This window comes from Prosopis cineraria, unplaced genomic scaffold (genome assembly GCF_029017545.1).
Source record: "Prosopis cineraria cultivar Desert tree isolate PC_DT_omini unplaced genomic scaffold, ASM2901754v1 PC11, whole genome shotgun sequence".
NCBI lineage: Eukaryota > Viridiplantae > Streptophyta > Magnoliopsida > Fabales > Fabaceae > Prosopis > Prosopis cineraria.
In genome coordinates, this window is record NW_026555342.1 from 38,219,573 (window position 1) to 38,291,661 (window position 72,089).

At 32.0% G+C, this 72,089-nt stretch overlaps 3 protein-coding genes across 6 annotated transcripts; 1 reads left to right on the forward strand and 2 right to left on the reverse strand.

Moving 5' to 3' along the window:
- The first annotated feature begins 27,175 nt into the window (after positions 1–27,175).
- On the forward strand, positions 27,176–27,694 carry LOC129286497 (uncharacterized). Its single transcript, XM_054922453.1, has one exon. The coding sequence runs from the start codon at positions 27,176–27,178 to the stop codon at positions 27,692–27,694; it is 519 nt and encodes a 172-aa protein (XP_054778428.1).
- A 1,096-nt stretch (positions 27,695–28,790) lies between these two features.
- On the reverse strand, positions 28,791–49,398 carry LOC129285709 (transcription factor GTE1-like). 4 transcript variants are annotated; one of them, XM_054921523.1, is made up of 9 exons: positions 49,223–49,398; positions 49,032–49,120; positions 40,689–40,907; positions 37,916–37,984; positions 37,418–37,642; positions 37,185–37,283; positions 37,036–37,094; positions 30,599–30,749; positions 28,791–29,081 (listed from the first exon to the last, which is right to left on the reverse strand). In XM_054921523.1, the coding sequence occupies exons 2-9, from the start codon at positions 49,080–49,082 to the stop codon at positions 28,806–28,808; spliced, it is 1,149 nt and encodes a 382-aa protein (XP_054777498.1). In that variant the 5' UTR covers positions 49,083–49,120; positions 49,223–49,398; the 3' UTR covers positions 28,791–28,805. The 4 variants fall into 4 exon arrangements, with proteins under 4 accessions (XP_054777498.1, XP_054777497.1, XP_054777500.1 ...); XM_054921522.1 differs by having other exon boundaries at positions 37,916–37,993; XM_054921524.1 differs by lacking the exon at positions 28,791–29,081 and adding an exon at positions 29,642–30,252 and having other exon boundaries at positions 37,916–37,993.
- A 7,414-nt stretch (positions 49,399–56,812) lies between these two features.
- LOC129286659 (DNA replication licensing factor MCM6) lies at positions 56,813–62,995 on the reverse strand. The gene is made up of 18 exons (XM_054922636.1): positions 62,810–62,995; positions 62,545–62,694; positions 62,325–62,450; positions 61,748–61,910; positions 61,400–61,593; positions 61,104–61,299; positions 60,938–61,012; positions 60,240–60,469; positions 60,042–60,156; positions 59,284–59,358; positions 59,059–59,199; positions 58,753–58,956; positions 58,499–58,660; positions 58,361–58,416; positions 58,017–58,162; positions 57,809–57,934; positions 57,407–57,537; positions 56,813–57,319 (listed from the first exon to the last, which is right to left on the reverse strand). The coding sequence occupies exons 1-18, from the start codon at positions 62,884–62,886 to the stop codon at positions 57,176–57,178; spliced, it is 2,511 nt and encodes an 836-aa protein (XP_054778611.1). The 5' UTR covers positions 62,887–62,995; the 3' UTR covers positions 56,813–57,175.
- Between the last annotated feature and the right edge of the window lie 9,094 nt (positions 62,996–72,089).

The window sequence follows — 72,089 nt, forward strand, 5'->3', positions numbered from 1 at the left end:
AAACTTATTTGGACTAGACTCAATTTAAGTTGAATTTATTTGAATCAGATTTAAAATATCCAAACATATAAAAAAACTTATATAGCTAAATTTAACCTTAATATTCTAGGATTTTAACTTTATTCAAACTGGTTTGAATAGTCAAATTATTAAATATTATTTTATTTTATTTTTTAATTTTTATTTTTTTAGCCAATTTCGGCTTTTATCTTAAAAATTAAGATTTTCAATTTTTATCTTCATTTAATTTAATTTTATAATAATAAAAAATAATTCAAACATTCAAATTAATCTCATTCAATTTCAGGTTTGATTTGTATTTTTTTTAAAATTTATTCAAGAGATTCAAATAAGTTTATGGTAAAAAAAAAATTATTTCTTAACCGATCCCAAAATTTTTTAAGTTTATTTTGGTTTGGCTTGTCAGGTTCGGTTTGGATTACCCATTCTAGTAATTATAAAGGGAAAAGAACCTCAATGATGAAAAAAAGAGAGGAATATTCCATTTGGCCAATTGTAAGAAGTCAAAGGCTCAAGCAACAATGAAAGATTACGACCTAAGAATTAAAATTTTCGATGGTGACGAGCCAACTGTCCCCAGGTGATGCGATCATATAATACAGATTTGTAGTCAAATCACGCTAACGTAGTGCCCTTGCTTTGAAAACCGATCATCAAAATTTTAAATGTATTTATCTTTTTTAACAAATAAAAAAATATCATAATTAATACTTCATCCTAATTTATAAAATACTTTAAAGATAATTCAGTATTTCAAAATATATAATATTTTAATAAAAATAAAATTTTATTAATCATACTTATTTTAATATTATCTTTCTCTTTTTACTATGTTGATTAATTATAAATGCAAGGCACTATGGCTTTTTTGGTATGTTGGAGAATTTTTGAAGAAATAGGCATTTATGGATTGGACTCAAAATTGAAATAAGAATTAGAATATTAAAATTTAAAATATGTTTGGTATTACAGTAAAATCCTTATATAATCTTGGGTTATATGATAAATTAATTTTTAAATTATAGGTCCAAAAGTATTTAGAAATCTAAATTCATTTTCAATATAATGTTTTTGTTTTAAAAAATGATAATTTTGACTGTTAATTACTAAAAAAAGTCATAGAAAATGATATCAAAAAGTACAAAAAAAGACTAATAAAACATTCTTGATTTTTTTATGTAATTTTTTGGACCCTTATTTGTATCTTTTTTTATCCTTGTTTATAATTTGAGTTATTTCTTGTAATTTTTTGTCATTTTATATAATTTGTAAAGTCATTTTTATTATTTTTTAGTCAATTAATAGTTAAAGTTAACTCTTATTAATAATAAAGGTAATATTGTACTGCTTTCAAAAATTAAATAAGACTATTGTACAAATGAATTTAAAATCTCAAATACTCGTGGATCTTTAATTTAGAGACCTATAATTAACTCCATAATATTCGTTCAGAATATTTATTTATATTATAAAATTAAACAAATACCCTTGTTGTTAAAAAGATAACAAAAAACCCCTATCTGCAGCCCACCATTTCATCTTATCTGGATCATATGCAGTGGCTATGGTAAAGTGAATGGGAAGTGAAATGATCTTATCCATTCATTCTATATAACGTTGGGGAAGAGAAGAATGCACAAAAAGCTTTATCATCTACAAAACACACAAACTTTTCTCTAAAATAAAAAAAAATTGTAGAATAATTTAAAATAAATTGTCAATATTTTTCATAGTTTTTTTAGGATTAAAATTATGTAGTAATTTTTTATTTCTTAAAAGAAGTTTGCATGCTTTGCAGATAATAAGGTTTTTTTCTTCTCTTCTCCACCATTAAATAGAATAAATGTACAAGATCATCCCACTTCCTATTATATTTACCTTGTGAGGCGACATTTGTTTCATCACCTTCAACATGATCCGCGTCTAACTGTCTAGACTGAGCAACGACGACGAGATTGCCATAAACAACCAAAATGCCAACAGACAAATAAACCATCATCTTATCAATGATCAACAAAGTACACTAACAAAACAAAAAATCGGTGAAAAAATGAAACAAACGAATAAAAAAAATGGAATAATCTTGTGAAGTCTATGCTAGTGAGGAAATAATGCTCGGAGAAGAATGAGAGCAAAGAAGCGGTCATTGGGATTGATGGAAGGGACAAAGCAAGAACAAGATTGCTAAGAAGTTGACCTTGAGGTCTAAAAACAGCAATAAATGCTGGAGGAAAGGAAATGTCACCCCTCACTACTAGAAGGAGGAGATCTGCAATTGCTCAATGGTGGTGGGGGAATCCAAGTTCATCTTGCCATCACGCCACTATTATTGGGTGGTTGGATATGGTGAGTTGATACCCGATCATGAGTGGGTTGTAATATTTTTGGTTTAAACAATAGTTTTGATTGCAACAATTTTATAACCTTGTTTATTATGATGAAAGAATTTTTAATAGAAATGAAATTAAAATCAGATGAGAATTAGATTTTAAAAGTATATTTAGTATGAAAATAAAATCTTGATATGATTTTAATTAGTATATGTTTTTTAAATAGAACAAGACCAAAGTGCCGTTTTCACAAAAAATTAAATTGGAGGTAAGATGATGGGAAAAATGATACAACATAAATAATTCCAAAGAATTGTACCAATTCCATCATCACTTGGATGGAAATCAATTCAAGGAAATTTCCTTAACTTTGAATTCTTGAGAATTAAAACTCACATGCACCAAACACATTTTATCAAAAAAAAAAATCTATTTTCAATTATAATTTTTTTATCACAATTCTTGCATACCAAACAAGATTTGAAAAAGTGTTGCCTAATATAATAGCCTCGTGGCTATAGATATGACAACATCAGTCTCTTGTACGAGTTTCCGTAGCCTTGTATTAAAAAAAAAAAAGTATTGCCTAATGTGGATACAAGTAACAATTTTTTACATTACTATTAATCCCTACTTTAAAACACGTATATTTAGTAATATTTGAAGATGGTTCCCTAAATTATAATATGCAACATTTTTTAGGTGTTTGAAATAAAATTTTCATATAAACAACATATATAAAAGCACTTTTACTTCAATATTTCAAAATTGTTTCCTATTCTAATATGCATCCAATAAATAAATAAATAAATATTGCTTTTAAATCCTTTTTTTGGTAACATTTAAAAATTGTTTCTTATTATTTTAATAAAAAATATATTTTCACTTTTTATAACTTATCTATATACTTTTGTTTATTTTTATTTATTTATCAGAAAAATTTAAAATTAATTTAACAATCATCTATATATGCGTGTGTGTATAAAGTATTTTACATTACGATAACCAAAAGTTGTGGATGGATTCTATGCTGCTTTGAATAAATTGCCTTTACATTAAAAAAAAAAAACCCAAAAGTCATGTTAGAATTGGATTGAGGCTTTGATTCCATCATAGAGTAGGGAGAAAGGAATTGGATTTAGGCCTTTTTACTGGAACGTGATTCTGTACAAAATTTTGGCTTACGTCTACCTAACATGTTTCCACAAAAGAATATCCTTTTCTAATTCCATTTTCATGATAATCAAGATTCTCACATATTGCCAAAACATATTCTATGGTGAAGATTTGGAGGCTCACATACCCTCATGCCAAAAAAAATCTAATAGCTTTCCGTATTCCTATCAACCTAAACAAAATTCAAAATAAGATAACTGCATATTCAGATATATACTGAAAAGAAAGTAGCATGCTTATGTACTATGTATATACCTACAAGCAAGAAATTTCTCTCAACAAACTTGGGAACCTTGTGTAACACCCATTGACATATTCCCAGAAACAAAAAATTGATGATAAATTATATATGTTTCTAATTTGAACGCGAATTGATATATATATATATATATATATATATAAAGAATATATATTGTAAACAATTGTCTAGAATAGAACAAATAGTAGATGATGTAATCCTGCGTGCCAAAGATAAAATGTGAAATTTTATTTTTAGGCATAATGAAATTTTCAATCACTCAAATTTAATCCAATTATTAATTTAATCTCTTAAATTTAATTTTTATCAATTTGATTCCTTATTTTTTTAAAGAGTTAAGGATCATTTTCCTCTGATTTTTTTTTTTGAGGAGTCTAGGATACCACTAATAAGTGAGACTGTTAATATTATTTATAAAACACCTATAAATTTTTTAAAAACTAGTTGAGTTGTTAATATTTAAAATTTATAAATTTTGGACAAATATTTATGAATAATAATATTTAAATTATTAAATATTAAAATATTTAATATTTTAAGAAGAATTTGTTAAAATAAATATTTAATAAATTTTATTTTAACAAAATTTCACAGTGCCCAACATTCTTGAAAAAAGTTCAAGAGTAAATTAGTACTAATAAGCCATGTTACATAATAATGGAACCCACACGTAATATGCATAGGTAGATAATAGTGAAATATATGGCTTCTTGATGGAAGAGGTTTTTTGTTCATTGAAAAAATAATTTAAAAAAAAATTATCACATTTACCAAGGCACCCAATGCTTTAAAAAAAAGTTCCAGAAAAAAATAATCTTTAACTCTTTATTTAAATTATTATGTTAGTCTTTTAAATTTTAAAACATTAATTAACTTTCAAATTATCAAATGTATAAAGCATATTGATAACTTAACATGTATATATATAATTAAATGAGAATAAATTAAGTTTCAAATTAGTTTAATTTTTATTAATATAGTTCCTTACATGCATTATTTTATTTTATTTTTTAAAATTTGGAGTTTGTTTTTCCTTACCTAAATAGTTACTCTTTTTTTTTTTTAGTGATTTACATGACTATCATCAATATTGCATTATCTATGTTAACATGTTTTAATAGTGTTATCTTTTATTTAAATAATAAAAATTAAATTTATAATATCAAATTAATAATTAAGAATAAATTTGAAAAACTAAAATTTTTATTATCACATCAAAGTACCAAACAAGAGACACTAGCGTGAAGGGGAATAGTGACGGAATATGAGTTTCGGCAATAATTGGTCCAACATGATTGCAATGCACCCACTGAAGTATGATAGCGACCACGAGCCAAACTGAAAAAAGAGCAAAAACAATGATGTATGATGTGGGCCTTCTTTTGGTGTTTTGGTAGAGTCTCACAATGTTGGGCTACAATTGTTTTTTATCCAAGAATCTCCACTCAAAACCTAAATATTTAGAAAGAAAGCCCAATAAAATCTAAAACTATATTGCAAGCTCAGGGCATTGATTGCAATTAAAATTTTAGAGAAATGACTTAAATGTCCCCCAACCTTTTTTTTTTTAAAAAAAAAGGTACTTTCACTGGTCACTAGAGTCATTAAGCCAGCTCCTGGAGCCACCGTGTTGGCAAGGAGGCCACCACCATTGGTGACTGGACTGCCACCACCGATCGTTGGAGCTAGTGACTAAAAGTCAAACTAGTCAAATGCACTAAGGCGGCCAAAGGAGTATTTGAGTCCTTGACCTCTTAGTTGTTTAAATATAACTTATTTTCAAGCGTTTATGTGAGTTATTATTAATTATGAATTTGTTATTGTTCATATTCGAATAATTATTTATAAATATTCAAACATGACTTGTTCCTTCAATATTGACAAGTCATTAATATTATGCTAAATAAAAAAATATATACCACATTTACTTGTTAAGCATTTTCATGGGCTTTGATTAATTATGGACGTATTGTTATTCATATCTAAATAATCAATTATAAATATTTAAATATGACTTGTTCATGTATAAAAAAGCTGTCAATTTTTAAAACAAAACTTGTTTGATTTACAACTTGTCATAACTTCTTTTGTGTATGAACAAGTCATGTTCAAAAATTTATAAATGATTGTTTAGATATAGACAATAATGCATCCATGATTAATAGCAAAAGTCATGAAAATGCTTAAAAAATATATTTATAACATATATTTTTTTATTTAACATAATATTGATAACTCGTCAATATTAAAGGAACAAGTTATTATAAAAATTAAAGTCTATTTGGTTACTAGAAATAAATGGAATGGAATGAATTGAAAAAAATCAAGATAAAAATAAATTAAATCACCCTTTTCTTTATGGTAGCATGATAAAACTCATTAATATATACTACAATTGTGAAAATCATCACACCCTTTTCTTTATGGTAGCATGATTCTCAATTTTATAAACTAAATTACCCCTCTCTCTTATGAATACACTAGTACAGAAAGAGTTTTAATGACATACTTTTAACCATAGTTATAGAGTAACTATGGTTATAACATACTCAATGGCAATTTTAGTAATTAAAGTTAACCACAATTATAGAAGTAACTGTGGTTATAACATACTCAATGGTAGTTTTAGTAATTAAAGCTAGCAACTATGCAATTATAACTATAGTTAAATAAAGAACTAATTTAAAAAAATAATTAATGTCACAACAGGCCAATAATAACATGTTGTGATATATACAACTGATCAAATTAAAAAATTTAAGAAAAATAAATTATTAAGATATCACGACATGCCATTTTTGGCCTATCGTGATATCCTGACCTGATTATGAAAAAAAAATTAATTAGATTGGATATCATGACAGGCCATAAATGGCCTGTCGTGATATCAATAGCTAATAAGTAAAAAAAATTAAAAATAAATTTAAAACATCATTGGATATCACAACAGGCCATTTAAAAAGATATCATTGGATATCTTTAGCTAATTATTATAAAAAAATTAAAAAAAATTATTGGGTATCATGATAGGTTATTAATTGCTTGTTGTGATATCCTATGGTCAGCGTGTCGTGAATCCAAGATTTAAAATTCATTGGATATCATGACAGGGATTATTAGTTAATTATTAAAAAAAGAAATTTAAAAAAATTATTGGGTATCATGACAAGCTATTTATTGCCTATCGTGATATCATCAGCTAATTATATATAAAAAAAGAAATCTGTTAAAAAAATTATTGGGTGTCATGATAGGCTATTTTTTGCCTATCGTGATACCTTATAGTCAGCGTGCTTTAAAATTCATTGCATATCATGACAAGCATTAATGTGCCTATCATGATATGCTTAATTAATAACAGGTCTAAGTGGACCTGTCATTAATAATGTTACATAATTCATGACAGGCCATTTATGACCTATCGTGAAACTAATAGGAACTGTCATTATATGACCCTTCCCCTCAGCTTATCAAGCGTTTTGGTTTTTTTTGAATCATTTCCCCACAGCTTGCCCTTAAGCTCTTCTCCTTTACTCCCTAAGCTCGTGCCTCAAACACCCTCAAGCTCGCACCTCCATCGCCCTTAAGCTCGCATCCCTCAGCTCGATCCTCTTAGCTTGCTATTCCTTAGCCTTGAAGCTTGTGCCTCCTTTGCCACTCAGCTCGCCTTTAGCTCCTCCATGCATGGTGTCTCTCTCTGCTCAATCACCAACTTCCATTGCTCTAGCTTGGCCTCTAGCTTATTGAAGCACCTCCTCTAACCTTGAAGCTTGCCCCTCTAGGTAAATATTTATTTATATCTTTTAAATCATTTTTAGCCTTTTTCTTTCTTTACATGTCTAGCCTACTATAATGTTTTTGAGCTTCTGTAAATTTTTGAAGGATATTATCAATATTCAACATAGTTTTTCTTAATTTATTTTATATAAATTATGGAGAAATTGTTTGTTTGATATTTTAATTATCAAATACTTTCCTAAAAATTAAACCTTGAATTAACTATTTCATTCTTTGAGATTTTCATATTTTAATTAGGTAATTATTTTTTTAGCTTGAATGGGTGAAAAACCTTGAATTGGTTGTTAATTAGAATTTATAATTGATGATTGTCTATTCACATTTGTTGAAATTGGTCAAATAGGTAATTTTCAAATAATTACCTAAAAAATAAACCTTGAATTAAATATTTCATTATTTGAGATTTGCATATTTTAATTAGGTAATTATTTTTTTAGCTTGAATGGGTGAAAAAACTTGAATTGGTTGTTCATTAGAATTTATAATTGTTGATTATCTATTCACATTTGTTGAAATTGATCAAATAGGTAATTGTCAAATGATTACCTAAAAATTAAACCTTGAATTAACTATTTTATTCTTTGAGATTTGTATATTTTAATTAGTTGATTTTGTTTAGCTTGAATGGGTGAAAATTTTTGAATTGGTGGTTCATTAGAATTTATAATTGTTGATTATCTATTCACATATGTTGAAATTGGTCAAATAGAAATATTAATTTATAAGTTGTTATGCTATCAAATTTTTTAAAATTTTAAAAAATAAACTTGTTATTTATATTTTAATTAGGTGATTATGAATTGTAATTGGATATATGCTTTGCGGACAAGTGATGAATATGAAAGGGGGTAGACCAATTTTTGGAATTAAGTGATTATGAATCATAGTTGGATAGCTCATGACCTGTTCTACTAGTGATTTATAATCTCCCTCCTTGGTTGTGCATGAAATACAAATATATTATGCTGTCTTTGATGATTTTAGGCCTGAAACAACTAGAAAATGACATAGATGTTTACTTGGCTCCATTGATTGAAGATTTGAAGATGATGTGAGAGGTAGATGTGGATGTGGATGTGTTAGATTCATACAAGAATGAGTCTTTTAAATTATGAGCTATGATTTTTTGTACGATAAATGATTTCCTTGCATATGAAAATCTATTTGGATACAGTGTTAAGGGGCATAAAGCATGCCCTATTTGTAAAGAGAATACATCCATCAACAACTAAAACATGGGAAAAAGACATTCTATCTTGGTCATTAAAGATTCTTGAGATGAGACCGCCCTTATCATAGATAAAAGAAGAAATTCAATGGCTTTCAAGAGTATAATGAACCTCTAAAGCCATTAACTGCAAGCTTGATATATGAACGAGTGAAAGATATCAATATGGCATTTGATAAGAGCCATAAGAAACAATCTCAAAATAATTCCTGGGAGAAGAAGTCTATCTTATTTGATCTCCCCTATTGAAGTAGCCTTGAGGTGAGGCACAATCTTGATGTGATGCATGTGAAAAAAATATTTGTGATAGTCTAATTGAAACACTATTAGACATAAAGGGAAAGACCATGAATGGAGTCAAAGCAAGAATGGACTTGCTTGACCTAGGAATACAAACAAACTTAGGTCCAAGAATAGAAGGAAAGAGGACTTACATAAGTCCAGCCCCACACACTTTGTCAAAAACAGAGAAACAAAGTTTTTGTGAGTGTCTACGTGGTATTAAGATGCCACAAGGATATTCTTTCAATGTCAAGAACCTTGTCCCCATGAAAAATTTAAAATTAGTTAGTTTGAAGTCTTATGATTGCCATGTACTAATGCAACAATTGTTACTAGAAGCAATTCGAGATATACTAGAAGAAAAGGTGAGAAAGTCAATTATTAAATTATGTGTCTTCTTCAATGCAATTTATAGCAAAGTCATTAATTCTAAAAAATTAGATGACTTACAAAATGATATTGTTATTACCTTACGTTAACTTGAAATGTATTTTATTCCATCATTTCTTGACATAATGGTACATTTAATTGTACATTTGATGAGAGAAATAAAGTTATACAGCCTTGTCTATCTATGTTGGATGTATCTGTATAAGCGGTACATGAAAATTTTTAAAGGATATGTGAAGAACCCCCATCACACAGAAGCCTTTATTGTTGAAAGATATGTTGCTGAGGAGGTTGTTGAGTTTTGTACCGATTATTTATCAGACATAAAATCTATTAGAGTTCCTGAGTCTTGCCACCAGGGTATGAAAATTGAAGGGCAAGGGACACAAGGGATGAAAGTAAAACCCATGACACATGAGGAAGTGCAACAAGCAAATTTGTACATCTTGAATAACACCAATGAAGTTCAGGATTACTTAATCATGCATCAAGAGGAATTAAAGCTTTAGAATCCTAAAAAGACTAAGAAAGGGTTGCTAAGTGAGCACAACAAATGTTTCCCATTCTAGTTTAGAGCAAAGGTAAAGGAGGATCATGGAAAGTTTAATGTTTTTTATACATTAAGATGGTTAGCTAGTGGTCTAAATTTTAATGTCAAAACTTAAAGTGGATGTAACATTAATGGGTATTCATTCTATATAAAAGATCAAGATGATAATAGCACTATGCAAAATAGTGGGGTGATGGTAATAGCCAAAGCAATATATTTTTCTAGTTCAAAAGATAAAAATCTAACATTAGCATCCAAGTCATACTTTGGAGTCATTGAAGAAATATGAAAAGTTGACTACTTTAAATTTAAGGTGTCCATTTTCAAATGTAGGTGGGTTGATAGGAAATATGTTCAAACAAATAAGGTGGGTTTTACTTTGGTTGACCTTAATAAGGCAAGTCATAATGAGAAACCTTTTATTATGACTACTCATGCCAGGCAAGTTTTTTATGTCACTGATCTAGTAGATAAAAGGTTGTCTGTGGTTCTATTGGGAAAAAGTCTTCTTACTCACAGTGAGAATGATGAATCAAGTTTTGATATTGATGAGATTCTACCTTTTATGCCAACCCAGCCTCTGTTAGATGTTGAAAATGAAGAAGATAATGTATATGATATGAGAACTAATCATGATGAATGTTTATGGGAGAATTAAAATATAGTTATAATGGTAATTAATATTATAGTATTAGAATAATATTTTCTTTCTTTATGCTTTTATTTTTACAATAGTTTAATTAAATTTATTATATTCTACTAAACTTATTATCTTATTTGTTTTAAGAGTCATATGGAGAATGTATCCAGCACCTGCACTAACAAAGACAAGCCTAAAAAAAGTAGAAGAGGAACCACACAACTTACTAAGTTGGCCTAAATTGATGGGAAGATTCACCTTAATTTTGATGAGATAGGCAAGCCAATTGATAGGAAAAAAGAAAATCTTTTTAAAAGTTATGTCAAACTTATAGCGCATCAAAAGATTAGCATCCTGGAAGATGAATGAGATAATGTAAAAGAAAGTGAAAGAGATGAAATTTGGGACACTATATAGGTACATTTTTAATTGTTAGTAAATTCATATATACTTTTCAAAGTTATTATTTTCATAAAATATCTATTTTTGTTGTATTAAATTATCAATTGTTACTAAATTCATTATTGGCATTTGTTATTTTACAGATTACTTATGACATACTTGACACTTTCAAACACAAGTGGCTTTCATATACTGCAAGCTGATGGAGGGATTTTAAATCCAAACTTACTAGAGATTATGTATTTTTCAAGGTTCACAGTGAAAATGAAGATGATAGTGACAATGATACTAACAAACAACAACCATAAGATAAGTATCCTTTTATTGACTATGAGACATGGATAAAATTTTCTGAAAGTAGATATGATCCCAAATTTTTGATAAGTGAAAGAAAAATAGATATTCAATTGTTATTATTAAATTTTTATTTTTAATAAACACTTCTTATTGTGTTTTTTAATAGGAAAAAAGTAAAAAGAGTCAAGAGCATCGCAAGAAAAACCCATACAATCATACCATGTCTTGAGGAGGATATAAACATGTTTATGATATAATGCTTTAGGAGAAGTAGGAAGCTAAAAAAACAAGTAGCAGGGGTTAATGATATTAGAAATATTTCCCCTTCATCTCCTATTAGTCGTGCTGAAGTGTGGAAGAGAGGGCAAATGAATAAAAAGGAAGAGTTTATTACTATTAAACCTAAAGAAAGTGGCTGCAAAGATTGTAAGTATTTTAATAGTTAACATTTAGGTTATAAGATTTAAATATAGTAATTGCATTGGTTTTTTGCATGTTCTAGAATTCTCTTACAAAAGCAGCTTCTCAAGGGACCTTTACATCTACTAGCAGGAAGGATATATTGACCACAACCTTGGGTAGTAAAGAGCATCCAAGCCATGTTAGGGGAGTTCTAAAAGGTGTAGGTATAAGGTAATATTTTAGAACACCACCCTCTAATAGTATACGGATACACCAAGTGGAAAAGATGATAGCAGAATGCAAATCAAGCTTGATAATGGAAAAGCAATCAATGATCAGTTTCATGCATATGCAATCTCAACAAGCACAAAAATATGGTAGTGTTTCATAGGCAAAGTATGATCCTAACCTTTCAAATCAAGGATTGCCATGCATAATTTATTTGAAAAATCCTGTAAAACATATAGTTGCATATGAACAAGTGTATAACTATTCAACTATAGTCCACCACTAGCAGTTATAAGATAATCAAGTAAAGATCATTGTTGAAGTGGTCGTGGATGCTAATGCTCCTCTGCTATTTCCTAATGAAAAGGTGCAAATAGTACGACAAGCTCAATAGCCTTTTATTATTTGGTTGAGAAGGCTTGTTCAACAAGTTACTGAAAATGTATGAAAACTTTATAATTTTGAATATTTCTTAATTAATATGGTAGATATTTCTAACTTTGATTATATATTAATTCTTTAACAATCAAAAGAATCACTGGGTTCTAATCCCCAACCGATTCGAGATGACTTGAAATAGTTAGCTTCCATGATTGTTGACATGAATGAATTTCCTAATAAAATACAAGTAAGTGAGGTCATTGTTAGGAAGGATATTACTTTTCAAGTCATCAAAAATGATATTAATGCTCTCATTATTATGGAATAGTTGAATGTATCAATAATACAAGTTTTTATCACGTAAGTGTTTATTTTTATTTATAATTTAATATTTTTATTTATCATTAATATTTTTGTTATTATCAAAGGTTTCTCCATAAAATATGCAACCAATTTGATGTCAGTTGTTATTATGGATTCTTATCCCTACTCTTAACATCAATTGGAAAACCGAATTAAAAAGCATCTCATATTGAAAGTGCAATGAATAAGCTAAAGAAGAGGTGTTTTTTTGCACCAATTGTTGAAATGTATTAAACATGTCATTCATTTCTCTATTTATAAAATATTTATATAATTATGTGATATTAATATAAACTAATATTTTGTAATAATCATTAGATGTTTCCTATCATTTGTCCCCATGAAAATACTATATATTAGTTTTATTCATTATAATGGGATGTAAGAGACAAAATAAAGTCATTGTTTGAATCGTAAGTTTTTTGAATGATTTTTTTTTTGATATTATTAGCATCTTTTTAATATATTTTAAATGTATATATTTGATAAATAGATCTTTATTTTGTTATTGGAGGACGGGGGGATATAATTGACAAGAAAAAAAAAAGAAATCAAGTGAATGCGTGTGCAAGTAAGTATTTTTAAACAATTTCCCAAATTAAAATAAATATTATAATATTGATTTGATGAATTGAATTGATTTTAATTTTTTTTCAACAATGTGCTCGACAATCAGAAAGTGTAGAGTGTGGTTATTATATGATAATTTTCATATATAAAATCATCATTCAAGACATTACCCACTCATTTCATAAGGTAATAATTTGTTAAAAAATAATTTATATTTTACTCTTTACCCTATATTTGAATTAATATTCATACATATATTTTTATTGATATGTAGCATTTTAACAGTTTAAAGCCATTTTCCAAACAAGAATTGAGACATATACGAAATATGTGGTCTACTTACTTTTTAAAATTGATAAGTTAGAGTGGATAGTTAGATAGATATTTGTTTTGGATATGTAGAAATTTTAATGAATATATTTGTAATTGTCTCTAGAGCTTCTATTTAAAAAAGGACACATACCACGATAGTTGTATATCAAACTGTGGTAAAATATATCTTTTCGTGATAGTTATCATTACAACTATCGTGAAAAATAGCACTTTTCACCACAATTGTAGACAAAACTATCGTGAAAAGTGGTTGATTTGCAAGCTATTTTTTATGACAGATGTTGTTATAATTGTTGCAAAAAGTTAATATTACAATGACAGTTGTTGATATAACTATCGTTGTAAGTTTAATACTTTTCTCTATAGTCCTTTAGAGACTATCGCGAAAGGTGTCAACTAACAACTACACCCATTTTCAAAAAAGAGCTGAGACATATACGAAATATGTGGTTTACTTGCTTTCTAAAATTAATAAGTTAGAGTAGATAGTTAGATAGATATGTGGTCTACTTACAACTACACCTGTTTCTCCATAGTCCTTTATTGATATGTAGCATTTTAACAGTTTAGTATCATTTTCCAAACAAGAGCTGAGACATATATGAAATATGCAGTCTACTTACTTTCTAGAATTGATAAGTTAGAGTAAATAGTTAGATAGATTTTTTTTGGATATGTAAAAATTTCAATGGATATATTTGTAATTGTCTTTAAAGCTGCTATTTATGTATAAATGCAGGCTTTTGTGAGTAAGGGATTGAAAGAATACCAAATATGTATTCTTTTAAAAAAAAAGTACACATACCACAATAGTTGTGTATCAAACTGTGGTAAAATATATCTTTTCATGATAGTTATCACCACAACTATCACAAAAAGTAGCACTTTTTGTGACAATTGTGGACAAAACTGTCACAAAAAGTGGTTGATTTGTAGGCTATTTTTCGTGATAGATGTAATTATAATTGTTGCAAAAAGTTAATATTACAACGACAGTTATATCATGTAGTTATAATTGTTGCAAAAAGTTAATATTACAACGACAGTTATTGATATAACTGTCCTTGTAAGTTTAATACTTTTCTTCACAGTCCTTTAGAGACTGCTACGACAGGTATCAACTTACAACTACACCCATTTCCCTTGTGTCACGAAAGGTGGTTTTCAACTGTCATGAAATATGGTTTTTGCACTCCTGATATGCTCACCGATATCCTTTAATCATATTATTTTTACTTTTATTTTTCAATACATTCTATTCTAGTAAGCAAACATGACCTAAAGAAGTTGGCTTTTGAAAGTTGATAACTTTTTTAATATACAAACAAGTCATGTTCGAATATTTACAAGTGATTGTTTAAATATGAACAACAAGTCCATAATTAATAACAACTCACAAAATTGCTTAAAAACAAGTTATAATATGTGTGTGTTATCATATTTTGCAGTATATAATTAATACTATTTGGCTATTTAGTAGTGATATTCCTTTTGAAAAATCAAGGGACAAGGGTTCAAATCCTCACTTGACTTATTGATGAATTTAACTAGGTTTGACCTCTAGTTGCTGCTGACAAAGAGCATTTAAAAAAAAAGATTGAGGGACGTTTACGTCATTTCACTAGAATTTTAATTGCAATCAAAGCCTTAGGCCTACAAAATAGTTTTAGATTCTATTAGGTTATCTTTGTGAATATTTTTATTTTGAGGGCCTTTATTGAAATTCTTCCTTTTTTTAAAAAAAAAAAAGGAATCATCATACGCACACATATATAAAAAGAATCATCACTTATATAATTTATATTATATATATATATATATATAAAGTTGAATTAGTTTTGGTGTTCTTCCTGTGATTATAATTTAGGATATCTTTTATGTAATTATGTGCTTGTCCTTTCAAGTTTGGTTGTTAGTTTGAAGATTGGTTCGGTCTGTTATTTTAAATATTTAAAGATATAAATTAAAAGAGAAATTAAAATATATATATCTTTTGATTTTAATATTCGAATCTTGAAATACAAGTGAATTACGTAAGTAATATTTTATAATTATGGTAAAAAAAGTAATACTTTATAATTAAATAAAATAAATTGGTTTTTGGATTTGAGTTCAAGACAATATTTTAAGTTGAGTTTGGGGATTTGAACTTCAAGGATTTAAATTTATATGAAGATATATAAAATTTAATATTTGATTAAAGGTTAAGATAATTCTTGTTTTTAGATATTTGCTAATTAAAGAATATTATTTATTGAGCTAGTAATTTGGTCAAGATGATCTCTTTTGCACTGAGCTCAATTTGAGTTGAGCTTAAAATGTCCAAACATATTTAAAAAAAAAAAAAACTCAATCAATTCCAATCCTAACACTTTGGAAGCCAGTTCAAATATCCAAATTTTAATTTTGAAAATTATTTTATTTTATTTTTTAGTCAATTTCAATTTTTAGCTTAAAATTAAAATTAACATTTTTCAAGCAATATAATATTATAATACACTTTTTTCCTACCATTAATAAGCATTAAAAGAGTAAAAAGAAAAGTATATGATGTAATATATTGTGTTTATTTTTTTCTTAATATTTAAAAGAAAACTTGAAACAAACAATCATTTGAACATTGAAATTTCATTTATGAGTGTGCAATGTCCGAATTAAGAGTGCGGGAGAGAGTTCTTGAGTGTTAAGTAAATGGTGAAATAAAGTTTAATTTCATTTTATTAATAATAAAAAAGTATTTGGGTATTTCAGTTAAACCCTTTCACGCAATCCAAATAAGCTTGAAGTAAAGAAAAATTTTTAAACTCCCAAACTCAATTCTAAAATTTTTTTGAGTTTATTTTGGATTGGTCTATTGGGCTTAATCTGAAATGCTAACTCTAATCATTTTTAATGAAAAAAACTTGTATACTTAGCTCACTAGTGAAAAAAATACCTTTTTAAACCAACCTTTTTAAATTGATTTTTGCACAGACAGTCTAGAAAATAGAGGTAGCAGCAACATTGTAATATTATGGAAGAAAAGTTTCTTTGAAAATACTACCATAGTAAAAAAGGAATTATTATGGAAGAAAAAATATTTCTAAATCACTACTGTGGTATAAAAGAGTCAAAACAACTTTATAAAGTTTTATTTTGATAGAAAATGATTTTTTCTCAATTAATGAACAATTTCATAATAGGTTAAATTATATTTTTGCCCCTTGAAGGAAAGCATAAGGGCAACAATGTATGTTAACCTAAAAATAAATACTAGTGATTACTTTAATTTAAGCAATGATTACTTTTCTTCTATCAATGATTAGAATGGAACAAACAATTATAACTTTTTCCTTACAAATAATTTGTAGAGGGAAGTCGTAAGTGCTTATTTGCATAGGGAAAGTTGTAATTGCATGTTTCAATTTTGTCATTGCCAAAAGAAAATAGTCATTGTTTAAATTAAAGTATTTATTAATATTTACAACACTTGGACTCTAATAAATAAAAGATTTGACAAGAAAAGTTGTAATTAGTTGTTCTATTCTAGTCATTGTCAAAAGAAAAGTAGTCATTGCTTAAATTAAAGTACTCACTAATATTTTTTTATTTTAAACTAAGGGTATTTTAGTCATTTAATAAAAAATCATTAATGTCTGAAAGGTCTCTAGGGACTTAAGGAGAATCATGATATTTTTACAAGATCACATTGTCATTTGTATATTTCATAGGGTTAAAATGCATTTTTATCCTATATTTTCATTTAAGGAGTGCTAGGTAACCTATATTAGTAAGTAGGGTATTTTTTCCTCAAACTATTTTCTAGAGGAGCAAAAATCCCCCTCTAAAATATAGTTTAGGAGGGACTATGCCCCACTTTTTAGTATAAGGTGCACAATGATTTTCAAAAGAAAGTATAAGGGTAAAAATACACTTGAACCTTTTTATAATTGATTGTCACATTAAAAATGAGTTTACTATAGTAAAAAAAATTTAACTTAGTAATACACTAAAATCCATGTATCTTAATTTGATTGGATAAAAATATATTAAGTATATAAGACTAAATATATAAGTCCTGCTTTTTTTTTAATTTGATGGATATAAGATTTATTGAGATAAATTAAAAGAGGACATGCAAGATGTACATCTTCTTGTTTTAATTTTCTAATTTTGAAACATCCATGTGAATGTAAATAATATTTTCCGTTTAAACAAACTAATTTGGTAACGTAAAATAAAGGAATGACAATTGCAGACTCATAAATACATTAATGACAATTTTAAACCTTGAATAATTGAAATTTCATTAAGGGACCATGGCCCATGCAGATAATTAAATTATACATGGATTAACAAAATTGCTCTTATAAAACAAATGCAAATATCCTCTCTCCCCAAAACCTTCTTCAGCCAATATCTTTGTTAGTATTCCCCTCATTTCTTTCCGTCTTGTCCATGTCAAAAACAAAAACAAAAAAAAAAATAAAAAGAAAAAGAAAAGAAAAAGAAAAAATCTCCTATCGGCTGAGATCGGCATAGAATAGGCATACTTTACACATTCATGTTCTTTCATTACTGCAATGTTTAAAAATATTAGTCCTTATTGATTCTCTACCAACAAAACTTCAAAAATTGTTTATAACAAAGTTTTTGATAATTTAATTTAAAAATTACAAATTTTTCTTAATTCATTTCACATTGCATCTATTTACAATATATATTTTTACCATTTATTATACTCTACTGGTGTATAATCAAATATTATTGACTATAGGTAAACATCTTCATTACGTATAGGGCAATACAGAGAAGGTATTTATTATAAGTTATTGTTCTATAGAATATTTTCTTATAAAAATTTATCATAAATAATGTATGATCCCCATTTAAAGAAACTGTTATATATATATATATATATATATAACCCATGATTGGCAGTATCATACTAATTAAAGTTATTATTATAAATTAAGCAGTTGTGCCTCTTGTTATTACGCGTGGCAACCACAATAGAGTGGGTGCAACTGCTGAAGCGTCACCATGTTGAGTTTCTAATATTTTAATTTCGCATGAGTGTAATTTTTCAAAAAAGAAAGTTCTTTCTTTTCTTGTCATAATTATTTATGATTAGATTAGTTAAATCAATCTAAATCGTCAGATCAACAAGATGGTAAATCAGACAAACTTAAAGCAAAATCGACCATATTGATTTTTGGAATGGAGAAAATAATTGTAAATTAAAGTTCATATCCTATAACATTAACCCATTCCATCATATTTAGGATGAAAACCAAAACATCAATTAATGAAGAGCAAATGGACAACCAAACCACGAATTTTATGTGTGTTTTTCTTATAATTCAAATTCTTCCAAACCAAACAAGGGCATCAACTTTTCAATTAAGATACGATGATATTTTAATCTAGGATTAAAATATAATATATTTTTTAATTAAATCTATCTTTATACAACAATGAAGATTTTATACATAAGAATAAATAATTTTATTAGGTTTCGATGATATAATCATTGAAAAATAATTAATTTATATTAAAAATATCTATTTTTTAAAATCATAAAACAACTAAAATTGATTTAAAATAACTTTTATTGTCTTTGTTTGATGGCCAATTACTATTTAAAAAAGAAGAAGGGAGATCTCATCAAAGGCCTACAAAAAAAGGATATTGACGAAAAAAAGGCCCAATACAATTTAAAATCAACTTTTTAGGCTCAAAGACTTGATTGCAATTAAAATTAATGACATTCCTATATCTTTTCTTTCTTTTGTTTTTTTTTTTTAAAGGGTCATCATCGCCTATCACCATAGCTTTGGCGGTTAAATCTGCTCAAATATGCCAAGGGGCCAATGGGAATTTTAATTCTTGATCCCTTGATTGTTCAAGGGGAATGTTAGCATTGAACCACCAAAGCACTTTAGACATATATTACAATATATATATATATATATATATATATTTATATTATAACTTTTGCTTTTAGACATTTATATAAATTTATGTTAATTGTGGATACAATGTTATTAATATCTGTACATTTATTTGTAAATATTTAAATATGGCTTATTTATATATAAAAATAGTTGTCAATTTAAAACCCAACTTGTTCAATTTTTTTGCAACTTACTCCATTATTAGTGACAAGTGATCAAAATTATGCTAAATAATATATATATATATATATATATTGTATTTATTTTTCAAGCTTTTGCATGAGCTTTTATTAATTTTGTACTCCTTGTTATTAATATTAGAACATTCACTCATAAATATTGGGCCCTCTTTGTGAACACATATTCCATGGGCCTTTAATGAGATTCTCCCAACAAGAAATTACTAATAAGGATTGGGTGTAATTGAAGAGACAAGACCCTCACTAAATGATAAACAAACATTTGAATTCCTATTGAAAGAAGTGCCCAAATTTAATATCCTAGCATATCTTAAAAAAAAAAAATCTATAATAAGAGGATACTTATAACTAAAAAGGAAAACATTACTTTGAATCCCTGTGCTTTGTTCGTATTTTGTTATAGATCGTTGCACTTTTTTTCAATATTTTAAGTCCTTACATTTTTTTTTGTTGTGTTCTAGCACTTTTTTTTTGTGTTCTAGGCCCCTATGCTTTTATTTTTTTGGTGTTTTAGGGATCTAGAATGTAAAAAATGTAAAAATTTATAATAAAATGTGAGTAAAGTGTAAGAATCTAAAATTATATTTTTTTGTGTTAAAAAAAAAAAAAAAAAAAAAGAAAAGAAATGGCATCCACAGAATGCTGTAGAGCCTCAAGGGCACCTACAATAGGCCGAGGCTTATGAAAGAGATGACTTCTCTGTTATGGGCCCAATGGGCTATATATAGTGGATCAGACGAGATGATGATACAAATGATCGATTGCCTTGAAAAACAAAAAAACAAAAAAACCAGATCAATTGCAAGGCGTTGAGGTGATTTGGAGGAAATTATTTTCATTCATTCAAATCTGGCGTGACCTAGGACTATTTTTAATTATGGGATTAAGGATTGAATTCCATTAAAAAAATATAATTAAAATTTCATTGGAAATTAGAATTTTGAATCTTTTAGTTTTCTAGGGTTTTTGAAACGTTGATTTAGATATAAAAATATCATGATGTCAATTATATTGTCTTATTTCTTCTTGTTTCACTAGTTTTTTTTTTTTCCAGTTACTTGTATTGGAGTCAATTTATAGCAGAATTTATTCATCCTTGAGAGATAAAATGTATGGTTAAGGAGCATTTTTTCTTCTAATTTTTCTTTTAATAGCGTTATGTACTTTGTAGTGAAAGGTGAGCAATATCTCCCTTAAACAATTTTTTTCATGAGTAAAATTGCTCTTTCACTAGAGACTTGTCATTTTCTCCATTATTTGTTTGCATGAAACAAGTGTGAAGCTCACGTATAGTGACAGTAAGACATTATAATCCATTTAACTTTCATTTCATTGTTAAAATTGGGCTTAATTCTTGCCATTAGTAGCTTAGCTCATGTCAAATGGTCAAAATAGATCAAAATGACTTGTTATCATTGTGTGTGAATTTCACAATTATTTTACATCAATCAATAATGGAGAAGATGATGGGTCTTTAATAAAAGAGCGATTTTGCTTCTAAAAAATATTTAGGAGGATACTGCCCCACCCTTTAATACAAGGTGCTCAGTACTTTTGAAAAAAATTTAGAGAAAAAATAATTTTTTAACCCTAGAATGTAATATCTTCTAAAATACACTAAACACTTAATCATCTATTATAATAAAAGATTAATCATATAAAAGAATTACCATAACAAAAAAATTAAATCCTTTCATAAAACATACCATAGAAAAAATAATAATTTAAAAACAAATATTTTTAAAATTTACTATGGTTGAAAAGAATCAAAATACCATTTACTTGTTAATTTGTTAATAACTTAAATCAACTTGTCATCTCATTAATCTTTACTTGTTAATTTATCAAAGAAAACTTGTCAACAAGGTTTAATATGTTGGTAGGCATTATTATAACTTAAAGAATACTTGTTAAAAGTTTAAGTGAATTTTTCATTTTAGCAAAATTTATTTGTGAATTTATCAAGGGAAACCTCTCAATAAGATTTGAATATGTAAAAAATGTCTTACTTATCAAAAGCTTAAGTGAAGTTGTCAATCATTTACACTTACTAGTAAATTTACTAATATTTACTTGCATTTTAGTTTCCAAATCATTAATTTGTCAGTTGTTTAAGTCAAGTAGCCATTTTATTAACTTTTACATGTCACTTTTTTTAAACCCAAAAATTTACATATCAATTATTAAAGAGAACTTTTCAACAAGGTTAATATGTATAAGATATCTATATAATAAGAAGCGTAATTGCCAAATGGTTTACTTTTTTAAACTTTTTTATAAAATATTAATTAATCCTTTAAGTCTTAGTTCATTTTATGCTAAGAGACCATATGTTTGAGTACATTATTATAAATATTTCTTTAAATATTAAAAATATTTACATTGTTACATTTTGAATAAATTGACCCACTAGTTAAAAAAAAATCTTGTGTCAAAAAAATATATATCAAATTTTTAAAAATTTAAAAATATGATCAGTTCACATTGACAAACAAAGGGTTTATCATTGATATATAATGATAAATAATTAAAAAATATAATAAACTAGCTATAATATAAAATGTAATAAATGATGAATTGTTTGCTTAATTTGGTCCTAATATGGGCTATATCTACTAAAGATCCTTATATTTTTATTATTTTAAATTATTAAATATCTTAAAATAATATTTAGGGTTAAGGGAAAAAAATTCTCAATAACTTTTTTCTTCAGAAACACTCACTATCTTTAAGTGAATAATGATGCAGGAGCACCTATGAATTTATTTTAGTAAATGAAACTTTCCATGGATCATGAAAATGCCGAACTTCTATTAGTCTTGAAATGGACCACAAATGCGTACTTCTACATTATTGTTCATTTAAGTATATCTGGTGCTATTGAAAAAAAAGTTATTGAATATTTTTACCCCATAATCCCAATATTTAAAATGTATTTTAATCTTGATTTTTGAACTTTAAGGCTGATGATTTTTTTTTTAAAAAATTGAGTTTTCTATATTTTTAAGTATCACAAAGATATATTTTTATATTTTTTATAATAACTAAAATAATTAATTTTAAAGTAAAAATTGAAATTTGTTTAGCATTGAAAAATAAATTTATTTATAATTTGGGTATTTGGTCCTAAATAAACTCAAAAGGTTATAAGGTATTTGAGTTGAGCTTAGTTATATAATTATTTTTATAAATTCAACTTTATTCAAACCTAATTGAACTTATCTCGATTAAGCCTGACTAGCTCAAATTATCAATTTTATTAGAGATATTTTTTTGATTATTCTTTCCAAAATTCTTCAAGACATATAAACTTTACCCCATTGATTCAAAGGAAATGGGATCCCTGCCTTAGTGAGAGAATTTCTCCTCCCTTCAAACCTCACTTGGCTAAATTTGTCCACAAATGTTACAAATGGCTTAAATTTTTCACTTAAAATATAACCTGCTATCTGCCACCTGATCAATGCCAAATGGGGTTTTTTTTTTAATATCATTTATGCCAATTTAACAGTTTCAAAAATAAGGACTAAATGGATTGATAGCAAAAATTTAATAGACTCAATAAAAAGGAAAAAAAATAGGGACCTAATTCAAAATCAAGAAAAACTATAAGGATTGAGAGATTAATTTTTTCTAATATAATTTAGTTATAAAGAAAATTTCTTAACAATGTTAAGTATACAACAACAACAAGAAGAAGCCTTTATCCTATTAGGTGGGGTCGGCTATATGGATTGTAAGACGTCATTATACTCTATTATTTATTAAGCTTTTAGGAATATTACTAATTAAGAGATCGCATTCAACAACTTTCGAGAGTGTTCTCTTAGGCCTTCCTCTACCCCTCTTAATAGAGCTCAAATTATATGTTCCACTCTTCTCACTGATGCCTCCCGCGGTCTTCTTTGTACATGCCTAAACAATCTTAAACGATTTTCTATCATTTTTTCTTAATAGGTGCTACCCTCACTTTTTCGTGTACGTGCTCATTTCGAATTTTATCTTTACTTGTATGTCCGCACATACATCGTAACATTTTCATCTCTACTACTTCAACTTTATACTCTTGTTATCCTGTTAGAGCCCAACATTCACTACTATATAACATAGCCGGTTTGATAACAGTATAATAAAATTTTCCTTTAAGTTTATTAGGCACCTTACGATTGCAAATAACTCCTATAGCTTTTCTCCAATTAAACCACCCAACTTGACTCCTATGTAAAATATCCCCATTAATTTCGCCATCATTTTGAATAATGGCTCCCAAATATCTAAACTTTTTCACTTGAGGTATAATTTGATTTTCTAATTTTACTTCCAAATTACTGTCGACTAGTCTCTTATCAAATTTACAATATAAATATTCTGTTTTACTCCTACTTAGACAAAAACCTTTCGACTCTAATGTCCTTCTCCATAACTCAAGTTTACAATTAACCTTTTTTTTTGTCTTTGCTATAAGAATTATATCATCTATGAAAAGTATACATTTGAGAATTTCCTCTTGAATATATTCCATCAAAACATTTAGGATCAAGTTAAACAGATAAGAACTCAAAGATGATCCTTAATATAGTCCAAAGAAAGTTCTTTGTTTGACCACTAGATGTTCTTATACTACTTTTTACCCCCATCATACATATCGTGTTTGACTTTAATATAAGCAATCCGTACTCCCTTCTTTTTTAAGGCTTTCCAAAGTACTTCTCTTGATATACGGTCATAAACTTTTTTCAAATCAATAAAAACCATATATAAATATTTATCTTTACAATGATATTTTTTCATTAATCCCCTTAGTAGATAAATCGCCTCTGTAGTTGATCTACCTGACAAAAAACCAAACTGATTCTCAGAAATACTTGTCTCCAACCTCAACCTGTGCTCAATTACTTTCTCTCACAATTTCATTGTGTGGTTCATGAGTTTAATCCCTCTATAGTTAGTACAATTTTAAATATCTCTTTTATTTTTATAAATAGAAATTAATGTATTTCTCCTCCACTCATTAGGCATTTTCTTGGACCGTAAAATTACATTAAATAACTTAGTTAACCATTTTACCCTTTCTTCACCTAAATATTTTCACACTTCAATAGATATGTAATCAGATCCGTTGGCCCTACAATATTCAGTATGTAAGTAAAAATTAATAAACTGTTAAATGACAAGTTTGTTTATGTCTTTAATAAATATACCCTTCATATTATAAAAACATTGTTGACATGTTTCTCTTAATAAATTGACACTTTGAGAATTTATTTAGCCGTCACTGCTAGAGTTTCGGAAACCTCCAAAAAGGTCTGCTATGACAAGCACCTCACTACCAGCAACGAGGCTTCAATGGCCGCCAATGCTGGTGGTGGAGAATAACCCTTTTTTCGTTTATACATCAAAAAACAAAACAGAAAAAGCAAACATTAAATTAAGGGCATGTTTGGTTTATGTTTTCTTTTTTTTTTTCAAGTTTTTTATAATACAGTTTTTAAAATTGTTTTCTAGTGAGAGGTGACTCATACAAAGAATGCTGAGTTTACTATGGAAGCTTTTAAGGCATCAAGTCTAGATGGTATCCAGGCTCATTTCTTTTAGCAATAGTGGCACCAAGTGGGGGACAAGGCTAGCGCTATGATTAATAGTTTCTTTGAAAATCCGGCGAAGGTTTAAGGAAGTAAACCAGACTAATTTGGTTCTCATTCCTAAAATTGACAATCCTTCCTCTCTTAAAGATCTGCATCCCATATTCCCGTGCAATGTTAGCTTCAAGCCGATGCAATGTTAGCCACAGAGATGAGAGGAGTTATGAGTCATTTAGTTAAACCTTATCAATGCAGTTTTATTGAAGGGAGACAAAGCTGTGATAATCTTATCATAGCCTAGGAGATCATTCATTCCATGATAAATAAGAAAAGGAAGAAGGCTTTGTGGCTGTTAAAGTTGAGATGGAAAAAGCCTATGACAGGCTTGATTGGTCTTTCTTGAAAGATACTCTTCTGCAATCAAGGCTGGATAACTCCATTATTAATCTTATCATGGTTTGTGTCTCTACAAGTGTCATCAGAGCGTTATTGAATGGAGAAGATACTCCATAGTTCTCTCCATCCAAGGGACTTTGGCAAGGCAACCCTTTAAGTCCTTATCTACTTGTGCTTTGCATGGAGAGACTTGATCATATCGTCGAGAGGGAATGTAGTGCTAAATACTGGAAACCTTTTAAATTTTCAAGTAATGGTCCTTCTATCTCTCATTTTTTTTGCCGATAACTTTCTCCTTTCTTGCGGAAGCTTCCCTGGATCAAATGGAAACAATCAATAGAGTCATGACCAATTTTTATGGAGTGTATGGTTACAGGGTCAACATGAATAAATCTAAACCTTGTTGTTCTCCAACGTAAATCTCAACAAGGCGATGAAGCTTAGCCAACGGGTTGGTGTGAGCTTGACTAGCAATCTTGGTTTAAGTGGAGGTCTTGGTTTTAAAGATCTTTATACCCAAAATAAGGCCTTCATGTGTAAACTATGTTGGGGAATCCTGTTAAGCCTGATACTCTTTGGGTTAAGTGTCTTAAAGTGAAGTATAAATGTGAGAGGGGAGGGCATCTTACTATTTAAAAAAAAAAAAAAATCCTGTTACACTTGGAAGGGAATTGTGACTGTTTGGGACAACTTTCTTAAGGGAGTTAAAAGGAAGATTGTGGGAGGAAATGAGACTAAATTTTGTTGGGCTATCTGGACTCCTAATAACCAACCTCTCATCACCTATGCTCTGAATCATGAAAGAATTGGTAATCCTAGAGCAATGGTTAGGGAGTTTATTACCAATCAAGGTACTTGGAATATTAGCAAAAGAAGATATTTTCTTCCTCTTGATGTGGTTAATCTCTTAAGCAGCATCCCTACTCCGAGAATTGAAGGGGTAGACAGCTATTGTTGGATTGGATCTCCAGATAGTACTTTCATTGTGAAATTGGAGAACAATTGGCTTGCTCCTAGGTGGGTTAAAATTTTCTTTAAGTGTCTCATGAGAGAATTCCAACTAACTCCCTTAGAACCAAGAGAGACTTCTCAGATAATTACTTGTGTTCCTATGAGTGCAACAATGAGGGAACTATAATACATATACTTTCGTGACTGTCCTTGTGTGTGTGAGGTTTGGAGAGCTTTTATTAAACCTAACATGTTTCAGAGTTTCCTTTGCGGTAATTTGCGGGTATGGATTAAATGAAACTCTCAACATAACCCCTGTACTAGCGTACTTAATCAATGGCCATGGACAAAAATATTTGGAAGAGTGTGCTAGATTCTCTGGACTACTAGATGTCAGAAAATTTTTAGTAATGGATCTTCCTAAACTAATGAAGTCATTCACAAGTGCCTAGCCCAACTCATGGAGGATGTTGTCAATCGAACACTCAGAGACAAGCTTTTTCACACAGTGGGTGAGCCTCAAGTTCAATGGACTCCTCCACCTACTGATTTTGTACGAGTCGACGTAGATGCATCAGTTCAGCAAAACCAGTATGCCACCTGTGGAGGAGTGATTCAGAACTCTCAGGGTGAGTGGATTAAAGGTTTCCATAAGGAACTCGGTCATATGTCTGCTGTTACTGCTGGGATTCATGCCATTAGATTGGGGTTAGAAGTCTTCAAATGTTTAGGCTTTACCAGAGTCAAGTTATATTCTGATTCCCTTGAATCCATTAACATGCTGACGAGAGATGGAGGTGTTGATAATAGATTTAGGGATGTTCTCGAAGAAACCAGGAACATAATGTCCTCTTATATTCACCAAGCGTACAGACAAGGCATTAGGGTAGCAAACCTTCTTGCCAGAAATGCCCATGGAATGGGCGAGAACTTGATGGTGGTGCATATATTATGGTCCCTAATGCTTGCAGGGCCTTGATGTAGAACGATTTTGCGAGTAGTTAACTTGCTCCTCGTTGGGTTTTAGTTTCTGTCTCTTGTCTGTTATGTAATTTTCTTCAAGCATTAAGCTTGAGTACTTGCATTTAAAAAAAAAAAAACAAAAGAAAACAAAATAAGTGAAAATTTGTTTGGTTATGTTAATTTAAAAATAATTTTTAATTAAAAAATAGATTAATAATAATGATTACTTACAGTTAATAGTAGTAGTTTATAATATAAATTAGTCAAGCTAACTATATTTTTCAATAATCAAATATAGTATATTTTATAAATAAGGAAAATAAAATGAACACAATTTCAATATGTTCCCATTTTTTGTTTTTAAAAGAACAAAAAATAAGAATAATTTTGAAAACAATTAAATTCAAAAACACTTATCTATACGAGTTTCTTAATTTTTTTTTTTAAAGCAGAAACCAGATATACCTGAAATTAGCAACATCCAAGAGCGCTGAATTAGCCATGCAATCCGCTTCCTTGTTAAAATCACGACCTACATGAACGAGATCCACTTGCTAGTTCCGGTGTAGTAGGCGTTGAATTTCATAAATAATCTCTTGTTCATCATGCAACTCGTGATTCTAGGATTTTAATCAGAGTTAAAGGCTCAATGCAATCAAATGGAGCCGTACACGCGAGTACTGGATTTGCCATGCTCTCTTTAAGCCCATATAACAGGCCCACAACTTTGCCATTAATCTATCACCTATTACAAGGCTCCACATGAACGCTTCTAGAGTTGGAAAATAAAAGGACAGGCTTGACAAACTACCCATTTAAACACGTTTTTATAAGAATTTAGAATCCAAGAAACCAGGCTTTGAAGCCCTAGACAATGAAAAAATGGACTCAAATTCAGCAGCTATTTAAACCCATTTTTGTTTTACCCCTAAAAAATAAAATGCTTTCAACTTTTAAGTTGAATTTAAATTTTAAAATATTTATTACACTTTAATATTAGAATTTATATTATTTATTCATAAGTTTTAAACATTATAATTCATATTTCTAACAAATATGAAATATTATAACTAAAAATTTTAATTTTAAAAAATTCAAAAAAAAATAAATAAATAATAAAAACGTGCTTACAAGCTCAGCCTAAAGCTCTTTAAATAAGAGTTAGATTTCAGAAAATGATTGATTTTAGGATAACCGAACTCATGGGTCTGCTTTCCCGTAGCTCTAAACGCTTCTATGCAGTCTCCATTAAAATCTGTAAATATTCCTCCACAGCCCACATCACCCGTACACCTTGCAAAAACTTCATCAACGTAAGTCGCGAGCGAGGCCATCATGGCGTCATCAGGCATAGTATGAGACTCATCCTGTAATGTAGAATTTGTACCTTGCAGCTTCACAGTCTGCAATCCAAGACACATTTGATTCAATACATTGCAGGATTTCATTCGCTTGTGCAATAACACTCTCCGCGGAGGTTCTTCTATTCTCAAAAACTCTCATTCCTTCGTTTTCCAACCAACACACCAACACTACTGAAAACATATATCACGCCACATAGTCGCAGTTCACACAACATGCGCCTGAAGGTTAAATTTTACACCATTCATGCAGATCTACAGAGAAAAGATTCACGAAGTCTAAACTGGTGATTGGCTTCAGGGGTATTTTCATCATTTCTCATCTAAACCCATTTTTAGTTTGGTCCTTATGTATTGCAAAGCAAATTCAAAATCTAGTCGTCCTTCTTGGCAATTAATCTCCTTTAGTTGTCCTTCATTGAAATTTTCCCTAATTTTATTGCACTACACTGTTACTGTTGCATTCAAATCAACATACACTGTACACAAATCCAACATGTCTGCATGAAATTCAAGTCGTTTTGTAAATAAATTTTCGACTATTTCAACTTTAAAACACCAGAACACCGCCAACAGCAAAACCTCTTGGCCCCCCGAAAAAATAAAATGAAATAATAACAAAGCAAAACTAAAACCATATTATTATTTACACACCATGCACCAAAATCCTGGACAAATAGTTGGCCTAAAAACTAATTCTGAACAAGAGAAAGGACCCTTACAACCCCGCAGCCATATTGAGAAAAATAGGAAACTTAAACGCAGCATCAGAACTCAAATATATGATAGGATTTACAGAATGGACCAAAGAACTATGAAGCTGCATTGTGGAACAAAATTATGGAGCAACCTATAGCAAAATTACAGTCTCTAGCGTGTAAACTAGACAGCGGTAAGCACTATACTGTGAAAAAAAATTTACCCACTGGCTATGAATTATAAACCTAAATTATTTCTTAAGAAAACGTATAGGCTTAGTCACAAGAGGTTCTCATATGTTGTCCTGGTGGAGGAATCACAAAATAGATAGCTTTTTAGTCCTTTTTACGGTCGGCTTTGCTTGAGCATCAAAAAAGTCTCTCTTCCTCTTGGAGTTGTTTTTCTTGTCTTCAGTGATATCAGTATTGTTAAAAGCTGTGTCCACAGTGGTCTTTTCGTCAACTTCCAGTGCATCTTTGACAAAAACTTTTAGCCTCCATAGTGTATAGTCACTCTGAATATAACAGTAGACAGTTACGAAAATATTGGTGGCTTACTAAGAACTTGCTAAATAAAGCAAAAGCATTTATAGGAGGGCAAGTGTTGGACAAATACATGAAAGCAGGAGTTGGCTTCCCCCCACTACCATTGAGGGAACTCTGGAAATCTGGACTGTCAGATTAGATTTGATGATTTAGATTTGATAGTTTTTAAAAGTATCAATTAATTTGTATAGTTCAACTTCAAATTTAATCTAAACGATTTAGGTTTACAGTAGAGGCGTAGTGAGGGGAAAATGCAATGGAGAAAAACCAAGTCAATGAAAGCGAACACTAGTAACTTGCTAAGATGAGAAAAACCTGAGCATCAATGTCAAGGTCCACCTCTCGGGCAGTTGCTTGGAAGTTGGGGTTGTTCTCAGCAACTATCTCCAATGCTCTGCTAATGTTTTCTGGAGACAATTGCGCGATGGCAGTCCCAAGTATTCTTTTCTCTTCAGAAGTCAGTTTCCTACAGCATTGTCAGGAAATTGAATTAAGAAAAATTCGATGCATGCACCAAAAGAAACAGAATGTATAAGAACATATTTTCCCTATAACCAAAACTCTGAACACGTGTTGTGGGGACAATTACCCCCACTAACATTTGGTCCATATATCAACAACGTGTGTAACTACAAAATGTACATTAATTATTGGCTAAAAATATCATATTTAGTACCCTCATTAGTAGTTGATACTAGCTCTAATGCCATCTAAGTTTTTATCAAATATCCCTACATATTTAGTATATACACATAGCATGCATGCATGCAGTTAGGTCAAACATATACGTTATTTTATACATCACGTATCCATATTTCCACTTTTTAAATTTTTATTTTGTTTGATTTGACAAAACTAAAACACTTCTTTCAATTTATTCAAACTTCATCTCGGATAGACTGGGTTTGCGTTGCCTAAGAGTTCCCCAAAAACGATGGAGTCAATCATGGAGTTCCAAAACTCACCTATGGGGGAACATTCGGGCTGAAGAGGCTGTCAGAGGCAGTGTACTGGGAAGCAATGAACCAAGATATAAAAGAACAAGTTGCCAAGTGCGAAGATTGTCAAAGAAACAAGTACGAAGCTGTCAATCCAGCTGGTTTACTACAGCCCTTACCCATTCCTCAACATGTGTGGGAAGATATCAGCGTGGATTTTATTGCGGGGATGCCCAAGACCCAAAGGTATGACACTATTATGGTGGTAGAGGACAGGTTCATCAAGTACGCTCATTTTATACCATCACCCACCTTTTTACTGCAACAGACGCAGCAAGTGCCTTTCTAGTTGAGATTGTGAGGCTGCATGGTTTTCCAAAATCCATTGTATCAGATAGGGACCAAGTATTTGTTAGTCAATTTTGGAGGGCATTGTTCATGCAGCCCAGCACTACAGAGTACAGCTCCAGTTACTACCCTCAGACCGATGGCTAAAATGAGGCGGTGAATTGAAGCCTAGAAACCTATATGAGGTGCTTTGCTGGAGAGTGTCTTAAGAAGTGGGTTAGAATGCTTCCTTGGGCTGAATTTTGGTTTAACTCCTCATGCAATCGACCGCTGGGTACCACACCTTTCAAAGCTTTGTATTGGAGGGACCCTCCTAGGATATTCAAATGGAGGGACGATGATTCTATGGTAGAGCAGGTTAACGAACAGATTAGAGAGAAACGAGATATTGTAGAAACTGAAATTTCATCTTGAGCAGGCTCAAGTTAAGATGAAGGAACAAGCCGACAAAAGAAGAGATGTGGAATTTCAGGTGGCAGACAAGTTTTATTTGTGCATACAGCCCTACAAACTCAAGAATTTGGCCAAGAGGCAGCACAAGAAGCTCGTACTCAGATTTTAAGGCCCCTATGAAATTCTGCAGCGCATTGGTAAGGTAGTTATAAGCTGAAACTACCCAAGATGGCTGGTATCCACCCCTACTTTTCACATGTCTCAACTAAAAAAATCACTCTCATCCTCAGTGACAACCCAACTACTACCTGATTTTCTCTTCAGGGATTGCAAACTGCAAGTGCAACCAGAAGATGTTAAGGAATTGAGGAAAATGACTCATGGTACCCAGCAAGTTCTTCTCAAATGGAAGGGTCTGCCGGAATGTGACAACACTTGGAAGGACAAGAACATTATTGTGACTCAATTTCTGGACTTTCCCCTTGACGATAAGGTGGAACTTCTAGGGGGAGGAGATGATGGGCCCAATACCCGAGTGGACCATGTTTATCAACGTAAGAGGCCCACTAACTCAATGAAAGAACAACAGCACAAGGGTGAGAATGCTAAGACAGATCACAATGTGGGCCCAAAGCCCAAGGACAAAAGAACAGAAGTTGTTATCTAGGGAGGGACGATCATTCAGACAATAGTTGGCTGGAGGGAGAGTGCCTTGATATCTTGAATGTCAGGGGAGTAGTTCTTTATTGTTTATCAGTCTTGTTTCATTCCGTTAACTGTGTTTTGCTGGTATTTGCTACTGTCTTCTTCACTGTAATAGCTTAGTTAGTTACCCTATCCATTTTTCTTCTTCCATTTCCCAATAGAAGAGGTTGTAACTAGCTAAATAGTGGACTAATAATATCATCTCAGTTCCATCACGCATATTTCAAATTAACTTCAATACTAATAGTAGCATCTGCAATAATTGAAAAGGCTTTCTTTGCTTCGAATATCATCAAGAATCGGATGTAAAATCATATAAACGATAAGTGGTTAAACGATTTTATGGTTATTTATACAAAGATAAATTTTCAAATGTGCTGAAAGTAAAAAGAAAAAAAGACAAAACAATGTTTCAAATTATGAAAACTCAGAAAATGGTTATATATGTATATATTCAGAATCTGAACAGCAGCACTCCAACAGTCCAAGCTCTTACCCAAGGGCTCTTTTGAGTTCTAATAATGTTGCTTTGCTGACGGTAAAAGTCCTATCACTAAGTATCAGTGTTGTGATTTGGCAATGTTGAATACAAGAATGCAGACAAGAATGGACAATCAAGACAATGAGCTGGCTACGTTGAAAGAAAAAAGGTAATGCATTCATGGATTTTTTTAAAAAAAAAAAATCAGTTGAAGGACATGGTTAAAGCAGAACTCAGAATGTATGACAACTAAGGTATATGACCCAAGACCCCATAGGGCAGAAGAAACGAATCCAGTTTCATGAGTGGAACGTGAAAGCAGAGTACCAAAGACAGCCATCATATAATTTTAAAGTAGAACAGAACCCAGCCTTAATTGAGTCACGGGTGATGAAAAGCAAGCAAGACCACACAGATAACTACCAAGAAAGCAAATCGCAAGGATGATATGTAATGCATACATGAATGATAATTAGTTAGGAGTGTTAGTTAGGGTAGTTATGGGATTATAGTTCATTGTCATATGGCTATAAAAGAATGGGAGAAGCCATTTGTGGGTAGGCTTGAAAGTTAATGGATTGAAGTATTTTGCTCTTGCTACCTGTCTCTTTCTCTGTTTCTCTTTTCCTCTCTCTCTGTCCCTCTTGCTCTCTACATCTCAATTCCTCTCTTGTTCTTTCTCTTCCTTTCTTTCTCTCTCTTTCATATCTCTATTCTGTAAGAAACAAGCCTAAGGCTAGCACCCATACTAAATTCTCCTTTCTTAGAAAAAAGTAAAACAACTTTAGGAGGCTATTAGATGCTCAGTCAGCTAGGAAGGAGTCGTGCCTTTCCTTCAAATGTGATAAGAAGTTTGAGCCCACCCATAAAAGCAAAAAACAGAACTTTTCAAACTGGTGCTGCTCGCTGTGGATGGGAAAGGCAAAGCAGCAGGAAGCCAGCAACTAACTTAATCTCACTAAGTGGAGTCAACTATATAAATTGCAAAATGCCATTACACTCTTGTCAACAACAAATTTTTCAAATATGTCACACCATGAAACTAAGAGAAACACTTGGTGGGAATGAGGTAGTTATCCCTAATAGACAGTGAAGACTCCCACAAGTTAATTTCTTCCAGTTTGGTGGAAGGGATGAAGCTGCCAGCACAAAATGTAGAGTATAAGTATCAATGAGGAGATCAAGTATGTAGAAATTTATAATAGGATATACAGCCCCAGAAAGACATCAACAACAACAACAAGCCTTTATCCCACTAGGTAGCGTCGGCTATATGGATTGCAAGACGCCATTGCGCTCTATCATTTATCAAGCTTTTAGGAATATTATTAATTAAGAGATCGCGTTCAACAACTTCCAAGAGTGTTCTCTTAGGCCTTCCTCTACCTCTCTTAATCGGACTCGAAGTTATATGTTCCACTCTTCTCACTGGTGCCTCCTTTGGTCTTCTTTGTACATGCCCAAACCATCTCAATCGATTTTCTACCATTTTTTCCTCAATAGGTGCCACCCTCACTTTTTCGCGTACGTGCTCATTTCGAATTTTATCTTTACGTGTATGTCCGCACATCCAACGTAACATTCTCATCTCTGCTACTCCAACTTTATGCTCTTGCTGTCCCGTTAGAGCCCAGCATTCACTACTATATAACATTGCCGGTCTGATAGCAGTGCGATAAAACTTTCCTTTAAGTTTATTAGGCACCTTACGATCGCAAATAACTCCTTTAGCTTTTCTCCAATTAAACCACTCAGCTTGAATTCTATGTGAAATATCTCCACTAATTTCGCCATCATTTTAAATAATGGCTGCCAAATATCTAAACTTTTCCACTTGAGGTATAATTTGATCTCCCAATTTCACTTCCAAATTATTGTCGAATAGTCCTTTACCAAATTTACAATATAAATATTCCGTCTTACTTCTATTCAGACGAAAACCTTTCGACTTCAATGTCCTCCTCCATAACTCAAGTTTGCAATTAACCTCTTCTCTTGTCTCTGCTATAAGAACTATATCATCCGCGAAAAGTATACATTTCAGAATTTCTCCTTGAATATGTTCCGTCAAAACATTTAAGATCAAGTTGAACAATAAGGACTCAGAGATGATCTCTGATGTAGTCCAATCTTTATAGGAAAATCCTTTGTTTGACCACTAGGCGTTCTTATACTAGTTTTTATCCCCTCATACATATCTTGTATGACTTTAATATAAGCAATCCGTACTCCCTTTTTTTCCAACGCTTTCCAAAGCACTTCTCTTGGTATATGGTCATAAGCTTTTTCCAAATCAATAAAAACCATGTGTAGATCTTTATCTTTACAACGATACTTTTCCATTAATCCCCTTAGTAGATAAATCGCCTCTATAGTTGATCTACCTGGCATAAAACCAAACTGATTCTCAGAAATACTTGTCTCTAATCTCAACCTGTGCTCAATTACTTTCTCCCACAATTTCATTGTGTGGCTCATGAGTTTAATCCCTCTATAGTTAGTACAATTCTGAATATCTCCTTTATTTTTATAAATAGGAATTAATGTACTTCTCCTCCACTCATCAGGCATTTTCTTGGACCGTAAAATCACATTAAATAACTTAATTAACCATCTCACCCCTTTTTCACCTAAACATTTCCACGCTTCGATAGATAATCATCTGAGCTTAGGGAAGCAAACTTAGTCTTAGGAGAGGTAAGAGTAAATTGGGGCCAACCAACGATAATGGGAAGAAGGTGATTTGCACGAAGGAGGATCTTCCATTTCAATGACACTAGTATCCTTCAAGGCAAGTCATTGTCTAAGGAGTCGAAACATTTCAAGATTGAATTTGGAGAGCTCACCAAAAAATCATGAAGCAACTAAAAGTACATGGGAGAAAATTAAGCCATCCAAATGAAATCTTACAAACCCACCTTGAGGACAAGGTAAAACTTCTTGGAGAGGATAATGATGGGTCCCAAACGCAGCCAAGATCTATAGGAGACAAGAAAGGAGAAGTAGAATGTAGAGAAGAGGGGACGAAGGAAAGGAAATGAAAGGACCGAGTCCAACAGAAACCACAAGGGAAAAATGGTTAAAGAGGGGAATCCACAGTGAGTAAGAGAAAGGAGTTGTTAGAGAGCAGTAGTAGCAGGCTTTAAAAGGTAAAAAACTGACCGAAAAGAGGAGCACAGAATTTTAATCTGGTTTTGGTTGGATAGCAGCATCCTCCAGAAAGCTGGCAAGTCTGTTCTGTTCTTGGGATTCTTATGTTGTATTTTACCAAGCTTTAAGTATGTTTTCATGATTTTACCCAAGACCTTGTTTGAGTTCTAATGTTAATACCTCCACCTTTTAGCAATTTTCCTGCTGTGTTATATTGATAGGAAGTCCTATCAGAATCATTAATTTCAGAAAGATTTAAATAAAGGGTTCAAGGATATTTTTGCCTCTAAATTATTTTTGCCTCTCAATCATCTAGTAGTCGGTCAAAATCATATTTTGGTCTTTTTACATGGGTAAGAAATAACATGTATCTTTTAGCATTTATTTGTAATTTAGGAGAATTAATCAATATTAATTTTCTTATATGGTACTGGTTTGAAAATTTTCCAAGTCATTTTCTATAATTTTGATGTCCTTTCATATAATTATATGGTCAACTAACAACAAAGCTAACTTTTGCTAATGGTAAGGGTAACATTACATCATTTTTAATTGTTGAAAGAGAACACTACACAAAAAGAGAGTTCAGGAAATCAAACTCTCCTATGTGAATAGTTAAGGGACAAAAATGCCCTTTAACCCTTAAATAAATTAAACAAACAGATTCATAGTATGTTTCTAAAGCAAATTGATCTCGGTTAAAAATGGTAACATTAATGGATGACTCTTTCACAAACCTGCACTTCTGAATCACCATTTCTTTGAGAATCTTCAAATTATTATCAACTTCAAAAAGCTGCAGACATTCGTAAAGCATAAATAGTAACATCAAGCAACAGACTTTAGTTGCACTGGAAATAACAACTGAAGCTAAAATTTAGCCAACCTCAGAGCTTAAATCCCTAGCCATATTGGCATAAGCAGCTTCCCGTGCAAGCTGCATATCTAATTGTGCTTCCAATTCATCCTCTTGTAACCTTTTTTCCTGCAATAATCAAACATAGAAAGGTAGTGAAATAGGAAAAAAGATGCATCATGGGTCACCTAAAATCATTATTGCTACAAAAAGAGCAACCTTAACAAGAAAGGTTATTCACCCCAAGTTAGTCCTCTAATTACCTCTTCAGCAACTTTAGGCAACAGTTGCAGCCACTTCTCCTCAAATCTTTCCAGCAAGGATTTGGCCATAACATGATATTCATTTTTCTCATCGTTGTACTTCATTGCATTCTTAAAAACCAACCTTACATCAGCATAGATCTCTCGAACATTTTTATAACCGGTACCATCCTTGGCTTCCATTTTTCTTTTTATAGTACTGAAATCCATGGGCTTTTCAATAACCTAAGGGTGCAAAAATAAATATTAATTTCAGATATACAACCAACAGGAAAAGGGTAAACAAAGCAGTCCAAGATAATAAGTAGATGGTTAAAGGGGGAAAATCCACAATTAGCAGAAACACTGACCTGGTCAATACTAATTTTTTTTTTCAAATTGAAGAAAAACAAGTCAGTAGACGAATGCATAATTTTTGGGTATGAGATACCATGCAAAAATAGTTTTGTGGCAACAGTGGTATTGACCATGAAAATGCTCTGAAATGCAGAACATTACCTCATAATAGTCATGCAATTGAAGACCTTTAACATCTACAGGCTCCAAAAAAGGCCAAGCCCACTTGTGCTGAGTAATCTAAGAAGAAAGAAATCACATCACTATTGATTTTTCCAAGGACGAATTACTAGAGTCCCATAAAAGCTGCCTAACTACTCTGAAGTCCCATGAAATACACATATAGCCTTAAAGTCCCTAGGTCCTCTGCTGTAAATAAATTTGTTGTCCAATAATCAAGTTGTCTATCCCTTCACGATCATCCCCTTCTCCCCTCTTATCATCCTTTGCTTGTGTGCGTTATTGGCCATTCAAACTCCTGCTCCATCTATCTTCAGCACCACCGCCTTTGCATTCTCTCCTGCCACCACGATCAGCCACCGATACACATACTCGATCGACGTCATCATCTCTGCCTTCCCCTCACTTCTCACACCCCAAAACCCAAACATGGAGTTGAATCCGGCCTCCTTCACCGTCTCATTGAACCTCAGCTTGATATCAAACCTCTCTGCATAGCTTACTAACTAGTCTATGAACTATTGCTTTGTCAAGTATGTCAAGAAATTGCTAGGAAAACCCATGAGAGGAGGCTTGCAGAACTGCTTAGGTATATGAAGGCAAAAACAACCATAGGTCTTGAGCAGCCAGAGAAAAGCTATGCAATACGATCTTTCTAGAAGCATGATGGGGATGCCTTTCTCCTTGAGACAGGTTGCTACTGCAAGCCCTGCAGGACTTGCTCCAACAATTATAGGATAAAGAACCCAAATGTGGCATTGCTGGGAAGGCAACGATTTATTGCTCATTTTGTGAGTGAATTAAGGGTCATGAGCTTGCTTTCCTTCTATCTCTCTAACATGGCAGTAGTCCATCAAGCAAATGCAGTAATGGAGAGATAGTGAAAAATGGGGACGCTAATTAATCTCCATGGCTTTATGTGTACCAAAGCAGGTGGCTAAAGAAAAGGAGAAGAAAACATTGAAGGAAGGTTTTGGTTTGAGTGATTGTGAAGTGAAGGTGGATGATTAGAGCATGTCCTGGGATTTTGGAGGAGATTAAGGAAAGAGTAGGGTCTTATCCACTTGTGGGGAAGAATGTTTGTGCGTGTGCATGTCACAAAGAGTTGGTTTTGTGAAATGGTGAAGCTCAAAGGAGGTGGGATGATCATGAAGGGATGGGCAACTTGGTAATTGGATGATAAAATTTATTTACAATAAAACACCTAGGGACTTCAAGGCTATTTGTGTATTTCATGGGACTTTAGAGTAATTAGGAAATTTTCGTGGGACTCTGGGTAATTCTCCTTTTTTTCAAATGAAACATTATCAGGTCAATTTATAAGATTCAACTAAGTACTCCCTCCGGTCCCTATTATAAAGTGCCTTTATAAAAATTCTTTGGTCCTTAATATAAGTCACATAGAAGGTTATTAACTAACACTTTTAAATTTTACCCCTAGAAAATTACTAAAAGGAGAATTTAATTCTAATTTAGTGTTTCTATATGGCTCCTCAAATGTTGTCCCTCTCTGTAATAGAGGTAAAGTTGGAATATTTTTTAATTTTAGAACAGATTTAATGAGCTAACCATCTTTTCTAGGTTCTAGTGAGGTGGTTGAAAGTGACTTATAATAGGCACTAGAGGGTGTTAAATTCTCAACATCCAACGAGTGTTATGTTGACATACAGGAAAAGACCCTACTTGTAGAAAAAGTTAGGAACAAGAAATCTTCTAAATATGCTTTGATACATCTAAACTTCACAACTATTTGTTCAGGCAAATAAATTAAGACGACAAACCTAGAGAGATGATTCAAAATTTACCCCCTATTCTCCATGAAATTACCAAAGGCCAATAGGGGATCAAAAACAAACTAATGTTTCTAACCATGGTTCTTTGAACAGAAAGTTACTATAAATTATATTTATACTATATTAACCATTCAATATATAGTAGTCTAAAAAAAATAGATTTTTCCAAAAGAATACACAAGCTGCACATATTCCACAAGAACAATTAAGTGACCTCAAAATAGAAGCAAAATAACAAATCGTAATAATAATAGTATTAGCATTATAAATATTTTTGGAGATTGTCACCAAAATTGTAGTATACTCTTTTCTTCCTATTTCATCCATTATGAGTTCACTTCAATTTGGATGAGTCTTCTTTATTCATGAATAACTAAACCACCTATTAAGTAAGGGACTGGGAAAGATTCAGATGCCTGACCTGATGCTAGAAAATTCTAGCACACAATCTCAGACGCCATGCATGGGTTCTAGAGAATTCTAGCAATGGCAGTGCATGGAGGTCAAGAGACCAAAGGTGACACACGTCTTGAAGGAACCAACACAATGGGTTGGAATGAATCATAACCCTAATAAGATAATGCTGGTACAGCAGGCTGGGTTGAGATGAGTTGCAAACCTAACAAGATGCTGTTGGGAGAAATCCCAGCAGACTCAGTTTGAGTGAGTGGCAACCCTAACAAGACACTATTAGAAGGAACCACAGTGAGAGGATATGATTAAGGATTAAGATATGACATTTAAATTTAAATCTAAATATGCATATCTATATGTTACCCTACTAACTAACAGGATAATTATTTAAATTAGACATACAATAAAATAATAACTAATTTAAATAATTAACTAAATGTTAATCAACTAATCTCTATTAAAAACATAAAGTAATCTAAATGAGCACTAAAAGAAATATAACATACGAAGGCAAAGCCAAATGGAAATAGCAACATAATTCTACATGCCTGGCGAAATATTGTGGAAAACTGCCGCATGAGCTCTTGCATTCTCTTTGCAGCAGCTGCTTCCCTACACGATGCATCTTGCTGTAGCTTCTCCGTACTAATAAAATGCTTCTCTCGCCCCTTGTCTTTAATAAGTGAACTGCCTTTGGCATTGCCGCTGGTTTGAATATTAGAAGTGGATTGGTAGAACTGTTCAACCTCGTTTACTTGCTTCTCAATCTGCAAGAAACACACGGCACAAATAATATTTTGATTCCGATATATTCAAAACCAAAGGACTACAAATGCAAATCAGAGGGTTTACACTTTAGCAGAAGAAGAAAAGAGTGATGACAACAAGGCAATTAAATCTAATGACTGGTGATGATACTATACTGACGGGTGATGATTTAGTTGAACTAGAAACACTAAATAAGTCGCTTGAAGCTGAATTTGAATTAAAAGACTTGGGAGGTTTTAGATACTTTCTTGGGAAGGAAGTTGCTAGATCAAACCAAGGCATTGTGGCGTTAAAAAGGAAGCATACCCTTGATCTTTTAAAAGAAACGAGAATGTTGGGAGCTAAGCCAAGCCAGATGAAATACCTATGGAATCCTCATGCAAATTAGATATCGAAAGAGAAGAGGAAGAGGAAGAATCAACCTTAGACAACAAGCTTTAATTCCAATAGATGCTGAAAGGTACAAAAAGCTAGTTGGTAAACTCATCTACCTCTCGCTTTGTTGTTGGGATGCTGAGCAGATTTGCTAATGATCTATGCGAAAAGCATATGCATGCTGTTTACGTAAAATTGAAGTACCTAAAGATGACTCCCGGAATAGGAATCTACTTTGCCAAAAGTAACTCTAAAGAAGTTGAAGTCTATATTAAAGCAAATTACAGGATCTCATCCTAATAGGAGGTCCACCTCTGTTTATTGCACTTTTGTTTGGGGGAATCAAGTAACTTGGAGAAGTAAGAAGTAATTTGTTGTATCCAAAAACAGTGTTGAATCTGAACTATAGGCCTTGATTCATGGAATGTGAAAAGGAATGTGGTTACTCAAACTTTTGAATTGAAACTTGTGACTAACTCACCTATTAAAGAGAGGTGTGATGGTAAGTATGCTATTGGAATGGTGGAGAATCCTATACACCATGAAAGGACTAAGCATGTTGCAATTGACAAGCACTTTATAAAGAGGAGATGGACACAGGGATCATTGATCTAGCCCATATAGCTACAAATTTACAAGTAGCAGACTACTTCACCAAGCCACTAGCTAGAACACAGTTTGAAAAATTTAGAAGCAAGCTAAGAATGATAGCTATCTATTCACTAGCTTGAGGGGGAGTGTTGACATAAGGCTTATAGGGCCTCACAAAGTCTATTTATAATTCATTTATATGTTTTTGCCCCAGTTTATTTAGTCAGTATATTCAAATCTTTAGGGATTTAGATTTGGCCAACAATATTTTCAGAGATTTTGTTATTGAAATAGCACAATGGCGTTGCACAATCCCTATAACCATCCCCACCTAATAGGATAGAGCTTGTTATTGTTGTTTAGGGATTTAGATTGATTTTATTTTAATCTAACTTACATCATGCATCTCAGCCAGATCCTAGTAGATTATCTTATCTAGCATCATACTTCTCCATTTCCTAGTTTACACTTTCTTTTACTTGAAGTTCAAGTTACTTTTTATCTTATTTAGGTTTAAATTATTATGATCATTATTATTTTAATTTAATAATGTACTTAGGGCTCTATAAATAAGCCGAAGGTTATTCTCATTGACTAAGACTTTTTTGCAAAACAAAATTGAGATTAGATATCTGTTGTCTTCTCTCCCCCATTCTTCCTTTTATCCCTCCTTTCTCTCTATTTCTCCATCATTTCTTTATATTTCTCTTCCATTCCTTCTTCTCCAAACCCTTCTTTCCTTTTATCCTACAACAATTTAATATCAAAGCAAGGTTCTTCACACTCCCATCAACCAAAAGGTCTCAAAAACCACACAAGAACCCCAAAAGTTCATGCTTGTTGTACTATTCTATAGACTTTGTGTGGTCAGACCTTATACTTATTATAAATATTAATTGTATATATATTATTATGAGTATATTTTGGGTAGATATCAGGGAGATAATTGAGTATTTATGTAGGAGATATTGTGCAATACCCAAATCTGATTCTAGCTCCATGATTCTTGGAGAGATAGTCGCACACTCACTTGTATACATTTGTATATTCTCTTTCAGTCAATATACGCAGTTTTACACAGTAAATTGCTACATGGTATCAGAGCTATCACCTGTGACTTCCAACGCAGAACAGCTCGACTCTGAAAGCATCGAGAACGAGTTGAACCCAACTTACACTCCATCAACGTCGAAGAGTGATGGGTCCTCAAAAAATGATCCGAGCAGGCCAGGCAATGGTCTCTTTGGGTCGACTACCAGCCACGAAGGATCAACGATGCATATCGTCACTGTCAAACTCAACGGAGCAAACTACCACCTGTGGTCTCAAGCTATGAAGCTAGCGATTGGAGGCAGGGGAAAGATAGGCTTTATCAATGGCTCATCTAAAGTCCCTGATGAATCCGAGACGCAAGGAGCTCTGCGATGGCACAAAGACAATGCATTGGTATCGTCGTGGCTTATAAACGCGATGATACCAGAAATTCAGCAAAGTTTCATGTTTCTTTCTTCTGCTCATGAAATCTGGAAGGCCGCATGAGATTCATACTCTGATGGAAAAGACTTAGCGAGATAGTAAGAGCTTAAAACAAAGACTTGGACACTCCAACAAGGAGATCGTGAGATCACTGTGTTCTGGTTGGAACTAAACTCTATGTGGCAAGAGCTGGATTTGATGACAGAGGTAGAATGGTCAAGTAACACTGATGCTACTCGCTATAGAGAGCAAATTGAGAATGAACGTGTATTTCAATTCCTTACTGGTCTCAACCTATCGTTGGATGACGTAAGGGGACGAATTCTGGGTCGTACACCACTCCCATCAACAAGGGAAGTATTTTTTGAGGTTCACCGCGAGGCAACTAGACGTAAGGTAATGCTCTCTGAAACTTTTCCTACTCCATCCACTCCTCTAGAGTCTGCCGCACTTGTAAGCCAGAGTGGTAATACAACCCAAAAGAATCAGAAAGGGAAGGTCATGTGTGACCATTGCAAAAAGGTGGGTCATACATGTGAGACTTGTTGGGACATCCATGGCAAACCAGCTGATTGGAAGCCACGAAAAGCAAAGGCTAAGGGGTACCAAACCTGTAATGACCCACCACCAGACAAATCAGATCCAATACCTCAAATGCCTCAAGTTGATAAGGAGCAACTAGGTAAGTTACTCGAGATGCTCAATATGCTTCAGAAGAAAGATCAAGCCCAGAAATCAAATCATACTGCTTCTGTAGCTCATAAAGGTAATAGTGCTTACTCACTTCTACTAGTAACTTCAAGTGGATTGTGGATATTGGGGCAACAAATCATATGACCTCTGATTCCACAGTGTTTCACACATATGTCCCTAGTGCTAGGAATGAGATAATTAGTACAGCTAATGGCTCTTCCGCAGCAATAGCAAGAACTGGGAGTGTAATTATTTCTGATGTTATGAAATTAGAACATGTGTTACATGTGCCTTATCTAGCTTGCAATTTACTATCCATTAGTAAGCTAAGAAAACAAGCAAGTTGTTGGGCTCACTTTTGCTGCACTCATTATATTTTTCAGGACCTCTTATCGGGGAAGATGATTGGGAGTACTAAGAAGCATAATGGCCTCTATTACCTTGACGAATCAACCGTGAGTAACCTATGGTCTCGAATTCAATGCAATATTGTATCTACTTCTAAGATAAAAGACTTTAAAGATCTTATGTTATGGCATAGGAGAATGGGTCATCCAAATTTCCAATACTTATGTCACTTATTTCCTGAATTTCAATCAAATAAAATTCCTTTTTTCCATTATACTGATTGTGAATTGGCCAAGCATCAAAGATCTAGTTTCAAACCTATGGAATATAAATCTACCCATCCTTTTTCAATTATTCATAGTGATTTGTGGGGTCCTACTCGTATTCCTAATCGCTCTAATACAAAATAGTTTATCACCTTTATTGATGATCATACTAGAATGTGCTGGGTCTATCTGTTACGTGACAAGTCCTATGTCCCATCCATGTTTTCTGAATTTTACACAATGATCAAAAATCAATTTGATACTACCATTCAAGTCCTTCATACCGATAATGGAACTGAGTATTTTAATCAATCAATGAATCTTTTTCTCAAAGAACACGGAATTGTCCATAAGAGTACATGCCCCAACACTCCCCAACAAAATGGTATAGCAGAGAGAAAAAACAAACACAAAGGAAGTTGCTAAGGCATTACTCTTCACCTATAATGTTCCCAATATTTTTGGGGAGATGCTATTCTCACAGTAACTTATTTAATAAATCATTTACCTAGCTGTGTCCTTTCCTATGTTTCACCTTTTGAAAAATTAAAAGAGTCCCATTACATAGCCCATCTTGACACCAATCTCCCTCTTAAAATATTTGGCCGTACCTCTTTTGTTCACTCTCACTTTTCTCACAAATTGGAACCAAAAGCTGTGAAGTGTATTTTTCTAGGCTATTCATCAACTCAAAAAGGTTATAAATGCTTTGATCCTCATACCCGACGTCTGTACATTAGTAAGGATGTCACGTTTGTCGAAACTGAACCTTTCTACCCAAATGCCTCAATTCAGGGGGAGTGGGGGAGTGATGTGAATGACTTTCAGCTTTTGGATACCATTCCTGAAATTCCTGAATCTCTTCCAGCATCAGAAAGAACACTTACAGCACCAGAAAACTCCCTTCCAGAACTGACAGATCCTAATTTCCTTGTCCAAAAACCCACTGAGCCTAGGATCCAACCTTCTAAGCCAGAAACTGAAGTGAAAAGTCTCTCAAAGAATAATAAGAATGCAGGTAGTGCACTGGAGAAGACACCAGCAGTTTACTCTAGAAAAACATGAAGGGATAAAGAAACTATTATGCCTGAAGCACAACCAAAATCTGAGCCAATAGAGGTTCCTAGAGCTGAGACTGAGGGAAGTGAGCGCCCCCTATGTGAAAATGGAGGGGGTGAAATTGAAGAACCTGGTGATATGGACCTGCCTATAGCCCTCAGAAAACAACCCAAAATCTGCACACAACATCCTATTCAAAGATTTGTAAGTTATCATACTTTATCTCCCCAGTATCGTGCCTTTGTAACTAATCTTGATAAGGTGAGGGTTCCTAAAGATATACACGAGGCACTCAGTATACCAGAGTGGAAGAATGCTGTGATAGAGGAGATGAATGCCTTAAAACGAAATGGCACTTGGGAGATAGTAGAGCTACCTCAAGGGAAGAAAGTTGTGGGATGCAAGTGGGTTTTTACCCCTAAATGTGATGCTGCAGGTAACCTGGACAGGCTGAAAGCACGATTAGTGGCAAGAGGATTTACTCAGACCTATGGTTTGGACTACAAAGAAACATTTGCGCCTGTAGCCAAACTTAACACCATCAGAATTTTGATTTCTGTGGCCGTAAACATGGACTGGTAGCTGCACCAATTGAATATTAAAAATGCTTTCGTGAATGGTGATCTAAAAGAAGGAAGTGTTCATGACATTTGCCCCCAGGTTTTGATGAAGGAAAACCCAACAAAGTGTGCAGATTGAAAAATTCTTTGTATGGTTTAAAGCAATCACCTCGGGCCTGGTTTGATAGATTTTCAAAGGTTTTGAGAATTGAAGGATATAAGCAGGGGTTATCTAATCATACTATGTTTGTGAAGTCTGAGAGTGGAAAAAGGTGCATAATCATTGTATATGTTGACGATATCATCATTACAGGTGATCACGAGGAGGAAGCAACCAAAATAAAGAAGGCTCTAAGTCAAGAATTTGAAATGAAGGATCTTGGCAACTTAAAATATTTCCTGGGCATAGAAGTTGCGAGATCATAACGCGGGATTTATGTGTCCCAAAGAAAGTATATTTTGGATTTATTGACTGAGACAGGCATGCTGGGGTGCAAACCAGTAGATACACCCATTATAGTAAAAAGGAAGAAAAGGGAACAAAAGAAAGATACAGAGGAAGAAGAAGAGCCGAATGAGGAAGGAAGTGAACCAATAGACAAAGAAAGATATCAAAGATTAGTGGGGAGGTTAATCTATCTCTCACACACTCGGCCAGATATAGCTTTTGCTACAAGCGTTACAAGCCAGTACATGTGTGATCTAAGAAAGAGACACATGGAAGCTGAATATAGAATTTTGAAGTACTTGAAGGGAACAGCTGGAAAGGGGTTATTATTCAAGAAACAAAACCTGCGGTCTATTGAGATCTATACAGATGCGAACTGGGGAGGAGCATACCAAGATAGAAGGTCAACATCAGGATATTGCTCATTCATATGGCGCAACCTTGTTACATGGAAAAGTCAAAAACAGAGAATAGTCTTAAGAAGTAGTGCAGAATCAGAATTGAGAGCCTTAGCTCAAGGCATCACTGAAATATTATGGGTAAGACATGTCTTCGAGGAAATACAGATCCAAGTAGAGTTTCCATTAAGACTCTACTGTGATAACAAAGCAGCAATTAGCATGGCATTAAACCCAATTCAACATGAATGATCTAAGCGCGTGGAGATTGACAGACACTTTATAAGAGAAAAGGTTGAAGAAGGAGTTGTGTGCCTCATCTACTTATCAGCTAGACTCCAAGTTGCTGATGTGTTAACCAAGGGTCTACATAAGCCATCATTTGATAATAGTATGAGCAAGTTGGATATGATTAACATCTATAATCCTACTTGAGGGGGAGTGTGGTCAGACCTAATACTTATTATAAATATTAATTGTATATATATTATTATGAGTATATTTTGGGTAGATATCAGAGAGATAATTGAGTATTTATGTAGGAGATATTGTGCGATACACGGATCTGATTCTAGACCCATGATTCTCAGAGAGATAGTCACACACTCACTTGTATATATCTGTATATTCTCTTTCGGTCAATATACGCAGTTTTACACAGTAAATTGCTACACTTTGCACTCACAAAGGCAAGTATACTTTCATATGAATTATTTTATTTTAAATATTACAGAATTAGTCATGATACTTTTGTCAATAAGTATAAAATCAAAGTTATCACATAATTCTTAGTAGAATGGTTGTTGGAACTTTTAATAGCTTGTCCAACATGAAATTAAACTCCATGTTGTCATTTACAATGCTGGGACAGATGTTCCAATGTTATCTTTTAATAGTTCTTCAAGTGCATTGTAAAGAATAGGAAATTCCTTTATTGCCTATTTTTTAGTCTGTATCTCTTTGATAAACTACCGGAAGTGATATGAACAACTTTTTCTCCATAATTCTATATCTATGAGGTGGTGGCTTGTCATGTACTCTTAGACGTAGAGAACTTCTTGATTTTCTATTATCCCTCATTGGATTTTAGTGAAACTTCACCTGTTCAACTTACAACTTGCTTTGAAACTGCATTAGTTGAAGTTCTCTACAGTGAGTTTTGATCATTTTGTGTTTGATGCTGTTTCAATTACCATAACAAATTTTTCATCTTACTCTTGTTTTATCCAGTGCCTTAACGCACACAGGAAAGTGCTTTCCCATAGACATTCATTGCAAATATACAATCGAATTTCAAATCAAATGATTTTGGAAAAACTGTTTAACTGTTTAACTGTTTAACAATATGCCAAGGACCACTTCAATCTAAGTTTGATATGCTTCAGTTTATCTGAATCAAAACTAATAGAACATTGAGAGTGACAAAATAAGTCTTAGTGCCATTACCTGCCTTAAAATCAATATGGGGCCACACAAGGTTAATAATCATCCATAACTGTAAAGAGATGTGAATCTAAAGCTACCCTATTGGAAAAATGGTGCCCATGAACAATAAAATGACCAGCAGTAAACCCCAAATCATGATAAATATGCGAAAAATAGGAGAAAAAGTTTCATCTTTGGTTCACTAAGGGCCATAATGAATGCAGTAATATTAAAAACCAGGTCAACTATCTGCGCAACAAATATATTTTTTTTAGACGGAAATAATAAAAGCCGAAAGACAAGTAGACAAATCATGGAGTCCAGTTTCAGTTTGAGACATTTAAATTCACATTCTTGACATCAGCGAGAAAACAATTGCAATATATGAAGACCAAGAAGAAGAAGCATTCCATTTTTATGCCCAATAAAAAATGGCCACAACTTAATAATCATCCATCACACAAATCGGAAAGCACAAACTCACCTTATCAACAGTAGCAAGAATTTCATCAAGGGAATGCCTAAAATCTTCCATTGTGAGAATCAATCACCCTCTAATAATCACATTCGCTCCTGTGGAAAGAATCATCAAGGGTTTCAGAAATTTGAACAAAAGTTATCAGCACAGATAATAATAATAATAACAACAACAACAATTAAACATTCGCAACTTACCAAACAATTCTCGACCCAACTCGAGCTTTCCGAACCTTTCTCCCTCTCTCCCTTGCCAACGTCAAGACTACACAGTGAAGTCACAGTTAGTTACAACCCTTTTCTTCCCTTCCTGATTCCTCCTTCGTCCATAACGTCTGCTGCGCTTTCCCTCTTTTGAGTTCGACTGCCGTTTATTTTGCACGTCTCATTTTTTTTTTTGGAACTCTTGGGTATTAATTTGTTCGTTTTGCCAAAAGAAATTAATTTAAATTATTAAATATTAAATAATTGAATATTTTTAGTGAAGCACATTAATTAGATTATACAATTTCACAAGAACATTAAAATTTAATAAAAGTTAAAATCGAGTGATTATTAATTTAATAATTTTATAAAAAATTAATAATATTTAGATAATATAAAATAAAATTGTATAAGCAAATACAAATAAATAACTATAATAACAACTGTATAGTTAATTTTATCTTTTTGGGAGAAACAACAGAAAATTGAGAGTAAATATTGATAAATATTACTCCCTCTATTTAAAAATATAAGGCATTTTTAACAAATCTCACTCTTAATAAAATAATTATTTTTTTTCAAACTAATAATATTTTTTCATATTCACCCTTATTTAATAAGGTGTTTTATCCTAAAATAAATATAAAGAATTTATTTAATAGAAACACTTTTGATAAAAAAAATACTGATTATACTTTAAAAGATTAAATATACTTTATCTTTTTTAACATTTAACTTCTTAAAAAATATTTTATATTTTTTAATGGAGGGATTATGTTATTGGAAGAAATAACAGAAAATTGGAAAGATATCTTAATGAAATGAGTTAGAAAAAGTTCTAATAGTTAAAATTATTAAGACGACTGGATACAACCAAATTAAATCCTAGAGCGTTTAAAGATTTTGCCTTAAATATAAAATTAAGGATGAATAAGGGGATAAAAGTCCTTAAAAATAAGAATAAGATTAAAAGAGAATAATAAATAAGGACTTGTAAGAACATTAATAACAAATTAAAAATTTTAGTATTAAATTATGAGAGAAGAAGTAATAAATTTAAGAATTTTAGTATTAAAAAATTTTAATTTCACGTTAATATTTTTATGAAGTTCTTAATTATCATTCTTCTTGAGAGTAAAAGGGCTTTGAGAAGTTAAAAGATTTAAAATGCAAAAAATAAGCCAAAAATGCCAAGATCCAAAAGCGGCATTAAATTAAGGAATCTTATGAATAGTGACAATTTTAAAAAATGATCTACAGTAAACTATGAATAAACTGTTTTTAAAAAATCAATTTTAAAAAATTAACATCATTTTAAAATTCTTTTTAAATCGCATTTTAAAATCTTATTTATAGTTTAGATTGTTTTTTTGTTTTTTATCCCTTTAGAATTTTTTATTTTTATTCCTTTTAAATTTTATTTGCCTATGCAAGATTTTTTATACATGGTTAAAATTAGTAATTAATTTCTTTTAGTTCTTTTAGTGCCGATGACATTAACATTGGCGTCGAATGAATTATAGATATATAGGGGTAATAATTTTTTAATCACTTTTTATGGAGAAGAGTTTAATTAGAAGTAAAAATTTTAAAATAAAATATATTATTAAAGTTGTTAGTTTGTACTAAAGGAAAAAAAGTTTTATCTCTCCCAACGCAGGGAAGATAAATAATAGGCCTGTCTCAAATAATTACTACAAACATAAGAACTGAAATTTAAACAGTCAATCATTTGCTTAAATAAGCACAGCCCCTACATGTTCAAAATTTACTGTACATGTACAGTAAAAATAATTTTACTTTATATCTACATAAAATTATAATTGTACTGTTTTTTAAAAAATCTATTTTAAAACAAAATTAAAGATTTTAAAATTCTTTTTAACTCATATTTTAAAATCGTATTTGTCGTTAGGTTTTTTTTTCGTTTGTATTACTTTATATTTTTTTATTTTAAAATTTTTCCTCTTAAATTTTATTTGCGTATTCAGGATTTTATATATATGGTTAAAATTATTAATTAATTCCTTTTGTTGCAAATGACATTAAAATTGGCTTTGATTAGTTATTAATTTCTTGAATGAATTATAAATATTCACAGTGTAGGGGTAGTAAATTTTTTTAATCATTTTCCTTGAAGGAAGGCTTGGTTAGGGTAAAATTTTAAAATAAAGTATATTATTAAAATTGTTAGTTTGTACAAAAGGAAAAAGTTTTAAAACAATTTTTTTATCTCTCCCAAGGTACAGAAGATAAATGAGACTTTTCTTAACTAATTGCTAAAAACACAAGGGCTAGGATTCTATGAGAAAATCAGATACTTCCTTTAAAAAGCTGCTTGGAATCGGCTCCAAATCAACTATGCCTTCACTAATGGGAATAACCCTTGTCCAAAGCTTTTCCTTTATGGATGCAATACGCTAGACTCCTTAATTCACATTTTGCGGGATTGTAAGGAAGCTCGGGAAGTTTGGATGAAATTGGTTAAGCCTTCTAATTTTAATATCTTTTTTTCTCTTCTATGCAAGAATGGATAGCTTGGACTGCAAATAATACTACTGGTCATTCAAACTCAAGAAGTTCTCCTTGGCAAGAACTTTTCGCACTAGTATGCTGGAACATTTAGAAGGCAAGATGCAAGGACCTCCATTTAGAAGAAGATCCACCATGTAGAGATATTGCTTTCACTAGCAAACAGCAACTAACTAATTATATTAGCTTTCATTACAAGAGTAGTCACTTATTCAAGGAGGTTGTAAGACATGAAGCAAAATGGCAGCCACCTAAAATAGGTTGGACAAGACTAAACATTGATAAATCTGTTAACATCAATGGATTTGCGGCATGTGGAGGTTTAATTCGTGATGCCTATGATAATTGGCTTAAGGGATTTTCCAAATATCTCGGTTACCACCCAAGCATGGCTGCTGAACTATTAGGCATCTTAGAAGACATTAAGCTTTGTTGGGATATCAAACTATCCAAAGTTAACATCTATTCGAACTCTCTCAAAGCTTTATCCTTGATTCAACACAACTTCTCTAGAAATATCCTTATTCTATTATATCAACAAGATCAGGAAATTCACTATAAGAAACTGGGCAATTACTTTTGATCATGCACAAGAGAAACTAACAGATGTAGTGATTTCCTCACTCACCAAGCTCCCAACAATAATTTCGAGCTAGTGATTTTTCATGAACCACCTTCTAGGTGTAGTAATATCATGTATTTTGATATGACAGGATAATTTTTTTCTCACACTGGTTTTCCGTGGCTTTGTACTAAAAAAAAAAAGAGGCTAGGATTTGAGTTCTTAACCACTTGCTTAAATAAGCAAAATCTTTATCACTCATGACAACTTTCATTGATTAAGTTTTTTATTTTAAATTTTATGTGAGTATGTTAGATTTTTTGGTATATGGTTAAAATTAATGAGACCTCTCTCAACTAATTGCTACAAACATAAGGATTAGGATTCAAATTCCCAATCACTTGCTTAAATAAGTAAAACTTTTACTTCTCACACCAACTTTAATTGATTGAATTTTTTTCTTTTAAAATTTATGTGAGTATGTTAGATTTTTTGGTATATGGTTAAAAATTAAAATTAGCAATTAATTTTTTGAATGACTTATAAATACATAGGATGTATATATAGGGTAATAATTAGAAATAAAATATGTTGTTAAAATCTTTAACTTGATGAGGCAACAAATTATTAAATAATTGTTTTATGTTATTATCTAGATTATATTTTAAATTGAACCCAATAAAAATTTACAGAGTAAAGTAAGATATCATTTTTATTTTTAATATGTAAAAAATAAAAAATAAAAATAAAAGAAGTTCAAATTTTTGTAAAAAAATTGTATTTTTATGTAACATCTTTTGTAGTTCTTATATTTATAAAATGCATGGGATGTTAAATTTTGAATTGCATGGTGTTATTAATATTTTTTAAAATATGCACAAAGGTAACAAATTAAAAAGGATGACTGGTAATTATTTAAATTTTTTGGCATCATTTTAATATATTGTTTATATTTTGATAAGTTTGATTTTAAAATTGAAAAAATATGGTTAAAATTTTTTAATTGATTTTTCTTGTTTTTTTCTCCTACATTTTCTCTCTATTAAAATGTCATGATTATGTTTGTCCAGATTTTTAGATAAACTTAAAATCTGTCTTTCCTCACTCTTATCATCCTCCAACTAATTAAATAGAAGACATATTAATGTTCTTTATATATTGCATGGGATCTAACATATTTTATTATGTAATTATTGTCATTTGGGTAGCTCTCTCTCCCTCTCACTTCTCTTTTATGTTTTTTTCCCATTTTATATAATTTCGTTTGCATGCTTTAAATGTTATCGTTATAATAAAATAATATATAATAAGTAACAAATACTAAATAAAAATGAAAATAATATAGGTTGAAGATTCTGTTTAAAAAGTTGAAAGAGACATTATATTATTAATATGTAATACACTAAAGTTTTTAAAATTATAATATTTTACATCATGTATGATAAAATCTTTCTCATGTGTTGCATGGGGGCGAATTCTAGTTATGTTTGTATGTCTCATAAACTAGACCAAACAATACTGGGTATTCCAGAAAGGCATGTCACTGGACTTTGGCTCACTTTCTGAATGCAGTGGTAAGCTCTATTTCTTTGTACAAGCTCCCAAACATAGAGAAATTTTTTATCTGATAAGAGTATGTTGGATTTACTATTTCATGGTAGTTTTTTTTGGAACTTTTGCAACTGCCCGAAGTGGCCCTATGATAGGCCCTAAAGAAGTTCTAGAAGATGATTTACACAAAGGAAAATGAAATCAAACAAGATTTTGATGGCATGGAAATGTGTATGAAATGGCCTATAGATATTGCTTGAGCAGTGCTAGAAGGATGAAATGGTCATTTTCTTTATGAGAAGTGGTGTGCCACAAGAGGAAGGAGGGACGAAATGATCAAGATGGTTTAAGACATGTAAAGAATAAGCCTTTTAAGAACCTAAAACTGTTATTTGACTTGTTGACCTAATTGTTTCGGAAATAACTCAACTAAACTAAAGCTAATCAAGCCAACTAGAAGAGTGCTTGGTAGTGTGATCTCAAGCAAGGAGGTTAATCACATACTTTTGAACTATCACAACAAGTAGCATGCAAAGAACTAGTAACATGATCATCTAAAGCAAAATCAATCATTGTTATATTCACTATAGAATGCTCTTCAAAAGGATGCATCACTGCCTTATAAACATCAATTGTAACCTTTTTACCCCCAAAGTTAAGAGCTCGAATTCCCTCCTTCATGTGAATTATGGCATTTGAGTCTCCCTTGCCTTTACTTGCGATAACTTAGCACTCCATGGTTGAAGAGTGAAGACCAAACGCTACATTCTTGAATGACATCTTGGGTCTTGATTTTCAGCTCATCTTATTGAAAGCACACCCATTCACGCTTGGATCTTGGTTCTTTTAGCCCAAATCTTTCGCAACTCATTTGTAGAATGTCCAATGATGACTTGCACATGATATCACATTAACATATTCAAGACAAGCTGGCATCAACTATGAAAGAGCAACATGCTCAACACAACATTGATCACTAATCAACCTTTAATTAAAGGGTGATGAACATATGCCTAAACAATGGGGAGAAGCCACAAGGGATTACAATGAACTCTTTACATAAATACCTAACCTTAATTATATATGTGTTTATGTTAACAACTAATCATAATTAACAACTAATTAATATTTCAATACATTCTTTAAGATGAATGTTGAGGCAACAAGTGGGAGTGCATGTGGAGGTATTATTCTTCACAACAATAATGGCGACGTGATTAATGGGTTTTGTTCTAGGTTGGGAGTTGGCAATAGCTTTTCTGTTGAAGCTTAGACGATGGTCTGGTATCTTAAAGTTGCTTGGGAAAATGGCTGCGATGACATCATTCTAGAGAGTGATTGTTGTGACTTAAGTCTTGTTGCATGGGGATTATTTTTTTCAATTGCTCACAAGTATTCTCTTATTGGAGTAATCTTATTTGAGACATGATCAAGCACTAAATACGGGCACATTTTTTGATAGAAATTCGAACCTTGATTTGTCTCATTATAAAAAATTAGACCTTTCTATTAAACTCAACTCCAAAAATTACATGGAGATTGTTTTATTTACTTCTCCCCCTCAATTGACACTTCATGGGCTGCATTGTGATATAAGGACTACAGTTTGCTTTGTTTGTGTTGAATTGAATACATTGTTTGTTTTTCTATTTACCAAAAATGGAAGAGTTGCAACATTTTTTAAAAATAACTCCTAAAAATAGGAGCGACATATCTTAAATGATTTTTTTATCAATAACACACATAGGACAACTAAAAGTGGGAATCAAGGCAAGCCCGACCCTTAAAGGCTCAGGCCCTGAAACTTGATTATCTAAAATTTGACATAATTCTGAGGTCCGGATCTTATTTATAAGGCTCAGGGCTGAGTCTTTAAGCTCTCTTTCTCCAAAAAAATTTAATATTTTAATTTAAATAGAATATTTTAAAAATTAACATAAAAGAAATTAAAATCTCACATAAATTCAACAAAAAATTTTAAATTTAAGATGAAGATTGAAATCTTCATCAATGCAAATCTAAATCCTCTTTATTATCATCTAAACATAAAATATTAAATTCCTCAAATGTAGATCTGTTTGTTGAAGATAGAAGTAGAGATTTAATGTCGATTATCTCTACAATTTCTTTTTAATCACTTACAATAAATATCAATTAAATTGTATCATTATCAGTCAAATATGTGTGTATGTGTAAGATAACCTGACTTATCAGAATTTGAAGGGCTTCTAAGCTCGACCATTATTCCCTACTCTAAGGACAACTTGTTAGTTTTACAGGTTTATGTTTAAATTAAGAAGACTAATAAATAAAATGTGAGTAAAATTAACCATTTAGTTCCTTTAATTTTGATTGAATTATAACTTAATTTATAAATTTTAACTTGTCATAATTCAACCATTATAATTTTAATTTAGTTATAACTCAGTCTTAACTTTTAATTTAATTATAACTCAGTATTGAACTTTGATTTGGTGCAATTTAATTTTTATAATTTTAACCATTTAAAACAATGATTTCTATATTTTAAAAAATAAAATTATAAAGATTAAAAATATTTTAAAATTTAAGACTAATATTTTAAATTACTCAAAACTTTTAATATTTATAAAAGTTACAATTATTTTTTATACAGCATAGGGACCAAAATTTTTAAATGGTTATTACTGTGAGAATTGAATTACACAAAATAAAGGTTTAGGGAATGAGTTACCTACAAACACTAAATGATTAATTTTAACTAAAATACATTTTAAAGTATTAAGGATTAAAAATTACTGTTTTATTCAAATATTATTAAAATATTAATAATGTTTTTTCCAACTATCCAAGTTGAGCCCAAGAGAGGAAAAGAAACTATCCGCAGCACCACATTAATAATTTAATATATTTATGTGCTTGTATTCAAATTTTAAATTTGATTGTAAAATAAAAAAGAGAAAGGAAAGAAAAACGCATGGTCATCCAAGGTCGCCAGAGTCTTGTGACTCTAAACAAGAGTATGTGTAAGATTACATAATTAAACTGCGACAGTTAGTCGATAAAACCTCTCTCAAGTAGTAAATAAAATTTAGGAGCGCGCCGAGGCCGTTGGCGCATCAGATTTTTCATTGGTGACAAATTCTTTACACCGCCAGCACGAAAACTGTTGACGGACAAGGATACAACTATCTGAACTCAGCATAAATCACCACTGATCCGCTACCTCATTTTCACGGAAGACCAAAATGTTGCCCCATTCGAGTGGTAATTGAATAATCCGAATGTTTCCATGTACGCACTTAGAAGTCATAGCTTTGCTGTCAATCGACAACATAGTTTGGAGCCACAGCCAAGATTCGGTCGTTTCTAGATATTGATGTCACGTGCTCTGCACCTGCAGCCTCTGAAGCTTCTTGCCTACCATCATCTAACACTATCAAATGGCCTTCCCTTCGAATCAAACTCTACAGCAAGTGAATGGTCTTGTTAAACATGCCAGATCTGGATGCATATTAGTGCCTAAATTCTAGGAAGGGTATAAAAAAGTGTACCTCGATAATAGCTTTAATTTTGGTAATTTCTGAAGCTGCCTCGTCCATTGAACTGTAATTATTTTTCTCATTTTGCTGGCCTACATACCATTGGATCAAATCCCGTTGCCTCATTCCAGTCAAACCAGTTCCTGGAGTTAACAAGCCCATGGAAAATTTAGCTTTCCCATATAATAACTCAGTGGAAACAAGATAAGAGAATATAACTCAAATCAAGGAGATCGATTACATCGATATATTCTCGGCTTAAACTAGATAAAGGGCACGAAATATTGGGGAAAAAAAACTTGAAAAAGGTATAATATAGAGGTCATTTAAACCAACAGCACGTTAGTCAGTTCTTCCACATCTAGCATTTAAATGACAAACAATTGAAAAGAAAAAAAAAAATCAACTGCTCACCTTGTGCAACAGTTTCTTCATGCTGTCTAAGGCGCATAACAAGGGCTTGGGTAACTCTCTGGAAATATTCATCGCTTATAACAAGTTTCTTCCCTTGTTGAGGGGCAGAACCTTCTGCTGCACCCTCTGAAAATATCCATCACCTTTAGTGGAAATATTTATCACAAGTGTGATCATTTTAAAGTAAAGTGGGTACATGAAGCCTCACCTTTCGTTCCATCAGTTTTCCGATCTGTAGCACTTCCCCCTTGACCACCATCGTCGTTTCTGCTATCAGGTCCATCACCACCACCAGTGCTGTCATCTGGGTTTTCTTCTTGAAATTCAGACAGATCAATTTCACTGGACTCCACACTGCAGACAAAAGAAATAAAGTTATCAACTCCAAAAAGCAGCTAACATAACGGGATGGGAAACAAGAAATTATTTTTGTACATGCACATGGTAAGAAATGGAAAGAGGTAAGGGAGGTTGGGAAAGGGAAGATATAAAAAGGGAGATAGCGAGAATGAGGGGAAGTCATAAGATATATATTGTTGATTGTCATCTTGCCTTATTATGGATGTATTCAGCAGTCTTACTGCTATGCGAACATGACGAGGTTGCACCTGAAAAAAGCCTACGTTAGCCCAGAACAGGAAAATATGCAATGCTAAATGCAGGAAGATGAGTTCCCAGATCTTATAGCACCTGACTTTCCAAATGACACCGTGCAATGGCCTCAGACAGCCTGATTAATGCCTCCAACTGCCTAACAGTCATGCGATATGCAACTCTACTACCAGGGTTCATATCTCCTCTCCGAAGGGCAACATAAGAATCTACTAGTAGTTTTCTGGCATCTGGATTGAGCTGCATTAATTAGGCTATATAAGAAAGAAGCTCATAAAATTCATAACCATTCAGGCAAGCAAATGGTCTTAAAGGAAGACAATTCATCAAACCTTCGGTTTTAGAGTTTTTGCATAAGCTATATAGCGCTTTAGTTCTGCTGTACTGAATGATGGAGTCAGAGCATCTTCACGCTTTTGATGAACTCTCACAATGTGATGGGCTATGTGGTAATCTGTCTGGTCATCTGGGTCATCAATCATGACATATACTAGATCGAACCTTGATAAAATAGCTGGTGGAAGAGCCACGTTATACTGAAAAACAAGTAATTAGGCCATTTCATCAAGAAGACGGGAGCAATAGCACATGATTTTCCAATAATCGCAAGTCTATGTATCAGAAACAAGAGCACTGACCTTGAGTGGTTTAGATTTGTCATATCGTCCCCCAGTAGGGTTGGCAGCAGCAAGAATGGAAGTACGTGCATTAAGTGTGGCTTGTATTCCTGCCTTGGTGATACTAATTGTCTGCTGCTCCATGGCCTCATGAATTGCAACCTTTAATTCATTCAAGAGTGAGTTACAACCCAGCACATGACCACAGGATACCAAATTAAAAAAAAAAAAAATTATGCCCATTACCTGATCTCTGACGTCCATCTTGTCAAATTCGTCAATGCAGCAAACACCATTGTCGGCAAGCATCAAAGCACCAGCCTGGAGTTATATACAGTATCAGAAAATACAAATAGTTGAAGACAGTATCTAATATTATCAAACAATCCAATAAAAAGGTCGCATAAGATCATAAAAAAGAAAAATCAAACTCCTTTGCTGTACCTTCATGCTTTATTAAGGCAGCATAGCTCAGTCCATATCATTTCACAAAACAATTCACATGCCACTTTTGTATGGTTTACCAACATAAAATTCTAATTGCTCACGACATCATGCTAATGGCAAAAGTAAATAGCATAAAAATCAAGAATGGATATACGAAAATCTATTATACAAGCATCAAAGCATGAGAGGCTCTCAAATCCTCATTCAATAATTGATTCTAGTATATATGTAGTATAACATTTTATTGTTTCTTGTTTCCATTTTGAAACAAGAAGATTTCCAAAGCTTAAAAAAATATGCATAACCAACTAATAGATTTCATAATTCCCCTGTTCATTCTAACTTTAAACTAGGGATGTAGAATACTCCTTATATTACATTTCAACTTCTTTAAAGGATTAAAAATCAAAGATATGCCACTAAAAAATACAGATGAAGTGATAGTGAAGGTAGAAAACTGGTTAGGAATTTACAAGGTTATTCCCAGCATACCCTAATCCAGCAGCACTGACATTTAAATTTCCGAAGAGTACAAAGGAGCAACAGACAATATTTACCTCAATGCAAAACTCCCCAGTCTCAGGCTCCTTGGCAACTGTTGCAGTCAAGCCAGCAGCAGAGGATGATTTTCCAGATGTATACACAGATCTTGGAACTATGCCAGCAGTATATCTAATAATGATAAATTACCATGTATTAGTCATTCATTTGCATGAATGATATGACAGAACGAACACACATAGAAGGGTAAGTACTTGAGAAACTGAGACTTGGCACAACTGGGATCCCCAACAATACAAACATTAATGTCTCCTCTAAGATTGATGCCTTCATGAGTAAATTTGTGTACTCCACCCATGAGCATAAGAAGGATTGCTCGCTTTATATCTTGGTGACCAAAGACGGTTGGTGCTACGCTGTCAACAAGTTTGTTAAAGAAATCTGGAGTGTTCCTCATTCTTTTAACTTCATCAAGCTCCTGTGTCTGTAATGTAAGATAGTCAAATATAGGTTGGTTAATCAACCTTCGCAAGAAAGTGAGGAAGCATGTATGAATTTTCTCTTCAATATATGTAGCAGGAAAAATAATTATAATCAGAAATGCTGTTGCAGATTAAGTAAGCAGAATATATAGAATTCACTTGTTCACTGGAACCAAAACTAACGTGTCTGAAATAAGCAGAGCCATTTACTAGAATTGTATACATTGTGATATAGATATAAATAGTAAAAATATTGAGAAAAATTGAGAAAAATTGACAAGGATGAAAAATTTTGCAGCACGTTGACAAGGGGAAAAAGAAAATGAAGCTCAATTACTAAATGAAAGTAAACAAGGTCTTGATCAACATAGACATTCATAGTTGTCATACAGAAGGTGCATGCAGTTACTGATAAGTCAAAACAGATGAACACAAAAAAATGCGTGCCAAAAATCACATCATGTACTGACTGTAAATTGCTGTTCTTCGTCATCCGCATCCTTCTTTCTATTCCTGATGTCTGACTCTCTTCTCCCATCACATATCTGATGACCAAGCAATTATGAAACGTGTCTACATTAAACCGACTCATCTGAAGAAGTACAGAACACCAATTATAGCTGCTAACAAACCAACCTGAACAGAGTTGGCTATAAAAGCTAGTCGATATGAGAGGTCTCTGACTCCCAAAGCCCTAAGACCCCGCACACCTTCAGTTCCAACTGAAGAACTCTTGCGTTGAGAAGTTTCTCGGCGGCATTCAGCTCTCTCTCCAGGAGATGCTAATGCCAATATATCAGGTATGACAACCACAGTTCCTGTAAAGATCACCCTGTAGGGGACAGAATAAGAATGAATATGACTTCTAAATCAAGTTATAAGTACACTTCAGTTTTACTAACTCAGAAGATTTAAGGCATCAGAAGACTTACGTGTCACCAGCCCTGGCCTGTTCCACAATCTCATGACGTAGAATAACATCCAAAGACCTAGGAAGAGAGCCAGCAGGTATCTCTTTAGATGTCTCCTGCATTCTGACCCTCTGCCAATCAGTAAATTTGCTCTCTTGCCTCAGCAATGCCCACCTTGCCCCCTTTAAACAGGTTGCATTTAGACAGACCGCAGGCTACAAAGAATGAAAATTAGACAGTGAAGTCAAAATGATGACAAAGTAAATAGTTGATGATATAGAACAATAAATTAGAATCTAAAACAACAATACCAAATAAAAAAACTATTTGTTTTGAACTTTATTGCAATAAATAAGTTTCTATAATCACCTCAGTATACTTGAATTGCTGTTCAACATTCTTTACAACCCCACCACATTCTAAGCACTTGAAGGTTCCCTGGAGAAGCTCGGGTCGAACCTCACTTGTCCTTGTCACCACTCCTGTCACAGATACTAGTTTTCCAATTTCAGCTGTGGTTAGTTCCCTTAGCCTGCAGGTTTCAAATTGGGGATAAATGAGCTAAGTTGAAGCTAGAGAGAGTAGCAACCATGATAGAAGGAATCTATGTCCTGCATACTGTTGCAGAAAGGCTACATTCCATACCATAAAAAATGGGAAAGTCATAACAATACATGCTTAAATTTGTTTCCCACAGAAAATTCACTTACTCGGTTAGGACGTGGGCATTACAAATTGAAGTAACAAAAAGCTCAGAACTACAAATTTCAATTTAATAAACATACAGACAAAAAATCTACGATAAATGTGTTGTTCCCGTCGCCAAATTCCCTTTTTCTTGATTATCACAAGAGGTAGTAACGAAAAACTGACGATTCCAATATGATTTAAAAATGAATTAACATATTAAGGGGGAACGGGAAAAAATAGAAAACAGAAACTTTACCTCTTAACAAGTGGAATGTTGAAGAAGGCAATATTTATGTCTTTGTTAGGGTTATCGTCAGATATGACGGTTGGCTTCAACTCCATAACAAACCTCTTGCAAGCGTTTTTCAGGTAGGGCTCAAATCTATCAAAATAACCAATTCGGCTCATGATACGAGTGGCAATTTCATAAATCGTGAAACTTTTAGGGTTTCATAAAAATGTAGAAAGAACAGAACCTCAAGTATTCATCAGAGATGGCTTTCTGAAGAAGATCGTTGTAGAGAATGACATGTGAGAAATCGATGAACATTGTGTTGGATTCGTTGGCTTTCATTGCCTCAATCTCAGCTTCGTAATAGGGCTCTCTCTGCTGGCCGGACCGGAAACTGATTTTCCCAGACCAAATAAAACAATTAGAATTGAAAATAAGCAAATGCAATCTCCATAGACCCACACATCAAATCGAAGAGAACGAGAGCGAGAAAACACAAGAGAAGAGACCTCTTAAGAAATTCTAGGAAAGCGTCCTCAACCCTAGCAGCTTTCTCATCCACCGAGTACCCACCGTAGGCTTCCATCTACGTCTTCTTTCTCAGCACGAGACACCTCTTCACAACTGACACTGTTTCTTCTTACTCTTCCTGATTCTTAGAATTTGGATTCCGCCTCACTCCAAATGGGATCTCGCTGTATTATTGGCGGGAAAAGAGGAGAAAGGCGCCCAACGGTTTCCCGCCAAAAGTTGTGATTTCCGGGTCTCATACATGGGCTTCCAGTTCTGATGGGGCAGTACCCGATACTTTATCTACTCCACCCCAATTCTTATTCAAACAAAAACAACAAGAATAAGCAATGAAATGAAAATCATAAGAAAAAATTAATCTTTTAATTCTCTAATTTTTAATTTATTTATAATTTAATTCTTTAATTATGACTCATTGTAACTAAGTCTTTCAAGTATGACTCGCTTATGATTCAGTCCCTCAACTTTTAAATTACTTACAAATTAGTTTCTGAACTTTTGTTATTTTTTTTTCATGTTAGCTTATATCTCACATTAATGAGCAAAAAAATGATATTTTAGAATAATATATGAGCATTTTTTATCCCTCTTATTTAATAAGAAATTTAAAAAAATTAAAAAAAGGACCGAATTATAGGTGAATTGAAAATTGAGGGATTGAGTCACAGCGAGTCATATTTGAGAGACTAAGTTATAAGTGAGTTAAAAGTTAAAGGATTAAAAGATTAATTTTCCCAAATTGTAAAAAGAATTGCATGGGAATATACTTAGGGAAAATTACAATCAAGGACCGCTTGAGAAATATATTTACAGTCGAGGACCAATTAATTTTAAAATTACACTACAATCTCGGAGGTCCTAATTGTAATTAATTTGCATTATGAAAAGATAAAAATGCCACGATAATGGTTGTGTGTTCAAAGTTGATGAACAACACACCATTCATGAAAAAGCAACTCCCTTTTCCATTTTAATAAGAAATTATTCCATGTGTTTTAACTCATGATTTGTGAAAAGGCTATGTTTAAAATTGGTGAACAATGCATCATTCAGGAAAAAATAATTTCCCTTTTCATTTTAACAACAAATTATTTCGTGTGTTTAAACTCATAACTTGTGAAAAAGTTGTGTTCAAAGTTGGTAAACTACACACCATTCAAAAAAAGCAACTCCCCTTTTCATTTTAATGACAAATTTTTCCGTGTGTCAGAATTTCTAACTTGTGAAAAGGTTGTGTTTAAAGTTGGTGAATAACATACCATTCAAGAAAAAACAATTCCCATTTCTATTTTAACAAGTTATTCCTTGTGATTGTTAGGACCTCCATTACAAGGGCATTTTGTCTTTTCATAGTGCAAATTAATTACGGTTAGGACCTCCTAAACTACTTTGTAATTTCAAAATTAATTGATCCTCAACTGTGAATATGTTTTTCCAGTGGTCCTTGATTGTAAATTTCCCATTAATTAAGCGGGAATGACATTAAACAAACAAAAGATTGAATTAAGCTTAGATAATAAAAGGAAAGTTGAAACATCCTATTTTAGGAACCATAATTTGGCAATGGAAGCTATCTTAGGTTCATGAAGACAAGAAGGACTTAAAAATTTCAAACTCAATCTTGGTTTGATTTAACTTGATATTTTTAGAATTTTGGACTAACTTCAAAAATTCATAACTTATTTATAAAATTCAATTTGAGCTCATTCATGTCTCCTTTTAACAATAAATGACTCCTCTATATAGAAAAAAAAATACTAAACTTAGAATTTTACTGAGAAAATTAATACAATTTATTCATTCAGCTAAATTGCTCTATTTTCCTTTGTCCAACTTTTTAGATTTCTTGCCTTAGATTTGTAAATTAATATCTTAGATTATACTTATTCAAACTAGGTGATCTAGGACTTATTATAAAGCCTAGGTGTCCTTTATTAGATAAAAATATGGTGCACAATTTTTACATCTCCAATTAGTACAATTTTAATGAATTTTCAAAATTGCTTAGTTCTTAATCATATTGAGTCTAGATTTATGTGTCCTATATTGCAAAATTCACAACTAGAGACATAGAACTCCAATTGATGTAATCTTTGACTATTTGGAAACCTTATGATTTTAACTATTTTAGAAAAATATTAAAAATAATTTTATATTTCTCAATGGATATAGTCTATTTAATATTTAGGACTGTCTTAGATGGACTATGTACTGGATCCAAATTTTATGCTCAAGTTTGGAAAATTCATAACTTGAGTTGTAAGCATCCAATTGACATAATCTAATGTTCCATGAAAAGTTTAAGAAGTTCTCTATAATGGTAAATTATGTAACAGGACTTCGTGTGGTTCAAATGATACCATTTCATAGGTTAATAACTCATGTCTTGTTTTTCTGGTAAACTGGTCTCGGATTATGTTCTTGACTTGAATAATTCATAACTTAATGTATAGAACACAAAAATGCATGATTCCAAATTTATAAAACTTTGACATTCCATAAGCATTAGATTTGTTTAGACCACCCCTAAGACCTAAAAGGGCACTATACTTCTTAAAAGATTCATGCTCTGGTATGATTAATTTGATCTTATATGTTCATACATGACTAGCTCAAATGTGGAAACATCATTTCCATACATATATAGCTACTCTAAGGGTCATGGATACAGAGCAAAATATCGTTCTTTACTCCTCATGCACTTGTCAGAATATTCAAACAAAATATAGTACAACAATTTCCATATAATCAAGATTTATGCATTGTCTTGCCTTTGTCTTTGCTTGTGCTTGAACCTAGCATGGTTAGTATACTTTGGAGAGTGAGATTGTAAAAGTCTCAGTAGTAACTCAAGCCATTTCCACAAGCTAACATAGTTCATTCAAGTAACAACATAATTTTCAAGTACGCAAAACATGTTCTAACAAGACGTGGTACACATGCATTCTTTACAACATAATTCATGATTTTAAACACACATTCATATAAACATGGTACCATATTTATAGTAGCATGTTGCAACTAACAAATTCAACATCCATGTCAATCACATTAATGAAAATATGCACAAGGGAAAAAGACAAAGTTACCAGCTGGAGTTCCTAGCTTTCTTTCAAGCAATTTCTTAAATCAGAAGTTTCTGTCCAGGCCCTTCAAATCACAACTCTCTCTTTCAATGGTCTCTCCTAATATTGGTTTAGCTAATTATTGAATTACCTTGCTGCCTTCACTTTGTGCAACCTGTAAATCCCCTTTCTCCTAATTCTAAGACCATGGATATGTAGCTTTTAAGGAGAGGAGAAAGTTTTGTGAAGGAAGTTTGGGCTATAGATATAGTTTAGAGGAAGAAAGTGGTAGGGTTCACTCTACCTCAATCCTAAGAGTTCTCCATTCAGTAACATTGAAGACCCAAATCCTTTCTCTTCAGGTCTTGAATAGCAGACGAAATGAGAAAGATAATGAAGAAAAATGGCAAAGCATATATAAAAATCCTTTCTCTTCAAGTCTTGAATAGTAGGCGAAATGAGAAAGATAATGAATAAAAATGCCAAAGCATATAGAAAAAGGGCATTTGAAGAAAGTGGAAGCGGTGGTTATAAAAATTTGTCAAATGAAAATAAATTAAGCAAATCTCTATTGGTTGCCACACACATATCCCATTTCATGCCATTGTAAATGTAGGATGATGACACCAAATCTAATCTTGTGCCACCTGTTATAATTTCTCCACTAACTCAAATCAATTTCAATATTTAGAAGAGAGATAATCGAACTTGCATTCTTTTCATTCCTTCTCAATCTTTTATAATATACTTGATGGGAAAACTACATAAATGAATAAGACGACATAGGTTAGTGGTGGAATCTTGATTTTAATTCAAATTGTGCTTGTTAGATATGGCAACACATTCAAGAGAGGGGTAAATTGGGTGTTTGAGAAATTTTCAATTTTCTTAAATCTTTTCAGCAAAACTAGGTGTAGATAAAAGTTTAAGTAAATTCAAGTACTAAACTCTCATTGTAAGAATGCTAAAGTAATTTTCACAAGCTCAATATGTGTAAAATCAATTTCAAAGTAAAAATTTTAGTGATAGCATGTAGATATATCAAGTTTAATTTTATATACTAAAACATAGTATTAATTAAGGTTGTTGAAAATATAAATAGTTAAGGAAAGAGAAAGTGCAAACTATAGTTTATCCTAATTCAGCTCCACTACTTGAGCCTACATCTAGTCCCCAAGCAACTACTTGAGATTTTTTCATTATAACACAAGCTTAAGTGGTGCTTGCCACCACAATACATTCACAAGTTTAGTTCGGTCACTTGTAGTTGCTAAAATGCATGTTTTGATTTAAAATATCTTGAGCCAATATTTCATATCTAAATCAATGAGTTTAACATAAAGACTTTTAGCCTAATGATATTATACCTATTAAGTCCAAGGCTTTCAAGGTGTATCCAAGTTTGTATGAATGTTTTCAATCTTTTTAAACTCTTCTTGAATCATCCTTCTCTTTACGTTCTCCCATGTTGAGTGTGGCATGCATGCTAATGATGTCTTTGATTTTTTCTCTCATGCTTACTCGCATCCTTACTTTGGACAACTTTAAATGATATATCATAAATAAATGGTTAGTCCAAGTATCAATATGCATATAAGTATAGGTATGAAGATTATGATATTATGCATATAGTTAACTTATCTATATTTGTCATCATCAAAACTTAAGCAAAACATAATATTATAAGCCATTATGTCCAACAGTGCTACCACCTATAACTCTGGCTAACAATAACAAGGTTTTACAACTTATGATCCTTTGTCAAAAATTAATATAGATTGGTGACACATATCTGCTAAATATTGCTTAATTATTAATATTGAATTAACACCTTGTCTCATGAGTGGTAATTAGAAGACGTGAAGCGAGAGAGATAAATGTGGTCTATATATATTTCCTATGTTTCCCTTTCTTTTCTAGGTCAATGATTTTGCCATCAATTTCCCACTGATTCTTGACTTAATAATTTTTATTTCCCCTTTGAGGTATAAGTAGGAATTAAATATATCTTCAATTTTATCTCATCCTCATATAAATACATGGTGAATTTCAATTACCATGAAATAATCTATACAAATATTTAACATCTCTAATTCTATACGTTTCTTTCATAAAATAATCCATTGATATCCTAAAAATATGACTTGGACTAATGTATTATAATTAGGGTTCTACCTAATTCACCTAATAATTTGGGGTATCAATTGGCAAGAATCTTTACCAAATTAGTTCTAATTAGCTTTGACTTTCTTTTCCTTAATTTTCTTTCATATTCTCAGGCATCAATTGACTTTATTGAGAATTTCTTGTGTCCTCACTTACCATAATTTATAATCTAATAAATTATATATAATAATTGGACATAGGTAAATTTCCTATAAATTCCTTAACTATAAGGATTTCTTTATTTTCTCTTTCTCTTACCTTGAGTACATCTTAGATTCCTTGCATTTGAGTTCCTATCCAAATTGGAAAGATAGCATACTAATTAAAACTTCTCGCCTACACCTACAAGCATTTGGGTCTGAATTTTGGAATGCTATAAAAAATGACAATAACATTCTCTTGAATTATATAAATGATAATCTGATCCCTCAAAATGTTATAATTTCACTAAAGTCCTTAAGGACTTCTATGTCAATAAATTTTCAATTTAAAAGACCATTTTATCCGTATTAATAAGTTGTGATTTATTATTTAATTCTTGTGATTCTTTAAATAAAAGTTATGATTGGGGTTTGTTATTTTAAAAATTTATTTTTCAATAATAGAAATTATATTTTATAATTGTTATTTTTTGTTCAACTTTTGTGATTTACAAAACAAAAGTTATTATTTTTTAAGGAAAAGTTGTGATCAGGGCTTATTTTTCAATGACGAAAATTACGCTTAACAAGTCATGATTTCTTGTTCAGCTCTTGCAATTCACAAAACAAAAATTGTTATTCATAGAAGTCGTTAGGAACTTCAATGGAATTATGGTATTTCGAGGGACTAAATTGTCATTTATATAATTCAAGAATTTTATTGTTATTTTCTCTAAATATAAAAGGGTTATTCAGCATTCTAAACTCTAAAATATTATGCAAAAAGCACCATGGACCCTGAACTCCTAAAATGTGCAAAATAGACTCTAAACTTTTAAATTCATAACAAATTATGCCCACGATTACCTTTTTGTTAACATTGTACTGTTCACTATGTGTCAAGTCAAATGCTGATGTGGTAGTCCTTACTAATATGCCATTTGTTAATTAGCACTAAAGAATTTAAACTATTACGTGAGTAGTGTAACATCTTAAATTTCTAATTCCTGTATTAATAACTGATTACGAAATAAATTAGTAATTTAATGTGAGATTAGGATTCTAGATAGTGAAATGTTATTTTGACTCATTGGGATAATGTGTGAACATGTATGAGTGGAAGAATGGCCTTGTGAAGCAGAGCGTGTGAGCATAGTGAGGATTTCCCTTATTGTGCTACGCACTACAACTAAGGCTGGATGTGCCGCAGTGCATGGTGTAGAATTTTGATAAGTTGGATCTGTCTTACTCATGAAAAACAGAAGAGAGATCAGAAAGAAAGGGGTCAGGCATGGAGAAGAAGTGATCATCTACTAGAGCTTTGGTTTTCGGGAGCAAGGATGACGTTTTCGACCTGTTACTTATTGAGTAAGTCTTGTACTGCCTTAACCTCTGATTCTACCCTATTTTCTCTTAGTTTTAACTATTGAGAAACTAAATTTAGAAGTTTTAAGTAGATGATTTCTTACCCTATAGTAATAGAAAGGTTCTTTGGAACTAAACTAACACTTTATGACTGATTTGAGTCAAAATAATAAAGCTTTAAAGCTATAAGTTCAAATTAACCTAACTTGGAGAGAGAGTAATGAGAGAAGTTTGATTGTGAGAATGTTAGTTCTTGTCACAAGTGGTAATTGGTCATAATGCACGTGAATGAATATGAATAGGGGAAATGGTAGTGATTAGGTGCTTGATTGCTATAGTTGGCACTTTTTATCAATGATGAAATTGACTCTGGGTGCCTAAATTGTGTAGATTTCCATGTTGATGAGTTGAATAGCAAGAGGAAGTGAGTAAGGTTGAGGAAAACATGAGTAACCTTTCTATCAGTTGAGATAACCATATAGTTTATTATGTTTGTTAGCTATTATAACTGTGTAAAAGTGAGTACATGATTGTGGAATCAGGGTTTTATTAGTTTCTATGCATGATTTTTCTTCGTAAATGGTTTTAGCATGAAATGGATTTGTAAAATGAAAGTTTGCTGATTATAGGCTTTGACTTGTCTAAATGTGTGTGTGTGTGTGTGTGTGTGTGTGTGTGTGTGTGTGAATATAAGAAAGCATGAAATGTGTGTGAAAAGCATGATCATAAGGGTGGGAGTTCACTTAGGATATGTGTGGACGTGTGTATGGAGATGTGAGTGAATAAATTCATATGGTCAGGCTGGCACTATAGGATATCTGGTGCAGTATTATATGGGCTGGTACCATAGGTAATTCGATACAACATTATATTGGGACTATTACTATGGGACATCCGGACAGTCTGGCAACTCTCTAATGCTTGTTAGGGTGTGGTTATAAGTCAACAATGTCTCTATCACAAGTGTGTGAAATGAGTGAAACTATAGTTCGTAGATGGTATAGATTACATTTGGTCGGGTTTTTTTATTACTGAAAGTATGCTCAGGTCAATATGTAATTGATCCAGTGGAGCCTATGGTTTCATGTCGAGGAGCTTGGAGCATCGGTGGATAGATGATCATACTAGTAGATGTAAATGTGTCTAATGTTTTGTGATAAAAAGAGAAATCATGTTATTTTAACTATATAAACTATTGAAATGGTTTTTGGTTACTTTCATGCAGTCATTTGTGTTAGTGAACATGTATGAGCTATATTGATTATTGAGATTTTGATCTCACTCGTGGTTATTTATATTTTTTAGGTTCTGGTAATAGTGGTGCAAAGGAGAAAAATTGGGCCAAGAATAGAGATTTTCTCCAGAAAGCTTTGTGAGAATTGATGTAATGACTTAAAATATAAGTTGTATTTGTATAAAAATATATAAGCTTCCCTAGGATTTGGAAACATGTGCATACTACTGTGAATGTTTTTTATGTTTGGTGTTTTAATTTCCTAACCCCCTGTGTATATGTGTGTGCATGATGAAATGACAGTGTAGGCTAATGGATAAATGGTGATATGTGTAGATATGATGAATATTTGATGTGTATGTGAAATTTGGCCTTAGATATGAATGAGATTAAGAAATATGAATTATGCCCAAAAGTGTGTAATGGGCAGTTTACAGGCTAAATGTGTATATATGTGTTATAATGTATATATGATTGATGTATACTAGTTGTTTAAGCACCCAAATTAAACTAAAAAACACCATAATGTGTATAGGGATAAACCTAGGTCAAATCTCTCGTGGAGTTAATTAAAAAATAACACCTTAGTTATTTAAATTATCAAGAATAGTAACAATTTGATTGGATTGGATTGATTAGGAATTCAAAAAAAGCAAAGATTAAATGAAAATTATTTTTTTGGTTTTTTCAAGATTTTGGACAGATTTGGAAAATGGTTGAAATGTGTGATTAAAATGCAAATTAATAATCTTCTTAAGCACATGAACTTCCTCTTTTATCCTTGCTCTATCTAATTAATTTTCTCTTAACCCCAATTGGTTTTAAAGTCATCTTAATAACCACTAAAAATTTAGTACCCTTAGATTCTTTAGATTAACTAGGACCCTAAATTAACCCTTAGAATTAATTATACTTAAAAATGACTAATTGATTATGAAGTTAATTACAATTTCAGTCCTTGCCTTAACCAAATGAGACCTCAAATTGATTAAGAAAATGATTAGCTAACCACAAGTGTGCTTAATGCACAACCTTGACTCACAAACTCACAAAAGCCAACTAGAAATTAAATGCAACAAAGGATTGAATAAAATAAGATATGGACGGCACCAAAATAACTATGACAGCACCTCAATTGGAAAATAAACAACATAATAACCTCATATAATACTCAATCAAGTATCAAAAAGTTCAATTCCAATAACCATTATCATTACAATATCATAAGCATCAAAATTCAAGGAATTAAACAAGAGGTAACAGATTAGAGAAACTTCCAAAATTCAAG

What these genes read in the sequence shown, in the direction of transcription:
- LOC129286659 (XM_054922636.1), bottom strand. Translation starts at nt 62,886, where the DNA reads ATGGAAGCCTACGGTGGGTACTCGGTGGATGAGAAAGCTGCTAGGGTT. An exon ending in GAAAACTGATGGAACGAAAG is followed by an intron (nt 57,935 to 58,016) that starts GTGAGGCTTCAT and finishes GGATATTTTCAG; the next exon opens with AGGGTGCAGCAGAAGGTTCT. An exon ending in TGAAGAAACTGTTGCACAAG is followed by an intron (nt 57,538 to 57,808) that starts GTGAGCAGTTGA and finishes TGTTAACTCCAG; the next exon opens with GAACTGGTTTGACTGGAATG.
- LOC129286497 (XM_054922453.1), top strand. Translation starts at nt 27,176, where the DNA reads ATGGAGGATGTTGTCAATCGAACACTCAGAGACAAGCTTTTTCACACA.
- LOC129285709 (XM_054921522.1), bottom strand. Translation starts at nt 49,082, where the DNA reads ATGGAAGATTTTAGGCATTCCCTTGATGAAATTCTTGCTACTGTTGAT. An exon ending in TTTCCACAATATTTCGCCAG is followed by an intron (nt 37,994 to 40,688) that starts GCATGTAGAATT and finishes CTTTCTTCTTAG; the next exon opens with ATTACTCAGCACAAGTGGGC. An exon ending in AATTGCATGACTATTATGAG is followed by an intron (nt 37,643 to 37,915) that starts GTAATGTTCTGC and finishes TTGCACCCTTAG; the next exon opens with GTTATTGAAAAGCCCATGGA.